Source organism: Henckelia pumila, chromosome 2, assembly GCF_033568475.1.
Source record: "Henckelia pumila isolate YLH828 chromosome 2, ASM3356847v2, whole genome shotgun sequence".
Lineage (NCBI taxonomy): Eukaryota > Viridiplantae > Streptophyta > Magnoliopsida > Lamiales > Gesneriaceae > Henckelia > Henckelia pumila.
Genome location: NC_133121.1, coordinates 79247388 through 79319476, shown reverse-complemented (window position 1 = coordinate 79319476; position 72089 = coordinate 79247388). Strand labels below are relative to the sequence as shown.

General features: G+C 38.4%; 2 protein-coding genes across 2 annotated transcripts; one reads left to right on the top strand and one right to left on the bottom strand.

Moving 5' to 3' along the window:
* The first annotated feature begins 14417 nt into the window (after positions 1–14417).
* Positions 14418–14918, top strand: LOC140877777 (uncharacterized). The gene has a single exon (XM_073281353.1). The coding sequence runs from the start codon at positions 14418–14420 to the stop codon at positions 14916–14918; it is 501 nt and encodes a 166-aa protein (XP_073137454.1).
* A 9418-nt stretch (positions 14919–24336) lies between these two features.
* On the bottom strand, positions 24337–33512 carry LOC140879819 (uncharacterized). Its single transcript, XM_073283738.1, has 15 exons — positions 33227–33512; positions 30927–31051; positions 30606–30696; positions 30358–30442; positions 29984–30068; positions 29398–29467; positions 28059–28128; positions 27841–27886; positions 27509–27755; positions 27215–27420; positions 27067–27141; positions 25807–25876; positions 25604–25684; positions 25039–25118; positions 24337–24722 (listed from the first exon to the last, which is right to left on the bottom strand). Exons 2-15 carry the CDS (start codon positions 31040–31042, stop codon positions 24644–24646), a joined length of 1401 nt encoding a protein of 466 aa, XP_073139839.1. The 5' UTR covers positions 31043–31051; positions 33227–33512; the 3' UTR covers positions 24337–24643.
* Positions 33513–72089: the final 38577 nt, after the last annotated feature.

Below are 72089 nucleotides of genomic sequence, written 5' to 3'. Positions count from 1 at the left end.
TTCCCAGTGTTGCCCTTGGGAAGCTGTTTTGCTTCGGTGAGGCATGGGAAGGATAATCAGTCTATGAAATCATGTTAAGCAGTTATATTGCAATATAACCCTGTGTCATTTAGATTCTCTTGAAGAGAATTAGAGCTTTGTTGTGTCAGCACAGTGTTGGGATTAGTGTTTCCTCACTAGAGGTGTTGGGCACTGAGGACTTTTGGTGACCAGTGGATTGTTGTATGCTTCGTGATCAGTAAGATCGTGATTGTGACGAAGGACGTATCAGTGTTGTGGTACGTTAGTGTCAAGCAAGGTTAATTTTCATCAAGTAATGCAGTGGTTTCCAGCTCGGAGAATGCTATTGTGATTTAGCATTTATGCAGTTTGCATATAATTCGACAAGAGTCTGAGTATGTCGGAAGCTATTTAGACCAGGCACTCAAGCAAGGGTCTTTTACATGTTCTCGAGGTTTTACCTTAGATTTTGAGGACGAAATCTTTTAAGGGGGGGAGAATGTAGTAACCCGTATCCGTGATTAACGATTAATGAGTAATTAATCATGTAATCATGTTTGGGTTAAGTAAAACATGATTAAGGAAATTCTAGGAGGATTAACGGAGCCCAAAAATGGATCCAGGACACTCGAAATTGGTTTAGAGGGTTCCAAGACTCGAGTGGGATCGGAAGCAATGATCTAGGATCGGAGCGTCCGATCGACGATCGGAACGTCCGATCAAGAACGGAGCTTCCGATGGCTGTCGGTGACAGGTGTGTGGTTGCATGTGGACCGAATTGACACATGGCAAACGGAGCGTCCGATCGGGGAACGGAGCTTCCGATCTGCCGGAACGGAACGACCGATCGAGGAACGGATCTTCCGATCGACGTCTATAAATATAGGGTCCGAGCTCCTCATTTCTTGTCAATTCCGAATTCCTCTCCTTCGCCCTAGTAGCTCTATTTTGGGCTTTGGGTACTCTTATTTTAGAGTTGGAGTAGGAAATATATTTTAGTATAGTCAGACAGTGTCTGACATAGTACCGGGGCAGTGCTCGTGTAGCGGAGCAGTGCTCGAAGCTGTGGAGTTGCAGCAGGGGTGTGCCCCTAGTTGCGGGATAGTCGCCATCAGTGGGCTGACGACGGACGCAGGTATAGCTATGGTCTCCTTAAATTATTTAGGAGTATGCAATATCTTAGTTAAGGCTTTTAGAGCTTATTGAATGATGCATGGATATTTGCATTGTAGAGTTGATGATAGGCTTGGAACCTAGAGTAGGACTGCTAGGATTTGCCTGTAGTAAGGTACGTAAGTACTGACTGAGATGGCCAGCATGATATATATTATATGTGTTGCATGAGTATGTGCTATATGTTTTACCATGTTTTACGGCTTTAGCACATGCATATGTTTTTACGGAGACTGCATCGGGATGATGTGAGTCATGACAGTTTCCATCAGTCGAGGCGATTCTTCCTGAGGATTCGTGTCTTGGGAATATACGAGTACCACGCGGAGTCGCTCTCTAGCCCGGTACTGTGTATTCCAGGCGCCCAGAGAAAGTGATTTAACCCTGATTTTAAAGTCATTTATGTGTTGCATATATTATATATATCATTTCTTTCGTATTGAGCTTAGAGCTCACGTCTAGTGTTTCTGTATGTCTGGACACCCCATTCGACGGGGCAGTTGTAGGTGCATGGTTGGGCACCAGGAGCTTGGAGTAGCCAGTGACCAGTGAAGACAGCAGGATTTAGCTGTAGGTTTTGCCTTTAGGGTTATTTTTTTTCGATTGGGTTAAAAAAAAAAATTTGATTAGTTTTTACGCGGCTCATCGTGTTTGATTTTGTTTAATTATTCGAGAATAGAAGATTAGAAACGGGGTTTCACACACATAATTTCCTTATCTTATCTTATCTGATGAAGATCGGACCGTTCGATCCCTCTTCGGATCATCCGAACTTCGCCCTCCCGAACATCCTCAGGCCCTCCGAACTTGGACACTTCGGATCATCTGAACTCAGGTTCGGAGCATCCAATCCTATCTAAGACTCGAAATCTTCCCGACTATTTCCGAGTGTTCTGGATCCATTTTTCGGACTCCATTAATCCATTTGGAATTTCCTTAATCATGTTTTACTTAATCTAAACAAGATTACTTGATTAATTACTCATTAATTGTTAATTTCGGATACGGGTCACTATATTCTCCCCCCTTAAAAGATTTCATCCTCGAAATCTAGGGTAGAACCTCGAGAACTTACTAAAGACAATTGCTCGAGTTGTCTGGTCGAAATAGCTTCCGACACGCTTAGACTCTTGTCGAATTATCTGTAAGCTCCATTAATGTTGAACCGCATTAACATAATCCCAATTGAAGATTACTGCGCTACTGGTCGACATTCAAACTTCCTTGGCACTAATGTATCACAACACTGATACGTCTTCCATTATGACCACGATCTCTCTGATCACGAAGGATACAAACACCCGCTTGATCGAGATCATCGTTTCAAGGAAAATCTTAGACTGACGAAGACCAACTCATAACCTGACTGGCTTACGACATTATTTGAATCACTAACTGAATCTAACCATCCACTGGTTCCTCAACCATACTCGGTGCAGAATACTTATAGTTAGGAGACACTCATCCTAACGCTGCTCTTGCCACAGTATTCACTCGAATTTATTCTTAGAAAAATTCAATCGACACAAGGTTATACTTCAACGCAACTACTTAACACGATTTCCAGACTGGTCATCCTTCCCATGCTCCACCGAAGCAGACAAGCTTCCCAAGCAACATTGGGAATTCAGCCCACCATGTCTAGTGAGAATCGCAGTTCATGTTTCTCAGTATAACTCAACACTATGCCTTAATGAAAACTATCATCTCTTGCCGATAATGAAGCTAAGTCATCCCTTAACCATTGTCCTGCGAAGCCATGCATACACTGCAATGGAAGTCATCATACCTCTGATGATCTACATCATCTCGACCATAGGTTATTCACCAATGAATTCAATTGATGGACATCCTCCTAATAGTTATACATACTCGCAATCACTGTACACACATCAAGACTAAGGCAAGCTCCCACCAATATGCTCGACTGGGACATTCCACAGTGCACAGACATATGAAAATTCTTCCTATTCCATCTCGAAACTCGACAGTCACTTGCACCTAGTAAAACTCGCCTCGGAGTCTCTGATGACACCATCATCACAAGCTACCTGTCACGCATCCGACCATTGTCCATTTCTAAAACGCAATATCTTTGACAAATAGTCCAAACGGTTGTGACTCACTGACTGAAAAGAACGAATTCGATCCGTCCCGATCTTGCAAAGTCTTCAATTCCAAAGGCAAACCTCGTTGGTTACTAAGTCGAAAATTGACTATCTCAGTCAATTCAGAGATATCGCGCATCATTCTCTGAAATATTAGTGACACATCCTTCTAGATCTAGAGAATTATATCCTAGCTAATGTCACATATCACTATCAGACAACTGATGTCTCCCTGCCAAGTTACCGCTTAACTTGATCATCACAAGTTCAATTGCAATCGTCCCCTGATTAGCAGCAATCCCAAAAGATCCATTTCTAACCCTAGAGACTCTAAATTACCCAAATTGTCGACTGCTCTGAGATTGTACCAAGTACTCATCTCCTTAAGCACTACACGACAAAATACTATCTCAAGTATTTCTTGATTCTCTATGTCCTAATCATCACTGATTGGACTCAACTAATCGACCTCGTCGATTTTACTGTGGCTCACACTTAGCACAACTGTGAATCTCAAATCAGACTACCACTGATCATCAAACCTACGTTGCTTGATCAATACTCTTGACTCGGCTGACACAAGTCCACTATTCTCAACACTTGGAATACCCAACTCGCTCTGGTTTCGACACACCTATACTCGATAGTCGTACAATAGCTATTAGTAGTCTTATCAGCACCATATTGCGCCTTAATACTGACAGCTGCCTCGTATACTGGAATCGAATATTAAAGCAAACTAAACCCAAGAAATTCTCGTGATCTATCAACCTAGATCATTTCCATCTCACAAAAAATCATACGCTTAATTCTGAATGCATCAGACGATACATAGCGCAATCACTGGACTCATTATCCATTGCCTCATTCATTCAGAAAGAATTTCACGGCCAATCAAGTCCAAAATTATACCTAAAGAATCCCAAAGATTCCCAAAATCTCTGGACACGCTCCTGATTATATCCCTCGCTAAGATTGTGCAACAATTCAAGACTGAGGCAGCTTACCACGATAACCCACCTGGACAACCACAAAGGCTTCACGGGCATAGGCCACACTTCCCTCTCGTCTTAAATAGTCTTATATAGTCTTTAAAATCGGATATAATCCCATTACTAAGGAAAATTATAATCGCTGAGAAATGCTCATCTCCGAGTCAACGTCCCAAACAGTCTACAATCTTATCTCCTGGATCAATCCTATCTCGAGAGAATACAATCAACTACTAGATCCACTATTCTAGCAGTATCTCATAGGTCAAAACCTATTTGCTCAGAGTACCCATTTGTCAAGAAAATCCCTCCAAGACTGGTTCTCCCAGCAGAACACTCAAACTAATATCTCTGGCACACCAGACGCTATCTAGCCAATGATAACAAACCTGATATCTAATCCAAGGTCATACCCTATTGTGACTGCTACCAAATCCCTAGGCTATGTAGCCTGCCCACCGCCAATCCTGAAGCACGAAGGCTCCTAGGCAACCTCTGAAGTACAAGGACTCCCAGAGTAACACTGGCATAGGGTCACGCCCCACCACATCTAGTCATGATCATAATCCACAACTCTTGGCATATACTCGACTTGGTTCCATGATGAAAAACCTATCATCACAATGTCGCAACCTAAGAAGGTCAGACAGCCTACTGTTCTAAGGAAACAACCTAGAACAAAGCTCAATGTTCTAAACCCAACAATATTCCCATGCCTCTAGATGATTTCACTCATCGCTGGCACTATCTTAGTCCACTGACTAACTAGGTCAATCCTAGGAAAAGCCTAGATTAACCACAAGTCACACGGTTACAATCGGCCTACTCAAATCCCATGAGTTACCACAGTTGAACACTAATCAACTAGACCCATGCTAACTTTAGCAGAATCATGCAATCATCCACGATTTGCTGAAATAACAATACACGTATCATTTCTTCAAATTATGTACAATTTTTTTATTACAATCTCATGTAATACATTCAGTATCCAAAATACAATGAAAATGTACAACCAACTTGAAATGATACAACCAAAGTATGATGATTCATTAAAACTGAAATATTGTTTACAACTACAACAACACAGTATTTAAAATCATCATACTAGTTTTTGTTTCTTGAGCATGAAGCTTCTAATCGACACATGCATCAATGCAAGCGTAATCCTGCCCAATATCTCTCGGCATCTCGTCCTTCCATGACTTCCGGAGAAATAACTCGAGCTCGCTAACCAGCTATGCTCTGCATCAGTGCCTGTCAGTCGACTTCTTTTGCTCACGATCTACCGTCAGCATTCTTCTTGCATTCATATCATGCTTTTTAACATGAATTTTCCCGCGTGCCTACCGAAAGCATCGATACATGCATACTGGAAAAACCATGTTCTGCATGAATTTAAAGACCTTACCCTCAAAACCAGTAATACCTTAGCCATTTGAGGCATTCCCTGGTGAAGGTCTTTATGACAATCTCTCCAATTATGATTGGAGAATCTTCAGAGTAGTGTCATCATGGTACGGACTGTACAGATGCAAACATCGAGTAAGTCCCCACCAATCCTCTGCCACTGCCTCTGGCATTCGGTACTCAATCCAAAACTAGGATCCACATGAGTAGAAATCTTGAAAACTTGGACATGATCCATCGCTCCTGTCCGCACTTGCTGTGATCCCATAAGCCAAATCTTTATAAATCCTGCAGATGATGAAAGTCTTCGGGCAACCTAATCGCCACATCATCATCTCTTCCATGGTCTCATCAATCCTACAAGGATAACCCAAAAGTCTCATTACTATATCCCAAGTCTCTTGCATTCAGCTCTGATACCAATAAATGTAGCGACCCAACCAGGATCCACTACCTAATCAGAGTTAGAGCATAATTAAGCATGCATTTAAAATAAATCGCTGCGGAAGACTTAAATATAAGCAAACCGAAAGAATACAACCGGTTAAATAAGCCAATAGAGAACCCAATCAAATTACAAATAATCCTAAGGGTAAAGACGTACAGCTAATCCTGCTGTCTTCACTGGTCACTAGCTACTCCAAGCTCCCAGTGTTCAATCCTGCACCTATGCCTGCCCCATCGAATGGGGTATCCAGACATACAGAAAATATTGTACGTGATCTCTAAACTCAATACGGAAGAAATGATATATATAATATATGAATCACATAAGTGTATTTAAAACGAGGGTAAAAACAGTACTCAGAGGCGCCATGAATATACAAGGCAATGTCGGATAGCAAGTCTGCGGTGCCGCTCCTATATTCACCTATCAACTATAGTGTCTGCCCCACCGTCGTGGTCGCTCCTAGTGATAGAAAAACCCAGGGGCTGAGTGTACCCAGACACGAATCCACAGGAAGTAACGCCTCACTGATGGAAACTGTCAAGACTCACATCATACCAGATGCAGTCTACCGTAAAAACATGCATGTGCTAAAGCAGTAAAACATACAAAACACGTAGCACATACTCATGCAACACATATAATATATATCATGTTGTTCATCTCAGACAGTACTTACATACCTTACTACAGGCAGTCCTAGCAGTCTCACTCTAGGTTCCAAGCCTAACATCAACTCTACAATGCAAATACTCATGCATCATTTAATAAGCTCTAAAAGTCTTAACTAAGCTATTGCATACTCCTAAATAATTTAAGGAGACCATAGTTATACATGCGTCCATCGTCAGCCCGCTGATGGCGATTATCCCGCAACCAGCGGTACACCCCTGCTGTAGCTCCACAACCTTAAGCACGGCTCCACTACACGAGCACTGCTCTGCTACTATGTCAGACACTGTCTAACTGTGCTAACATATATTCCTTACTCCAAATCTAAAATAAGAGTACCCAAAGCCCTAAAATAGAGCCACGTGGGAGAAGGAGAGGAATTCGGAATTCGCACAAATGAGGAGTTCGGACCTCATATTTATAGAACACGTTTGGACCGTCCGATCCTGCCTTCGGATTGTCCGAACTTTGCATGCGTGACAAGTGTCACCTGATAGGACTTCGGACCGTCCGATCGGGACTTTGGATCGTTCGATCCTGATATTACGTCACTCCTGACGTCACTCCTTCGTAAACCTGGCTGGTATACTGTTCGGATCGTCCGATCCGAGACTTCGGATCATCCGAACTCTAGTTTTGGCCAATCACATAATTTCCTTATCTTATCTTATCTGATGAAGATTGGACCGTCCGATCCCTCTTCGGATCGTCCGAACTTTACCCGCCCGATCATTCTCAGGCCCTCCGAACTTGGACACTTCGGATCATCCGAACTCAGGTTCGGAGCCTCCGATCCTGTCTAAAACTTGGAATCTTCTCGACTATTTTTGAGTTTTTTGGATCCATTTTCCGGACTCCGTTAATCTATTTGAAATTTCCTTAATCATGTTTTACTTAATCTAAACATTATTACATGATTAATTACTCATTAATCCTTAATTCCGGATACGGGTCACTACAGTGCAATTTTATTATCCATTTCAGATTTGATTGGAGTTTTTTCGGTTCAAAGTTGCAAGAGTTTGAATTATTGAGAAATTCGGTCGAAGTTGGTTCTGCTTTGATTGTTTTAGAATGCCGAGTTAATCGAATGGTTTTGCTTGAATTTGATTGAGTTAAATTGTTTCAGGAATTGAGCTTTTCTAGAATTTAGAAGATTGAAGGTATAAGCAGACAATGAAAGAATTTGGTATTGAATCCTCGAGATGGTTATGTGACTTCTCGGGCTCATAAACCACACACTCGCTTGCTTATATATTATTTGATTATGTGCTATTTGATTATTTTATTCGATTCATGAGATTGATTGAATAGCATGAATTTATGTTCTTTGTTGATAGCTCGATGATTATCGATATTTGCTTTCATGCTATTTAAATTAATCGAAGATATGAAATATGAGATGAAATGATCAGATTGATCAGAGTTTTAGATATATTTGATTTGCATCATCTCGTTCATATTGAGACAGATTTCCTTGAGCTTTGATGACAGAATTACCTTTGTTGCAGCGGACGTTTTGGGTCTATATTTGAGTGGCATAGGAAGCAGAGCAGCTCCTATGACCAGAATACTCTATATAGCAGTGCCAAAGTCTGGGGTTGAGAAGCCCAACACCCACCCCGATTGGGAGAGTAGGTGGTGTTGTTGTGTTTTCTTTTCCCTTGGGATCCCTATAGCCGAGATTCATATTGAATCAGAGATTTGATATCCCTAATTTTATTGAGCATGCATTTCATTTGAGCATCAATCATTTTAAATTATTTATGGACTTAGATTTTGAATCAAAAATGCTTAAATGTTTATATATTCTCTTGTCGTTCATACTGAGTTTATTCTCATCGATTTTTAGGTTGTTGCTTTGTCTTGTGTGTGTGCATTGCAACAGGTGGTTCAGGGTCAAGCTTTAGAGGACCTTGAGGGCTATGGGATTGAGAGTAGAAGTGGAGCTCGGGTTTAGCAGTCAAGTTTTCGAACTTGTTTTGATATGTCGAACACTTGTATTGTCGAATATGTTGTATCTTTTTCTCATTTTATGGTTTTTTAACTCCTTTTAATTGTAGTATTTTATTGTGTATCGAGATCGCACCATTTTTGGGTTTGATGTTAGAAATAAAAAAATAAAAAAAGAGAAAAGTTGGCTTGGGCCGCCAGAGCAGGGCAGCCGCGCCCATGATGGGCCCGGGTGCCCTGCTGGCCATTTTTTAAAAAAAAATCCTTTTATCCCGGTTTGGTTGATTTTTCATGTTGTATATCGAACCCGGGGCCTCCACATTAGGTCGTATCAGAGTATTAAGAGTCTTGGATTGAGTTAGAAGTTTGTGAGTGGGGTAGATCGAGTCCACTTGATTTTATTTTCGCATGAGGTTGATTTCATTACTTGATTAAATGAATTACATGCGAGCATGCTTTACTGCTTTAAGATTATATGCCTACTTTCTTATTTTAATTATTTGTAAAGCATGTAATATTTGAAAAGTGAATCAGAGCGATTCTTTATAAGAATTTGTGCACTCTTGTGCATGATAAGAAGAGGATGATCGAAATTGAAGTGATGATTATGATTACTTGATTTTATTTATATGATCTCTTTTACATCAGATAAGTCTCCTCGTAGAGCAAGAAATAGGCCTTTGACAGATGAAGCCCCTCAGATTGAGCAAGGCATGTTGGAAATCGGTGTTCAGATCAATTAGAATTGATACCCGGTGCAGCGAAAGTTTAAAAATTTTATTTTATTAATATGGAACGATTCCATATCTGGGTATCAAAACTTTTACGATTAAATTTGTGTAAGTAAAATAAATAATCACAATTAAATATTTTACCTTAAAATCTCGAAGCGAGATTATGGACACCAACAGAATTTAATCTGCTCTTGTTGTATATCCCCGGAACTGATGAACGAACGTTTCTTCAATCAGGTCCACGAATAGAAAACAAAACCCTCTGATTGACTGCACTAGAAATCAATCAGAAGTTTGCGTAGAGAATAAACAGATATGATCTGTTAATCCGGATTGTAATTTTTCACAAAAATCACAAGACCGAATTTTCTCCGAAAGGAACAAGGATTTTCGAAAAACCCTTAGAAAATAATATGTGTGTGTTCGAAAATTTGATGAATGAATTCTCTGTAATTTTCGAACACTGCACATATATTTATAGATAATTTCTAGACTAGATTAAGTTATAATTGTATCAGGACTCCAACTCTTTAAAGCCCACAATCCATAACTTAAGCCCAACAAGCCAAGCTTGTTGTTATAGAAATTAATATAAAATTCATCGTGACTCCGATTGATAAACTGATTTTACCAATGTGCACAAAAACCATTTCTGCATCTTTTAAAGTCAGAATAATTTTTCTGAATCCGAATTCAGTGATTTCCAAAAATGCCCATCCCTATGTCATTTTAGGAAATCTCACTCCCTTTAGTTAAGAAGTCCAACTTCTCTTTCATTAAATTTAACTCTTTAAATTTAACTATCTCTACGGGGTTTTAGTAATCCATTACTTGTGTAACCCTCAATGGTTCAGGAATACAGCTAGCCGTGGGCTCACAACTCCTTGTGACTCGGAACAACAATTTCCGACTTACCCATCGAATCATGGTAAGAGCGCCTAGCAACATCGCCCCATGATTCCCTAGGTATTACTGATAGCGCCTGCAAGAACCAGTAGATTTTGGTTAGCGTACAGTACGGTCCCTTCAACCATATATCCCGATCGAATCAACAACCATTGGTATATCGAGAGTCGTTCGAGATTCGATAACTATGCATAACATCTTGGAGATCAAATAGTGACATCGCATGTGTTACTAGGATAACCCATTAACCTAAAACACATCATGTACTCTGGCCAGAGATTCGTCACACTAATATCTCCTCAGATCGCATAGGATATCCACACTCGCAAGTATGTGGTGAATCCTTGACAACAAAGCATCGACTCCTATATGTGTCGTAACTGTACCCAATCCCGACACCTGATGACCCCAATAGAGTCGGTAAACGAGTCAAAGTACAGTACTAGCATATAGAGTCTCAATGATATTTCAAGTAATAAGTACTAATGGTGTACAACCAAAACCGCGGACTTTATCCACTCGATAAGTGATAACCACTTGGAAAGTTTGAATAGGGTAGTTCGATCATTCATCATATGAATATCCATTTGCATGCTTTGAACATCTCTATGTTCCATACCAATGAAACGTGGTACTCGGCATCGCAAATGCTAGTCTCAATCTCGAGCGATCCTTATCCTTATTTGCGGACGGCTCAATTGACTAGGAACAGTTTAGAATATACAGTGACTATAAGATGTGTTTCATGATAGCCATCCCCATGTGCTACCACATCTTACATACACTATAGTATATTCAAGGTCTTTATCAAAACAACAATAGTATATCATAATATAACAATATGAAGAAAGATAAATTCAATGCCATTATAAAAGTGTAAATTATATTAAACAAAAGATTGTTTTACATAGAGTCATAAAAGCCCTTAGCCACAAGTTGGCTAACCGGGCACCCACTCTTTCAAGGCAGTGCCGCCATTGAGCCTATAGATGTTGCTCCTACACCGATGGAGGTGTTGTAGAAAATATTTCAATCATTTAAGCCACCAACTTTGAAAGGGACAAAAAATTCTATCGAAGGTGAGAGTAGTTTCTAGATGGATGACTCAATTGTACTTGGGTTTAAATGACTTGAATGTGCATTAGATTGGTATTCTGACCAAGTACAAAGTTGTAGTGGTTTGTTTTTAGAGATTTAACAGATTTCGACCAGTTATGTCAGATGATTGAGACGAAAAGGTAAGGATTATTGAGTTAGGATCCTATGATGTCGGTATTTTTATGTGTGTATTGCAGACAAAAGCGAAGACGTTATAGTCATGCCTTCAATATTCTGAATATGTGTTCTCATCTAGTTGATGTACTAGTGATCAACGCACTTTCTGAGGAGTTTCATATGAGAATACGGGTTCTTCCCCAACCCGAGAAATTAAGTTCAATGTCGAGTATCTCTTGTATGAATTTATTTCGAACTGATGAAATGAATATCACAGAAGTACCTAAAGCAGATCGTGTTGAGATTCATTGATGAGACACTGATTTATTTGAGATTAAATCTAAGTATGCAGAATACTTGAGAATTATTTTGCAGATTTTGGGAATTTTTGAAATATTCCTAATTGACTAATTAAGCATTGATTGATGCTTATTTGATATTGTGAAGAAGTGGAGAGGTGCTTTTGGGAATTCAAGAGGATATTTCAGTAGAATGCAAAACTCAATTAATGTATTTTAATTTGGACAATGATAAATGATTTTTTTTAAAATAACGATTTGATATTGATGATTTTCTTGATGAATTGATTTAGACAAACCGATAATGAATTTATGGAGTACGAGCGAATTTGGGATGTATTGACTGTTGTCCTTATAAATTGAGAAACCTTTGTGAAATAAGATTCTAATTGAATGAATGGGATTCTAGATTTGATATCGAAAAGATTTGTTGAGTTTTGATTGATGCTTTTGAGATAACGGAAAATCAATCACGATTGAGCCATTTTATTGATTCTTCTGGAGATATTGGAATCCTTCTTGTAGTTCATGCATTTCTTGATTCGCATGACATTGGTCATTGAGGATTCTGTCATTTTGGCATCGATTGACATTTTGTATTTCTTGAGAACTTGAATTCTAATTCTGGACATGGATAGTGATTTGGTTGAGTTTTGTTATTCTATTCCATTACAATCTCAATTATATTTTGTTGACATCTGATTATGCCTTGAAACTTTATTTATTTTTCGACGAGTGCGTGCGGATTTCCTCGTGAGTGAGGCCACGCTGACAGCCATGATTTTGGTTTTTCTTGATGATGGTCATGATGTCATACCCGTTGACAGGTGATCACCTGATTTGATATTGATTGATTGGCTTGCATCCCTTGTTCATGGAGCCTTGAGTTTCATTCACTCACCCCTCGTATTTAGCTGCAAGTTCGTTGTTTCCACTTAGCAGAATTGTCGCCCAGAATATTGTATTTCGATGTTGTTTTGAACAATATCCCTTAGATTTAGATTTGATTATGACCCAGCAAGTTATTGATTGAGCTGAGTTATATTGAAAATTGTCTTGACATTGTTTTGGATCGTAACTGATAGTGATTGATAGCACCATTAAAATTTAATGTTTTACGGACACCAGATAGAATCATGAGTCTGAGGATATTGAGGATTTTTGGTATTTTGAGTTAGATTTTGAAGCAGATTCGCAGTCGATTCGAATAGAGGTGTTTTGATTCGAATTGAATTAGTAAAGAGAATCAGAAGAGTTTCGAGAACAGCTCAAATTTTTAGAATCAGTTAATTTGGTTAACACGTTGAGACAGTGATAACAATGTTATCTTATGAATATTTGGGTTGATGTGATGATTATTCTAGAGATTTTAAGAGGTCTTTTGGTGGAATTCCAGTATTTTGACCGAGAGAAGAATTCTGAATTCTGAAATGAATTGAAGTTTCAGTGTTGGAAGAGATGAGTGAATTTGATTACCAGAAATTGAATTAAATTATTTGAATTGCCAACACTTGAAAACAGAAAGAATGAAATAGATGAGAATTTGTTCAGATTGATTTGATCTGATGATAGAGCTAATGTGATCTATGTATCGTTATTTCGAGTTTTAGTTCTGAAGTGAACTTGTGGTATTTATTCTATAGCTCCAACTGATTGGTGATATCTGTGGACAAGATTGAACAATGAAGAAGATACTTGAATTAGTGAAAATGGTACATAGTTGAGTTCCAGTACAGACAGATGTTTACATCTGATGATTTTTGAATTTACAAAAATTGATTCAATTTTGATCTCGATTCAATGATTGGATGAAAGATTTCAGATTCTTATCTTGCCTATCCGAATGATGATATTTGATTTGAATTGATATAGGAAGAATATGATAAGAATTTCTGAGCATTTTGAATTGTGATTGTCACATAATTGCGAACAGATTGTGACTCGCAGATGATTATGTGAACATACGAAATGACGGCGTAGAAGGAACTTTATGATATTCAATTTTGATATTATGTGAGGTGCTTGATTGATCGAATTTTATTTAAGGGACATTGTATGGATGTTGACTTATTTGAGAATGACTCATTATATGAGTTTGCTTCTCTGTTGCAAAGAGATTTGAGAAGATTGGTAAGAGAATATGAGTCAAAGATGTTAGGAACTGTCTGATTGACGTAAGTTCCCTCTGAGTTCTAAATTTTTTATTGGGTTTATATTGAGATTGATTGATTGAAAATTCGATTGGTGACTCGTTGTAGATTGACGAAGTCTGCTTGTTTTATCCCTTATCAGATGGCATACAGACATGACCATGGCTAGCATTTATATCATAGATGTTATGAGATTGCACGATGTGCCGAAATCTATTGTTTCAAAGTGAGACCTTAGATTTACTTCTCAATTTTAGCACAATTTGCAAGGAGCTCTTGGTACGGTTGCACTTGAGTACAGCATACCATCCTCAGATAGACGGACAGTCAGAGCGAAATATCCAGACATTAGAGGATATGTTCAGAGCTGTTGTTCTTGATTTTTGTACTAGATGGCAGGATTCTTTGCCACTTGTCGAGTTTTTCTACAATAACAGCTACCAAGCGAACATTGAGATGGCTCCTTTTGAAGCCTTATATGGTACGAAGTGCAGATCTCCTTTGTTTTGGGATGATGTTTCAGAGGCGCCAGTTATTGGGTCAGACATGATCAGAAAGATGGCAGAAAAGATGAAGTTGATTCAGTCTAGAATGAGAACAACACAGGATAGACAACCCAAATATGCGAATGTCAGATGCAGACCGTTGAGTTTTGAGCAAGGTGATCATGTATTCTTGAAGATATCTCCTTTCATGGGTACAATCAGATTTGGAAAGAAGGATAAATTGTCACCGAGGAATATTGGGTCGTATGAGATTCTAGATAGAGTTGGTGATCTAGCTTACAGATTTGCTCTTCCCCCAGCGCTATCAAGTATTCATGATGTTTTTCACATGTCTATGTTGAGAAGGTATTAGCCAGATCCTTCCCATGTACTTCAGCCAGACGAGGCATAATTGGATGAAACTTTGAGCTATTTTGAGCGACCAATTCAAATTATAGACAGAAATGATAAGCAGCTCAGAAATAAGTCGATTCAGTTAGTGAAAGTACAGTGGAGTAGACACGGTGTTGAAGAAGAAAATTGAGAGTTAGAGCAGGATATTAGGCAGAGATACCCAGAATTTGTTTTGTTTGAGTTCAGATTCTTTTCAGCGTTTAATTCAGTCTATTTTGATCAGGACTGAGTTTGAGATTTGATTTCGAGGACGAAATCTTTAATTAGAGGGGAGGAATTTTAATGCCCCAAAAATATTTAATTTATGAATTTAAGGTATTTTGGATTTAAATTTCGAGTTTCAGAAATTTAGGGACTGAATTGAAGTTTTTAAGTTTGACCGGGGACTAAATTGCAATTTTGAATTTGACTTAGACTTGGCCAATTAAAATGAGACGTTCATTTCTTCCCATTCCAAACGAGAGAGAGAGGCATAGGGGTTCCAAGAAGAAGCTCTAATGCCATTTTCAATCCTTGGAGCTTCGATCCGCCAACATTCAACAGTTAGATTTTAAAGATAGCTGCATATTTGGAATCCTGGCATCAAGGGCTATGTTTTATGTAAGTTTGTTAAGATTCTACCAAGTTCCAAATTTTGGGTCATGTTAGATTCGAGATTCGAATGTATATATATGTTCTTGAGTTGATAGAGATGGTATATCTAAGAAGGTTTGAGAAAATACCATCGTTTGAACATGTTGTGATTTTTGGATATTACGTTTGAAATTTCCATATTTTTGGGAAGATTATTTCAAAATATTGTTGATATTTTTGAAATGATTTTGAGTTGATTTTGATGAATTATTGATGTTGAGATTTTGGGTATATCCGATTTTTAGCTGTTATGCCGTCGGATTGATTTTGAAAGAGTTTATTGGCATTAGATTGAGCCAAGGAGTTTAGAAATGATATTGTGCAATTTTATTATCCATTTGAGATTTGATTGGAGTTGTTTCGGTTCAAAGTTGCAAGAGTTTGATTTATTGAGAAATTTGGTCGAGGTTAGTTCGATTTTGTTTGTTTTACAATGTCGAGTTGATCGAATGGTTTTGCTTGAATTTGATAGAGTTAAATCGTTTCAGGAATTGATCTTTTCCAGAATTTATAAGATTGAAGGTATGAGCAGACAATGAAAGAGTTTGGGATTGAATCCTCGAGATGGATATGAGACTTCTCGGGCCCCTAAACCACACACTCGCTTGCTTACATATTATTTGATTATGTGCAATTTGATTATTTTATTCGATTCATGAGATTTATTGAATAGCATGAATTTATGTTCTTTGTTGATAGCTCGATGATTATCGATATTTGCTTTCATGTTATTTAAATTAATCGAAGATATGAAATATGAGATGAAATGAAATGATCAGATTGATTAGATATTTAGATATATTTGATTTGCACCATCTCATTCATATTGAGCCAGATTTCCTTGAGCTTTGATGGCAGAATTTCTTTTGTTGCAGCAGACGTATTGGGTCTATATTTGAGTAGCATAGGATGCAGAGCAGCTTCTGTGGCTAGAATACTCTATATAGTAGCGTCAAAGTCCAGGGTTGAAAATCCCAAAACCCACCCCGATTGGGAGAGTAGGTGGTGTTGTGTTTTCTTTTCTCTTGGGATCCTTATAGCCGAGATTCAGATTGAATCAGAGATTTGATAGCCCTCATTTTATTGAGCATGCATTTCATTTGAGCATCAATCATTTTAGATTATTTATGAACTTAGATTTTGAATTGAAAATGATTAAATGTTTATATATGTTCTTGTTGTTCATACCGAGTTTATTCTCACCTGTTTTCTGACGGTTGCTTTATCTTGTGTGTATGAATTACAACAGGTGCTTCAGGGTCAAGATTTAGAGGACCTTTAGGGCTATTGGATTTAGAGTAGAAGTGGAGATCGGATTTAGCACTCAAGTTGTCGAACTTGTTTTGAAATGTTGAACACTTGTATTGTCGAATATTGTGAGACCTCGATTCTAATCGTCTAATCAAGAGTTAATCCTATCGATAATCAATCAAGATCCAAAATATAAGACATAATAAAAAAAATAATTTCAAAGTTGTCGCGCACGATCGCATGAACTCGTGCGATCGAGCGCGTCATCCAGCAAAACACACTGTCGGGAAATTGGAGGTTTCGCGCTCGATAACATGAACTTGTGCGATCGAGCGCGCCCTCCTGCGCTTTCTTCTGTCCAAGAATAAAAGGGGTTGTGCTCGATCGTGCCAACTCGTGCGATCGAGCGCACCCTGAGCCCAGAAAAACATCAGAAAACAGAACAGGTTTTTCCAACTTTCAACAACAATTCAAATTAGAAATTACAACATGCAAACATCAATATTTGATAACCAAAGTAGACTTATTCAATACAACAAGATTCAACAACAATTCGAGTCTAAAAAGCTCTCAAAACATAACTAGATTGGCATGCAATTTCATTTCTAAACTGAAGTCCCACTACTAACTCTCCCTCTTGTTGCTAACCAGGTCTTCGCTGACTTGATCCTGCCCCACTTGTTGCCAAGTACACATACAAAATAAGACAACAGCCGGATAAATCCGTTGAGAATACAATTCCCAGTAAAAGAGACAAAACATGCATATCAAATAATATATCAAACGCGATATATGAAACAACCAAACAAGAAATTCCAATAGCATGTCAATAACTCCAAATCAAAAGCATAAAATGAAATGCATGCCTTTAAAACCAGGATTATCAAGTCTGGATAATCACAAGGTAAAGGTTCTTCTTCTCTCATTTGGGATCCCGAGGACAAAATATCACCAACACACCGACTCTCCCGATCGAGGTGGACTATGCATATTTTATTCCTCTAGACTCTGGGCATCTATAGAGAGTGTTTCTCGACAATTGGTAAAAAATCTGCTAACCAATGTCACTCAACTATAGTCCACAGAACATCTAACTCCTCTGGGCCTCTCTTGCCCGCAAAACAAAGGTAATTGGCTTAATATGAATACAATGCAAAATATTACTCATTCAACTGATTTCAATTAAAAACAAATAACATGCAAGTATGTGATTTCTTCGGGACTCTCGAATATAACTCCGATTCGAGAACTCATCCCATTCCAAACGATGTCATCTCTTACCTCTTCTTGATTGACGTAGCTGCAATCCGGACAAGCTACAAGCACGAATGGCTCAATCAAACATCATTCGATTCAAGTCAAAGAATAAAGTAACCTCGATACCAAACTTTGATAAATTCTTTAACGATTCGAATTCTGTCAATTCCGGACTCCACGATCTGCAACTGAATCTGAAAGGAGATATAAAAGAATTCCAAAGTCAATCCATCCAATTCAAACCATTCAAACCCAATTTCAACTCCTAAATCCAAAATCTTATCAATATAAATGATTGATATTCTAAAACTCAAACTGGCAGCATAATGGCTATAACTGATCAAACCGAAAATACAGACAGTAGTACAGCATCTCAAAAAACTCATATCAATGCTAAAACCACAATAAAGGTTCAAACCCAGAAAATCTCAAAACTCAAATTTTAGAATAAACTTCCAAAATTCCTAATAATTCCGAACGACGTCCTAATTCAAAACCGACTGAGAATAAACGATCAGAAATCTACTAAGAACAACATACTCGCAACTCAATCGATTATAACAATATCCGAAAAATAAAACGAATCTGATCGGAGAAATACTTACGATATAACGGAGCTCTCGCTGCAGTGATCGCTAATCTACCTTCAGAAATAAATTCCAACGGACGGATCGAGCTCGGACTGAAATCTGGAAGCTTGGAGTCACGTTTGGGCTCCTCTAATGGAGGGAGGCGTGCAAGGGAGATGATGGAGGTGATAAGAATAGTCAACCAAGTTATAAATATCTAAAAAACTCCAAAATTGCGTTTTAATCCCTAAAATTTCCAAAATTTGCAAAATAGTCCCTAAACAAAATCAAGTCGGCTCTTGAACTCTGAAATCTCCGATTTACTCAAATAAGCTCAATTAAGATAGATTTGGGGCGTTACAATTCTCCCCCTCTAAGAAGAGATTTCGTCTTCGAAATCAAACACGGTTCCAACATCCTCGGACAGCATCTCAACTCAGACTGATTGGTAGCTCTGCGACAACACCTGTCAAATGCTCCCAATTCTATTCTGAAATAAATAAACTGTACAACCGAAATCAGATCTCTCTCTCAGCTACCAGCTGTGGATAGTTCAGATTATCAGTAGTAATACTTCAAACCTCCTTCTGCATCTGTTCCGAAAAGATCAATTCATTAATCCTCTGAATATCCGTCTGTCATCTGAAAAAATACTGAATAACTGCAAAGTACCAATCTTGAGATACTCTGTTTTCCCCGAAACATCTGGCATAACAGAAATAATTACTCACAACATACAATCTCGGCACTGAACTGAAACTCAAACTGCTAACCCAATCTGAATTTCTTCAACGAATTCTCATATCTGCTTCAAACTCAAAATCGAAACTATATCAATCGTCAATCAAAGAGAAATACCGATAGTAGATAAAATAAGAACGGATCTACACTCCAACCAGAAGTGAAGAAATCACCGGTCAAGAGAATAATTGTAGTAGATAAAATAAGAATAAATCTTCCGGTTAAACAAACTGATCTCATAAGATTCGGTTCAGACAAAAGTACATTCTCTGGAGATAGCTGAGAAATCGGCTCCACGACGATAAGAATCTCTCGAAGAATCTGTTATAGAACTCATAATCTTTAACTCTCAGGTACAGACACGATAAGATCAATAAGAATTCTAAATTCATCTAATACCTCTGATAGATTCAGTTCAAATTATCTATAACACTAAAACGAGTTTACAATTCAAACGGTACTACAACAAAATCAAAGTGGCCATACCTCATTCCAAATCCAGTCTTCCATACCTCTTTCTTACTAACTCACAGCTGATGATGTCTGATCTCAAGTCGTTGCTGAATCTAACCTCATAAATCAGAGGCAATCCTGGAATCTCATCTGAAAATACCATCAAACTCTCTAACCACTGGTTTATCAACCAATTCGGGCTAGATTCTAGGACATCAACTGCATACAAAGAGAATTCCTCCGCACAATTCTGAAATCAAGCGGTCATACGACAGACAATAGCAACTATGGAATGCAAAAACTCAAAAGGCAGAGGATGCATCATAGTAATATCCTCAGTTAAGAAATAATGAGCGTAACAGAACTATCAGAATAAGAGCATAAAATCATACTTAACGGTTACCTGCTGTGTCATCATCGGGTTCAGCCCAAGTCTGCGGATCCTCGTTGAGGCAAGATTCAACGTCTGTTGAATCGGGGGTTGATTCATGATTGAAGAGCCTCTATGTCGATTCTGGTGCGGCGGCTGAAATGAGTGAACCACACGAGCTTGTCTCTCCTATTGAACCATCGGTCTAAAAGAACTCCCCGACTGAGATCCAAAGGTATAACGCTGAGGACATCTCCTAGCAAAGTGTCCTGGCAGATGGCAGATATGGTAGCATCCAAAAATTCCAAGACAATGCTCACTGAGGTGTTGACCTCCACAATTATTGCAAGATACATCGGAAGATCCTGAACTATGTCCGAAACCAGACTGTTTTGATCCGCTGGAGCTAGAATAACTACTCCCATACTTCTTGAATGACCGTCCTCTCGGTTGCAAAAGACCCCTAGTGGTACTTTCTCTGTACAAGGTTGATTTTTGGAACGGAATCTGCCTAATAAATTCAGCTTTAAACAAACTACACAGAACAACCAAACCTTGATTCTCTAAGGCCTTCTTCCTAGAAATCCACCCACTTTTGGCAGTCACTTGCAGTTGGTACATAACTAACCGAATTCTACAGTCATCGTTGTATTCTAGAGAATCAAACAACTGGTCAATTTCTTCTAACCAATTTACACATTCCACCGCACTCTCTGTACTCCTCAGGGTTGGGGGTTGAAAGGTCTAGAACCTCATCAACAAGGCTTCCATCGGCGTCGGTGTAACGTCCATTCTTCAGTCGTAGAATAACCTCGTTCAATCGAATTCCGATGCAGAATGTTTCCTGTTCAAAATTCATCGAGAAACACATATCTCAAATTCGAGAGCATTAGGACGCAAACATCTCAATCTCAATATTAATCATCTCGTGTCCATAATCTCTATTCCACACTTTTCTTCTATCTCAGAAATATTCAATTGCAATTGAGAAACAATTATAGTTTATATTCCAGATAATTCATGATTTACAATTTAAATTACAAAATCATGCAATTCAAATAATCTTCACATAATAAAGCATGCTCGCATGAAATTTAAATAAGTCAATAAATAATTCAAACACATGCGAGAATTCAATTCATGCAGACTCGAACTACCCCGCTCACTCTAGTTCAACCAAGAACTTATCGCTCTGATACCACTTAATGTGAGACCTCGATTCTAATCGTCTAATCAAGAGTTAATCCTATCGATAATCAATCAAGATCCAAAAGATAAGACATAAAAAAAATTCAAAGTTGCCGCGCTCGATCGCATGAACTCGTGCGATCGAGCGCGCCATCCAGCAAAACACAATGCCGGGAAATTGAAGGTGCCGCGCTCGATCACATGAACTCGTGCGATCGAGCGCACCCTCCTGCGCTTTCTTCTGTCCAAGAATAAAAGGGGATGCGCTCGATCGTGCCAACTCGTGTGATCGAGCGCACCCTGAGCCCAAAAAAACATCAGAAAATAGAACAGGTTTTTCCAACTTTCAACAACAATTCAAATTAGAAATTACAACATGAAAACATCAATATTCGATAACGAAAGTCGACTTATTCAATACAACAAGATTCAACAACAATTCGAGTCTAAAAAGCTCTCAAAACATAACTAGATTGGCATGCAATTTCATTTCTACACCGAAGTCCCACTACTAACTCTCCCTCTTGTTGCTAACCAAGTCTTCGCTGACTTGATCCTGTCCCACCTGTTGCCAAGTACACATACAAAACAAGACAATAGCCGGATAAATCCGGTGAGAATACAATTCCCAGTAAAAGAGACAAAACATGCATATCAAATAATATATCAAACGCGATATATGAAACAACCAAACAAAAAATTTCAATAGCATGTCAATAACTCCAAATCAAATGCATAAAATGCAATGCATGTATTTAAAACCAGGATTATCAAGTCTGGATAATCACAAGGTAAAGGTTCTTCTTCTCTCATTTGGGATCCCAAGGACAAAATATCACCAACACACTTACTCTCCCGATCGAGGTGGACGATGCATATTTTATTCCTCTAGACTCTGGGCACCTATAAAGAGTGTTTCTCGACAATTGATAAAAAAATCTGCTAACCAATGTTACTCAACTATAGTCCACAGAACATCTAACTCCTCTGGGCCCGCAAAACAAAGGTAATTGGCTCAATATGAATGCAATGCAAAATATTACTCATTCAACTGATTTCAAGTAAAAACAAATAACATGCAAGTATGTGATTTCTTCGGGACTCTCGAATATAACTCCGATTCGAGAACTCGTCCCATTCCAAACGATGTCGTCTCTTACCTCTTCTTGATTGACGTAGCTGCAATCCGGACAAGCTACAAGCACGAAAGGCTCAATCAAAAATCATTCGATTCAAGTCAAAGAATAAAGTAACCTCGATACCAAACCTTGATCAATTCTTTAACGATTCGAATTCTGTCAATTCCGGACTCCACGATCTGCAACTGAATCTGAAAGGAGATATAAAAGAATTCCAAAGTCAATCCATCCAATTCAAACCATTCAAACTCAATTCCAACTTCTAAATCCAAAATCTCATCAATATAAACGATTGATATTCCAAAACTCAAACTGGCGGCATAACGGCTATAACTGATCAAACCGAAAATACAGACAGTAGTATAGCATCTCAAACAACTCATATCAATGCTAAAACCACAATAAAGGTTCAAACCCAACAAATCTGAAAACTCAAATTTTAGAATAAACTTCCAAAATTTCTAACAATTCCGAACGACGTCCTAATTCAAAATCGACTGAGAATAAACGATCAGAACTCTACCAAGAACAACATACTCACAACTCAATCGATTCTAACAACATTCAAAAAATAGAACGAATCTGATCGGAGAAATACTTACGATATAACGGAGCTCTCGCTGCAGTAATCACTAATCTGCCTTCAGAAATAAATTCCAACAGACGGATCGAGATCGGACTGAAATCTGGAAGCTTGGAGTCACGTTTGGGCGCCTCTAATGGAGGGAGGCGTGCAAGGGAGATGATGGAGGTGATAAGAATAGTCAACCAAGTTATAAATATGAAATATCTAACAAACTCCAAAATTGCGTTTTAGTTCCTGAAATTTCCAAAATTTGCAAAATAGTCCCTAAACAAAATCAAGTCGGCCCTTGAACTCTGAAATCTCCGATTTACTCAAATAAGCTCAATTAATATAGATTTGGGGCGTTACAAATATGTTGTATCTTTATCTCGTTTTATGGTGTTTTAACTCCTTTTTATTGTAGGATTTGATTGTGTATCAAGATCACACCATTTCCGGGTTTGATGTTAGAAATTAAAAAAAAAAAAAAAAGATAAAAGTTGGCTTGGGCCGCCGGAGCAGCGCATCCCCTACACAGTAGTAGCGCAGCCGCGCCGGCCTATGGGCGCGGGTGCACTGCTGGCCATTTTTTTAAAAAAAAATTTCCTTTTATCCCGGCTTGGTTGCTTTGTTGTGTTGTAGATTGAACCCGGGGCTTCCACAGGACACTTGATGAAGCTAATACAAAGAATTCTAGGTTTGACGGGACATTATGACCCGAAGGCCTTATGCAACACGCTGTCAACCTCATTTGGTGGGCATTATGATTCGAAAGCCTTATCCAACATGCCGTCAACCTCAATCGTAAATTCACCACAAGTCATAAAATATTTTATCCTTTTCTTTTCCTCAAAAATCAACACAACACACACCAAGACTCACACAAACACACACAAAACAACACACACTAACTCACCCACACACCCCCATTCGAACACACACCAGCACGCAACTCTTCATACTGCTACTACGATATCACGGAAATCGACGGAATCAACACCTTTGAGCTTTACAACGCCGTTCAACTCTTCCGCTTCTTAGAGTAACCAACCATACATGCACTTTTTACAGAAATACTGGAGAAGAGAAATGTCGAAGCCAAGGGGTCCCCTGTGTTTATTATTGTTTTTTTCAGCAATGGTGAGTTTTTATGCGATGATACGCATTTGGAGTAACCAACTATCATGCACTTCTTACAGAGATACCGTTTAGGACTTTGAACAAAGAAAATTTAATTAGCCCATCACGTTCAACGCAGTAACCATTAGCTATACAATTATGCATGTCCATTCATTCATATAACACCTTTTTTAAAGACACGACTTCTGCATCATGTGTCGGCAGCTAATGTGTGTGTGTATATATATATACATAGGTACGCATATACATAAATACGCTTTCTGTAACCGAGCAGATTTCTATCTCCGAAGTTCCCCCTCTTGCTACTGTTAGTTGTGTCAACAAAACCCATCGTCACCGGAGCTTTACACCTTCAGTGCAATCAGATATATACAACGGCTATACATCATACACAGGTAACCGCTCTTCTATGCAAGTTCGGCATATGGGGCATTTCTTACATTTATCTGAACAAGGGCTATACGAAATCAAAGAAAAATAAATATTAATATACCATAGTAAAATCATATGATGACCAACTTTTTCGGGAATGATTTCACTAAAGTTACGTAGGGATATCGAATGAAAGGATTTCAAATTATTTAAACAAATCCAAACAAGTTTGTTTAATCTCTAAATCTATGGATTTAAAATTCTTTAGCTATAATATTAGTACTTTTTTAATCACAATGATAAATCTCAAATTCTTAATATATGGACATTCGAAATCAAATCCACGAGAATCCAAATGGAGCCTAAGATTATACAGCAAAATATTTAATTTGGTCTCTTACCTGCATAAAATGCGGTGCCTGCATGGAAGAAGTACAACACTGATCTCTCCCTCGAAGCAGACTCTGCACAGAATTTTTTCCTGGAAGCAGCATTTGGACAAGCATCATCAAAATGTACTAAATTTCGATTGTAAATAGCAATATCCACTAAAAGTGAAATGGCATGGTTAACAACTTAACCTTCAAACTATTTTTATATTCTATCGCAAGGAGTGCGTCAAAATAAATCAGTTCACATACCGAAAGCATTTATCATTTCCACAAATACGACTCAGATGCCAACATGATTTCTCATGAAACGCTTTATGACCAGTGTACATAACACGCTGCAGTTCACATCAAACACAGAGATCTCCCTCATTATATAGTAATCTTTCATTAATCTTTTATTGAAGAAATTGGGCCACTCCCTCAAAAAAAAAAAAGAAGAAATTGGGCCACGCTTGAAACAATTTAAACTTTTGAACACAGAGAGATTCTTGGAGTGGGGATAATTAAAGAACCGTACAAGTGACCACGGATAATCAAGTGTGCCAAAACCAAAAATCGGGATTGTGATCATTACATGTTGGAGTCTCTCATATTCCTGCTGGCTGAATTTCGTAATTTGAGTTTGCTCACCGAGCGCTGCTTGAAGCCTCCAAACCTAAAAACAAACAACGAAAATGATGATGCATTTTGCAATATTTTCAAGGATAGAAACCAATAAAAAAAACCCTGGCTAATTGATCGTGAACAAAGATATGTAATTAAAAAGGTGACAGATACCTCCTCCGTGAGGTCCTTCTTAGGCATTTTCTTCACTATCTCAGGTGGATAACCACAAAAAGTGTTGTAACTGATTTTCATCAGCAAAAGCAACAATCAGAATGCTAAGTCATCCCATGGAATCCTTTTGTACACAATTATTGATTTTATAACAGCAATAAGGCAACCAAAACGACCAACCACCACGCTCAAGCATTGTTCAGACCAAAAAAGAGAAGAAACTGATGTGTACAATATTAACTCGCAATAAAAATGTTTCAACAGTCGGAGAAACCAGTGCAGTTCACATAACGCCATAACACACTAGGTTGAAGAAACTATACTAGGTCATTCTGACCAAACCTATAAATTCATAGCTATTAAGTCGTAGACATGTGCAAACACACCAGTGGCACAATATTTAGCAACATGCCAACATAATTAGCATATTGCTAATTATTTACAAACATTAAATGCCTACATGTATCGTGAACCTTTTTACATCCCTGCTTGTCCATGAAGATGTCTCTTTCTCAACGAGTTACTGTGGTCCAACCAAAATTTGCAGAATATAATACAAATGTCATTTTGAGGCACTTATATGTTAATATATGGAGTCTAATTGTTTATACAAGGAATTTAGGAAAATTAAATATATTGTTATGAAGAGCCATCATATATAATTATCACATAGTAAGAGAAACTAACAGTAAAAAGAAAATAGTTCTCAGGACGACATTTTCTTATAAAATTCTCTTTGTATTCTTGGTTTCAGTATGGATATAGTGGAAATTTACAACTTTTTTTGATAAGAAACATTATATATTATATACGAGAATGAGATCTTACAAAAGGCGGACAAGATATCCGCTAATTACAAAAGAAATTAACGACTCCCTAATCATATCAACAAAAAACAAAAGACCAATCCCTTAGTAAATCCGATATTGCAAAATTCTGAAATTCTTTAAACGCTCTACTCCACATAGCAATCCGTATCTTAATCTTTTCCCAACACTCTTCCATTAATTACATAGTGGAAATTTACAACTGTGGCAAGTGATAAAGTGAACGTCCATAAATCTTGTATGTTCTTGTGTGTTATTTTCACCAACTTTTACTGCTTTCGGCAATTAAAACCAGTACTAAAATTCTTAACAGTTTGGACAAGGATGCTATAGGTTGAATTGACTGTAACTCATAGAGTGAATGCATGGCTAGCGTCTGCAAATTTTTAGTTGACCTTGTAGGCAACATGGATGGTCAAGGCAAAAGTCTTACCCTGAGATACCATCATGGAGAAGCCGGGCCTGTTCTTCTCTGCTTATTTCATCAATGGACCACCAACCAAGCAGCCTGAAGATAAAAACGCACATTAAATTTAGTCGCTGCAATAAAGATTTCCATACAACCAGTTTTTTTAATCTACCTTGATCCATGGTGCAGAAAACCAAAGCAGTCACGAACTCTTGCCGAGTATATAAAATATAATCCTCTGCCAGCTTCACTCCGTAGTAAAAGAACTACTTTTTCCACAAGTCTAGATGTAGCAAATAAGACTCCAGCACCTTGCACTAGCAAAATAGGAGAGAAGAGAACCGGAAGTGGAACATTTCTAGCACTTGGTGGGGTTCCCTAATTCAAAGTCCCTGGTCATTTAGTTGAACAAAATCTCAAGCATTACAGCTGCTCCAATTACAGTCTGTCTAACAATAATTAATACCTCAAGCCACATGCAAAGGAGGATTTGAAAACCAACAATAGGAATTTTCATGATATGGCCACCAATGACTTGCAGGCTGCAGATTCTATCCGTTGAATGATCCTCAGAAGAAATCATCAAGCCACTGTTCCAATCAAGGTATCTAATACCAGTAGAAGACGAGCTTTCCTCTCTAGTTCGAACATTTCTATGAATAACTGGATTAGACCATTTGGTACAGACAAGAAACGCAAAGCATTCTGCGATCCTATAGAAACACAAATGAACCAGCTCTCACATGTGACGACAAAAAGAAGTATGAAGGTGAAAAACTTTTTAAATGAAAAAGGTACCCATAATTAATGAACAAATCCCACCAGCCTAGAGCACCGACATCACCTGTAATGTATAAATACTTTTAAAAAACAAAAATCATAACCCAGGAAAAAAACATCATGGCATGTATGCAGAACAAAAACAAGTTTAACTTGATAAATAACTCAGAGTAATCCACCAGAGACTTGCATAACTCGGGCAAATACAAAAGAGAAGGAAAGAGAGAGTCCTTTACCACTCAGTTTCAGGAGAGTGAACACAGTTGCCGCAATAAAGAAAACCATAGAGATTGCAACCCAGAAGTGCTAACCACAGTAAATTGTCATTAGTAATAAATCCTCAAGTTCCTGGTAAACTGAATATTAATATAAGCACGATACAATAAAAGGAAAAAACCGATAGATCCTGCAAGAGGCCTAAATTCATGAACTGCTTATTAACAAGACTTAAGCTAGAGAAACAGTGAAAAAATTGTGCAACGAAGATCAGCACCCCGAAACAAGCGCAAAAGGTAAAGCCTCCTTTAGTTCATGGTACTTTACAACATTTACAAACAACTCATGTTACCCATCCCTTTTAGAAATCAACAGTTTGAGGATCTTACAGTCGCATCTCTTTCTATTCATAATATGCTTATTTGAACAAAGCACCAGAACCAAATCAGGACTCTCCATCTGCCCTAAAGAACTTATTCCAAAATTTCCATCAGTTGCGCCACCTGAGGCAGTCCTCACAATCCATGTGAGCACCATGAAATTGAACATACAACTCCACCAGAAACTGGTGCTCATCAGTTCTTTAGGCACAACTTGAAAACAACCAACCTTTTCCTCTCCCGCTTGATTTGAAATCCACATCCAAGGGACCTAGTAGGTGCTCAAACTTCTGGAAAATCATGCATAACATGCACACCTCCATACAGTGCGATACTACTTTTTATAGTACTCCACTAGATACTAATGTTTTGGTACATAGGTAACATTTTTCTCCACAAAGGCCAACAAAGGAAGTAACAAAATTTCTTCACCAAGTGGACTATCTTTAAAGCACAACAGATAAGTAACAGTACGAGCCAATCAGTATGAGACAGGTATATAGAATGCCCTTTTGTGCCAGCATATAGAGTTCCCAAGTTTGTATGGAAGCTCAATTATTTGTCACAGGTGTTGAGAAAGTAGGGAAAACTTTAGAGGTAAAAACATGCTTCTTCCTTGGGAATATTTGTTGACCCGACAAGAGTCCAATGCATTTCTTAATATTTGAAGAAAGCATCTCTTATGAAACTTGTTTACCCTCCTCTAAGGCAGAGCAGTATGTTATCAGTTAATTTTGATGATTAATACTGTGAATCAAAGGAATGGACCTCTCTGAAAGGATAAATACAGGCATGCAATGACAGCAGCATAATCTTAAATCATGTACTAACTTAACTTGCTTCATACTCCATTAAGGGAAAAAAAATTTGTTTTATTACTCACTGACTGCAAAAAGGATGCATAGAAGCAACAAGACAACTACTGATTATTTAAAAGTTACAAAGAATGTAACTGTTCAACTAAGAGAAATAAACTCACAGGAAGTGTCTCCCATATTGCCTCGTCACTCATGTTGTCATCATCTCCAGGTAATAAAGCCTTGCACATTCTGTATCATCGATACAAAAGGGGGAAAAAGGTAAACTTCTAATACCAAAGACAATTCGAAACGAATTATGATCACGTGTCAAAGAATATGGTACTGTTTGTCAATTTTATGGCAAAACTTCCTATACAAGGTTCAGTTACTATAGACAAAGAAAGGAACAGAACCCACCTAAAATTATTAAAAACACCATTTTTTAACCCTCATGCATACATTTATCACATTCAATAGAATAAAGTGTATAAAATTTGTATTCCCATGAAAATAAGATAATCTGTTCCAGCTCCCACGTTCTTTATCTAACATATTGATGAAACATGAAAATCACAGTGCATGAATCTAATTAGTCCTCTATCTTTCAAGTCAATGTTTCCAGCTCCAACATACTATGCCTGGCATATTAAGGAAATCATGGCTGATGGCACATGAATCAAATTGTTGTTTTATATCCCAAAGTATGATTTTTGTTTTAGCCAGGGAACAGACCGAAAGCCTAGGACCCTCAAGTTAAAGCTGTACCTAAAATTGTCAACAAGGACGATAACTTCAAAGGCCAATAAAGGAAGGAAGACGATTTTCAGATTCACAGCAGCTAAACCATTAACTGCACCACGGAAAAAAGTTAATATTAAAAACAATAGCAACTGCCTAAAGCAAATTATCAGATCATTGTGTCTCTGATATGTGACAAAGAGGACTGAACAGAATAGAGGCATGTGCACAAATCTTCCTTTTGCTTTCATGAAAATTAACACAATTGCATATTAAAAGGATGGAGATAACCAGAGCATGCTAAAATTCATTAGAGGTTGAATATTAAAAGGATGGAAATGATCCATTTATAAGTAAGACTAAGAACATGCTAAAATTCATTCGAGGTTTTGCTTCCTTACCATTTGTACTCTCGAGATATATACAAAGAAGCAGTTCGAAAGCGACAAGCAGTGGCACAGCAACCACAGCATGACATGGGGCCCACTATTCACAAGTTTTAACAAAACTTAATAAGAAAAAAATAGAATTTAAATTCATCATAATTGTTAGTTGATATTGCGGAAATGACGCAACCTCTGCCAATCTAAAAAAGTTGTATTATATCATAAATGCATTCCTAAAAATCTCAGTTGACATATTGTCATACATGGCGACCATGAGGAACAGAAGGGGCTGGTAGAGAGAATCTCCCTCGAGCAACAACTGCGTGAAATAGCCAAAGAGGGAAAAAGATCACCCTGCACAAAAGTGCCTAAACATGAGGGGTTTCTTTGAAGGGACATGTTTATCAGCTTGAGTAAAATTATGCAGAAACTTAGGTTTATATCACATATAGATGAAGACATAACAGTTTAGCTAGATCCTAATAAACATATTCGATGGCAAGTATAGTTGCTGATAGATACTCCATACAGGACGCAATAAAGGAATGAGTGGGTCAAAGAAGAAGTGGAAAAAGAAACCAGACCACCAAGAGCAGGAAACTATGTGATCAAGCTTCAGAACTAGCAAAACAGTGAAACTGAAGAGTAAAGTGTGTGCCGCCACTTGCTGCAATGACTTTCCTACTCTTCTCCAGCTCATTTCTCCCCCCTGCAATTGTTACGCACCAGGTACTCATGAGAAAGAGGGAGATTATCGTGCAAATAACAGCAACAGTAAAAGGAAAAAAGAAAGGAATAATTATATGTGTATCGTTGTGCTCAAAATACATCAATAAGGAGTGTTTGATAAGAGTTTGCTTCTCATAGCACGATGACATAGAAGAGCTGTGTAGGTGATGAATGTTGTGAGCTTCACATCACAAGAAAACGAGTAATCGTGTCTATATCATCATACTTTTATATATCTATCAAGAGTATCTCATAAGAGTATGTTTTACATTACACAAGGCACAGAGAATCTTCATTACGTAACGCAACTTATAACTTCAGACAAATTCCAAAAGAATAATTTTTAATTAACGAAAGGGATGAAATTGGATGAAGTAGGAAATTTCTTTTCTTACAAAATATCGACACTTCTTTCTCTGGTTTTTAGCACAAAGTGTGTGTTTTCTGTCATTTGAGATGCTTTGCAGCCAACTGAATAGAAAAATATAAAGCAACTGTGTCCTGCCAGAAACTACGAGTTTACTAAACAACATGACTACGTTTTGTACATGTGAGCCCCATGAGCACATAAGCTCTCAAGTCTCCAAATATGGTTTCAGCCGAACAAGAGATTTCTACCCAAAAAAAAAATTCCTGGTAACCTTCACTTTATCATTCTTTGAATGCTGTTGCTACTTCTTACGGTGATACTATTCTTAACTCCATTTATATCAGTCGTTCATTTCAAATGCACTAAGTCTTCATGCTTAAACTGCTGTTACAATTTTTGAGACGTACTCATGAACCAAGCGCAAGGAGAGCCCACAACAACTCAGCCTGTATACGTCTCTAATAAGTTTAAGAGACAAATAATCAGGTACCGGGACTTTACAAGTATTATTTAAATAAAGCTAGACAGAACAACAAATTACACTTTCCAAAAGGAGATATTGTCTCATAGAAATAAAATAGGGAATATGATTGATCTGTAAGGACGCCCTAATACTTAGTTATTCATAACAATTACTAATAGATAAAATAAGATAATTAAAATGACAGCACACATACTTAAAAATTCAACTTAACACTTGGTCTTATATTCATACAAATTAAAAGTAATTTTGTATAAGTTATTTAAGACTGTAGATTAAGTTTCATAATAACTTATGCGAAGGATAAAAAATGTGGATGAAAAATGATGTGATTAATACTATGAGGTTAGCTGGTCATGTTCATACTTGAGAGGAAATTTGAGATTAATCCAGTTTTTAAGCCACACTCCAACACACAACAAAAACCGCATAATTTCACCCCAGTCGGTTCACCAATACATTCTGTGAGTATCAAATGGTACCATAGTCATCTAAGAAAACAATAATTTTTCACTTTTAATATTTTTTTATACCTAAATTTTAGGCTCAAATTTTTACAAATTTCTGTACGTTGTTTTCACCTGACAAGTCACAAATGTTATACACTTTGATTAAAAATAATTTCAATTCATATTCTTTACCGTTTCATCTTTCATATAGTCCATAAAATCCAAAATTTAGGTTTGTTTTTTTCCATTGTCAGTCAATCATTCAATTGTTTTAAAATTTTGTGTCCTTTTTTCATCGGGAATGAATTCATGCATACTATATTTTTCGAATGTAGAGTTTATATTTTTTTTATCATAAAAAATTAATTGCGGATTCTATATGCGCTGTTCTTCGTCATGTTTTGGAGTTACATCGAGTAACAGGTGCTACTGGTTATATGTAGATTGTGTTCGAACTTTAGAGAAATATTATTTTCAACTGTCTACTAATCAGTGCTCTTTTTTGTTTTATTAATTATAGTATATTGTTGCCTACACTGAATAAAAATCCTAGCTCCGCCCCTGACCATAGTACTACAATAGTACTGCAATAAAAATCACAAATTGATCCACCTACAACAAAAAAAAGAAAAATCCCTAGTAATTCATCCCAGTCAGTTCACACCAATACATTTCTTTGATATTGGTATCTTAGGACTACAGCACTGCAATAAAAACTAGAACTGACCCACCTACAACAAAGTATGTAATGAAAACAACTCTTTACTTAATTTCAAATTTCCGTTCTTTGAAACACGAAAACCCCTCTTTCGACTCTTCTCAAGAAAACTGACAAATAAACGGTTAAAATATTACCTTAAAAAAAACAAATCAATCTCTGCCGGAAATGGAGCTTCCGATCGGCTACACAGCGAGAAAGATATGTAGTAATTCCAGATAGGGCTTTCGATTCTTGCAGGTTTTACCTTTTTCTATCTCTTTGCGAATGGTCAGCGCATGTAGAGAGAGAGAGAGCAAGCTTAGGGTTTTCAGCCACTTCTTCCATGGCCGAGCGGATGGAGAAGAAAAGGGAATTAATGAATGTACAGAGTAACTACAGTAGTCGCCTCGCCTGTATCAGTTTAAGAACATGTTTGGTTTGATTTGGTTTGGTTTGGTCTCTTTCACACTTCTTCTCAAAATATCATAAATAAAATATTATTCTTTTTATTTTTACAAATAAATTATAATTTTAGTATTATTTTAAGGCTAATTGCATTCACATCCCCTTTGAAAAGTTTAAAAGACATAAAACACTCTGTGTAAAATTAATAGCATGTTAGACCCTATGTTTTAAAAAAATTAGCATAAAAACCCCTATGAGAGGGTATAAATATGCCCGAGTTTGTATAACATAGGGGTGAAATATGCTACATTTTAAAAAACTAAGGGATGCATTAGCCTATTAATATTTTTTAGAGGGTTTTATGTCTTTTAGACTTTTTACAGGGGGTGTGAATGCAATTAGCCCATTATTTTGAAAAGATAAATTGTCATAGTCCTATATGTTATCATCCTATACACATTATTACAACGGAAAATTTGTGATAAATACTCAATAGCAAACATACATACCTTTTCAGTCCCCGTTGCAGAATAATTTTGTTCTCAATCCCTGACAAAAGCATGTTATTTGTTTCAACTTTCTCTTATGAACAATTTACCAAAATATCCCTAAATTGATTTACGGAAGAAAATGAAAAGAAAGAAAACATGATGCTCTTCCTTCTTCTTGATTTTCCTCTTCTGAACCTTTCTCTCTCAATCTTAAACGTTTAATCCATCAACAAAAATGTTACAGATCTATTTTTAGTTGGGCAATGTTAAATATCTGCATTGACGTGGGTTGAAGGAAATTGCCCATCTTTGTGCTCAAACTGAAAGTTTCAAAGATTTGCAGGTTAGATTTTAGATTTGAAATATTTAAAATTTTGGGCGAATAAATTATTGTCACAACTTGATGTATGTCTTACAAATTTAAAATGTTGAATTGATGGAATTGTTTGATATTTTTTATGATTTTAAGTGGTGTTGAGTTTTCGTGCATTTCCTTAGTTTTACAGATTAGCGTATCAATATCAATTTTTTCGTCCGTTGCTGGGAATGCAGTTCATTTGATGAGCATTTGTGACAGATTAGCTGATATTTCGTATTGTTCTCGATTATAATGTTTAAATTCTTAATTTGGGGGGTTTTAGTGCTGTATTATTATTGTGTTTGAAATTATTAGAATTAAAATCTTGTATTCTAAATTTGTTATTTTGTATTGTTTGTGTGTAATATATTATAAAAGAATATATTTGTTGGAAAAACTGGCTCTCAGATCAATCACGATTGATACCCGGTGCAGCGGAAGTTTAAAAATTTTTGTCATGGAACAATTCCATGGTGTGGGTATCAACCGTTCAACGATTAAATTATAGTGTGTGTGTAAAATTCAAATAACAATTATTAAATTTTACCTTCAATCTCGAAGCGAGATTATTGGACACCACACAGATTTCTCTGCGCTTCTTGTATCTCCCTGGAACTGATGAACAAGCTGTTCTTCAATCAGGTCCACGAATAGAGGTTTAATCCCTCTGATAGATTGCACTAGAAAATCTATCAGAAGTTTTCTACGAAGAGAATAAACGAATTTGATTCGCTATTCCAGACTGCAATTCAAAATCACAGACCGGAATTTCTCATGCAGAGAAGGGAGGGGGCGGCCGAATTATGAGAGGGAGGCTAGGGTTTTTTTTCGAAAAATCCAGTCTCTCAAATTATGACCTGTTGTGTCTAATTTCTGTACTGCAATAACTTATTTATAATGCAGGCCACTAACACCTTAGGGCCCATTAGTCATAAGTTGAGGCCCGACAAGCAAAGCCCGCTCGTTCAGAAATTAATATAAAATTCATCGTGACTCCGATTGATAAACCGATTTTACCAATGCACACAGAAACCATTTCTGCACATTTTAAAGTCAAAATAAATTTTCCTGAATCCGAATTCAGTGGTTTCCTAAAATGTCCATCCCTATGTCATTTTAGGAAATCCTACTCCCTTACTCTTATTTAAGAAGTCCAACTCCTTAGTTCATTAAATTTAACTCTTTAAATTTAACTATCTCAACGGGGATTAAAACTCCATTACACTGTGTGACCCTCAATGGTTCAGGGATACAGCTAGCCGTGGGCTCACAACTCCTTGTGACTCGGAACAACACTTTCCGACTTGCCCAACGAATCATGGTAAAGCGCCTAGCAACATCGCCCCATGATTCCCTAGGTATCACTGATAGTGCCTACAAGAACCAGTAGATTTTGGTTAGCGTACAGTACGGTCCCTTCATCCATATATCCCGATCGAATCAACAACCATTGGTATATCGAGAGTCGCTCAAGATTCGATAACTATGCAATGCATCTTGAAGATCAAATTAGTGACATCGCATGTGCTACTAAAAAACCATTTCTTAAATCACATCAAGTACTCTGGCCAGAGATTTGTCACACTAATATCTCCTCAGATCGCATAGGATATCCACACTCGCAAGTATGTGGTGAATCCTTGACAACAATGCATTGACTCCTATATGTGTCGTAACTGTACCCAATCTCGACACCTGATGACCCCCATAGAGTCGGTAAACGAGTCAAAGCACAGCACTAGCATATAGAGTCTCCATGATGTTTCAAGTCGTAAGGACTAATGGTGTACAACCAAAACCGCGGACTTTATCCACTCGATAAGTGATAACCACTTGGAAAGTCCGGATAGGGTAGTTCGATTATTCATCCTATGAATATCCATTTGCATGCTTCGAACATCTCCATGTTCCCTACCAATGAAACGTGGTACTCCGCATCGCAAATGCTAGTCTCAAACTCGAGCGATCCTTATCCTTATTATCGGACGGCTCAATCGACTAGGAACGGTTTTTAGAATATACAGTGACTATAAGATGTATTTCATGATAGACATCTCCATGTTCTACCACATCTTACATACACTATAGTATATTCAAGGTCTTTATCAAAACAACAATAGTATATCACAATATAACAATATGAAGTAATATAAAGTCATTGCCATAAAAGTGTAAATAATATTAAACAAAAGATTGTTTATACAAAGAGTCATCAAAGCCCATAGCCACACAGTTGGCTCACTGGGCACCCACTCTTACAATCTCCCACTTGCCCTATAGCCAACTAGTCATACTACGTAGACCCATTGCTTCGCGATGTTTGTCAAACAATGGTCCTGGCAAGGGCTTAGTAAGCGGATCAGCGATATTGTCTGCAGAGGCCACTCGTTCGACAATGATGTCTCCTCTTTCCACAATCTCCCGGATTATGTGGTATTTCCTCAGTACGTGTTTGGATCTTTGATGAGACCTTGGTTCCTTTGCTTGAGCAACGGCACCCGTGTTGTCATAGTACACCGGGACTGGACCAACAAATTCAGGAATAACGCCCAACTCTTGGACGAACTTCCTCATCCAAACGGCCTCTTTAGCAGCAGCTGATGCTGCAATGTATTCAGCCTCAGTGGTGGAATCCGCTGTGGTGTCCTGCTTGGAACTCTTCCAAGAGGCAGCACCGCCATTGAGCATGAACACAAATCCAGAGGTTGACTTCGAGTCATCCACATCACTTTGGAAGCTAGAGTCGGTATAGCCTTCCAATTTGAGATCTCGTCCTCCATACACCATGAACATATTCTTAGTCCTTCGCAAGTACTTAAGAATGTCCTTCACGGCTTTCCAATGCATTTGACCAGGATTAGACTGATATCTGCTCGTGACACTCAGAGCAAATGCTACATCCGGTCTGGTAGATATCATCCCATACATGATACTACCTATAGCTGACGCATATGGTACATGTGTCATATTCTCTATCTCTGCATCAGTCTTGGGACACATAGACTTGGATAGAGAAACTCCATGACATATGGGTAGATGTCCTCTTTTGGACCCATCCATTGAAAACCGTTTCAATATGGTATCGATGTAGGTTGATTGAGTGAGTCCTATCATTCTCTTAGACCTATCTCTATAGATCTGTATCCCAAGAATGTAGGATGCCTCTCCCAAATCCTTCATCGAAAATCTACCTGATAACCATATCTTTGTTGACTGCAACATCCCTACATCATTCCCAATGAGTAGGATGTCATCAACATAAAGTACTAAGAATGTCACCGCATCCTTAACTACTTTCTTGTACACGCAAGGTTCCTCCGGGTTCTTGATGAAACCAAAATCTTTTATTGTTTCATCAAATTTCTGGTTCCAACTTCTTGATGCTTGTTTTAGACCATAAATTGATCTCTGAAGCTTGCATACCTTATGCTCGCTTCCCATGGATGTGTACCCCTCAGGCTGCTTCATATAGATTTCTTCCTTAATGTCTCCATTAAGAAAAGCAGTCTTCACATCCATTTGCCATATCTCATAGTCATACCATGCAGCTATGGCAATCAGGATTCTTATGGACTTGAACATTGCAACTGGTGAAAAGGTTTCATCATAGTCAACTCCTTGCCTTTGAGTATAACCTTTCGCCACCAATCGCGCCTTGTAGGTCAATACCTTACCATCAGGCCCAAGCTTTCTCTTGTAGATCCATTTACACCTTATTGGAACAATTCCATCGGGAGGATCTACTAAAGACCAAACTTGGTTTGTATGCATCGAATCCAATTCTGACTGCATAGCTTCAAGCCATAAATTCGAATCCGCATCAGAAATTGCTTCCTTGAAGTTTCTTGGATCACATCCAATGTCGGGTTCATCTTGATCCCCTTCAAGAAGAAGACCATATCGAACTGGAGGTCTAGAAGTCCTTTCGGATCTTCTAGGTGCAGGCGTGTCCAGCAATGGTTCCTGAGGTGTAGGATCGTTATTTTGTATTTCGGGTTCTTCTCGAACTTCTTCGAGTTCCATCATCTCGCCTTTCTTATCCAATAAGAACTCCTTCTCCAAGAAGGTGGCATTCCTAGAAACAAACACCTTTGTTTCAGCAGGATAATAGAAATAATATCCGATTGAATTCTTCGGATACCCTACAAAATAACATAAGCTGGATCGACTATCCAACTTATCTCCCACTGTCCGCTTCACGTAAGCAGGACATCCCCAAATCCTCAAGTACGAATACTTAGGAGCTTTGCCATTCCATAACTCGTATGGTGTTTTGTCCACTGCTTTAGTGTGGACGTTGTTCAACAACAATACCGCCGTTTCAAGCGCATAGCCCCAAAACGAAGGTGGAAGCTCAGTGAAGCTCATCATAGATCGAACCATGTCCAACAAAGTTCGATTACGACGCTCCGATACACCATTAAGCTGTGGTGTCATAGGAGGAGTCCACTGAGAGAGAATCCCATTCTCTTTCAGATAGTCCAAAAACTCGGTACTCAAGTATTCTCCACCTCGATCCGATCGAAGTGCTTTAATACTTTTACCTAGCTTGTTTTCTACTTCAGCCCTGAATTCTTTGAACTTTTCAAATGCTTCAGACTTATATTTCATTAAATATAAATACCCATACCTTGAATAATCATCAGTAAAGGTAATGAAGTAGGTGTGGCCATGTTGAGTCCCTACTCTAAATGGACCACAAACATCTGTATGGATCAAATCCAACAGATTCTGACTACGCTCAGGTTTCCCCTTAAAAGGAGATTTAGTCATTTTTCCTTTTAGGCAGGATTCACAAGTAGGTAGAGAATTAATATCAGACATATCAAACATGCCCTCTCCCACTAGCTTGTTCATCCTCCTTGAGGAAATATGACCTAGCCTAGCATGCCAAAGGTTTGCCGGGTTTTGACTATCGATTTTCCTTTTGTTTGTTGTCGCCGGTTTATCAACATAATTCACTGGAACGTCTTTTAGTTTTAAGTTGTATAGATCGTTTTCAAGTTGTCCATTTCCAATTAAACATTCATTCTTGTAAATATTGCAAATCCCATTCACAAAATTGCAAGAATAACCATCTCTATCAAGCATAGAAATAGAAATAATGTTTTTAATTAAATCTGGCACAAATAAAACATCTCTTAACAATAATTTAAAACCGTTCTGCAAAGTCAAACAAACATCTCCAATGGCCGTAGCTTCAACTCTGGAACCATTCCCGAGCCTCAGCTGGGTCTCACCCATTCTAAGCCTGCGACTTCTTGTCATCACCTGCAAATCATTGCAAATGTGAGATCCACATCCGGTATCCAATACCCAAGAAGTTGTATTAAGTGACATGTTTATTTCAATATAGAACATACCCTTTGCAGTTCCCAACTGCTCAAGATATTCCTTGCAGTTGCGCTTCCAATGACCCGGCTTCTTGCAGTAATGGCAAACATCCTTGGATTTTCCATTGTTTGAAGCCTTTGTCTTTTGCTTCTTCTCGGGCTCGACTTTCTTGGGTGGGGTAGAACGTTTCTTGCCCTTCATACTTGGCCCCTTCTTAGCAGAAGATGAGGAGCCCACCAAGAAAGCTGACTTATCCTTCTTAAGTGTGGATTCATATGTAACGAGCATATTGACCATCTCTTCTAGGGTGGCCTCTATCTTGTTCATATTAAAATTTATCACAAATCCATAAAATGAAGAAGGAAGAGACAGAAGCAATAAATCCACATTGAGTTCATGCTCCAACACCAAATCTAGGGTCGCCAACTTCTGTATGAGCCAAATCACTCGTACCCCATGATCACGGACCGAAGTCCCTTCACGCATGCGGCACGTCATCAACTCCTTAACAGTAGCGAACCTTTCAGCCCTCGACTGAGCCCCAAAAAGTTCCTTGAGTTGCGCGTGAATGTCAGCAGCATTCACCGTGTCCTCAAATCGCCTCTGGAGTTCATCAGACATCGAGGCTTGCATATAGAATTTGGTCTTGATGTCATGGTCACACCATGCATCAAGTTTGGCCAATTCCTCCGGACTTATGTCAGCTGGTGCTTCCTTCGGAGGTGCTTTCTCTAACACGTAGAGCATTTTCTCCGAAGTTAAGACAATCTTCAACTTCCGGAACCATTCCGTATAGTTTGCGCCAGTCAACTTGTTTTGTTCGAGGATCGAGAATAATGGATTTCGCGAATTCATTGTATGAAATACTGAAAAGAAAAACAGACATATATCAATGATTGTTTAAACAATTTACTAAGACATAAAATAGGCGAATTTAATTTTATGAATCTCACTCCCACTATTTTAACGATTTCACCACCCTCTAGTGAAAACGGGAAACTTTTTCCTTAGTGAGAACATGGAGTCCAATTGACAAACTTATGGTCCCGAATAATATCAGCCAACCATAATTCTCAAAAGGTAGAGCCCAATTGCTTCCAAAGCAACCCCCATGTGTTTACCTCATGTCCAATAAGGGCCCAATAATATGACGCCGTTTAAAGTGACATGTCAAGATGACCCATCAATATTAAGTTGTGATGGACGGTCGCCATGTGGATCCCCCAATAATATGAGCCGATCCCATGGGAGTTCCACCCAACTTACAACATTTGTCGATCCAATGTACAGCTTTTCGACGGACGGGCCCCCCCAATAATATGAGCCGGACCGTATCCGCGGGTAGCATCACATACATTGACCGTTGATGGAAGGTGGGAACATTTAAACAAATTTAAATTTCCTTTATTTATCTTGATATAAATTTTAAATCATATTTAAAATGAGGGATTTTTAATTATAAAAATATTTGTCTCATCATATTCATTTTATTGCATGCTTGCCGGATTCACGCAATTTATGTCTAAACATGCATACAATCATAATATCAAATATTATATAGGATGATCGATTCCATTTCTAATTGACCCGTGGTTGCCAATCACGGGTCTTAGTCCAATCCTAGGTAATATGCAGTATGCAATGCAATCCTATTACATGTGCTTCCAATTTACATTTCTTCAGTCTTTATTGTCTGCTGGGCCCACCATCTTCAAATCTTGATCTCCCACTAAATCTAATGCATTTACAATAAATAACAATGACAAGTAGGGGATACATTTTTAGGGGTGGGAACGGGCTATAAACCAAGCCCACTTTTATTACATATGACATTCATATCGGGCCATAAACCAGGCCCATTAACAAAACCAACAACAATAAAAACAAAATGTAAATTCCTAACATACACCTACAAAATTGGTCATGGCAATCGATCATCCTTATCCAATAACATTTAATTCAAAATTAATTTATTGGATAACATGCAGTGGCAATTCAAATTTAAACAAGATAAAATCATATTTTATATAAAATCTCATTTCACATATAAAATCATATTTTATCTCTATATCAAATAAAATCATATTTTATCTATAAAATCCAATTTTACAAATAAAATCATATTTTACTCAATATATCATAAGATCATATCTTATCATCAATTGTACCAAAATAATTGATTTCAAAATTCAATTTACGGATAAAACATTAAAATTTTCCAAAAATTCAAATTTATCCAAAATCAATTTTAAAATTTACGGACTCGAACAATTCGATCCGAAATCTCGTGAACCAATCAAAAACAATTTTTGACCGGACCAAAAATAAAATTTTATCACATTAAAATTAATTTTAAATAATAATTTAATTTTTCCAGCGGGCCGCCCGGGACACTCCCGGGCCGGCCCGCACCCGAGGCGCGGGTCGGGGGCAGCCCGGCTGCCCCCTTAGGGCAGCGACTCTCGCTGCCCTGGCGGCGCCTGGTGCCGCCGCTGGGCGGCGCCGTGCGTCGCCAGGGGCGGCGCTGTGCGCCGCCCTGGGCAGCGCTGTGCGCCGCCCTGGGCAGCGCCGAGCGCTGCCCTGCGCAGTGCCCAGCGCTGCGCTGGGCGGCGCCGTGCGCCCCCTTTGGGCGGCGCCGTGCGCCTCCCCCGGGGGCAGCGACCATCGCCGCCCCCTCCGGGCTGCGATCCAATCGCTGCCCGGGTTTTGCCCCGAAAAAAAAAAATTTTATTTAAAAATATTTATTTTGTTTCAAAAATCGAGACTCAAAAATTTTGTACAATTGATTAATTCAATCGTTTGATCTGAGCAACCTGGCTCTGATACCACTGTTGGAAAAACTGGCTCTCAGATCAATCACGATTGATACCCGGTGCAGCGGAAGTTTAAAAATTTTTGTCATGGAACAATTCCATGGTGTGGGTATCAACCGTTCAACGATTAAATTATAGTGTGTGTGTAAAATTCAAATAACAATTATTAAATTTTACCTTCAATCTCGAAGCGAGATTATTGGACACCACACAGATTTCTCTGCGCTTCTTGTATCTCCCTGGAACTGATGAACAAGCTGTTCTTCAATCAGGTCCACGAATAGAGGTTTAATCCCTCTGATAGATTGCACTAGAAAATCTATCAGAAGTTTTCTACGAAGAGAATAAACGAATTTGATTCGCTATTCCAGACTGCAATTCAAAATCACAGACCGGAATTTCTCATGCAGAGAAGGGAGGGGCGGCCGAATTATGAGAGGGAGGCTAGGGTTTTTTTTCGAAAAATCCAGTCTCTCAAATTATGACCTGTTGTGTCTAATTTCTGTACTGCAATAACTTATTTATAATGCAGGCCACTAACACCTTAGGGCCCATTAGTCATAAGTTGAGGCCCGACAAGCAAAGCCCGCTCGTTCAGAAATTAATATAAAATTCATCGTGACTCCGATTGATAAACCGATTTTACCAATGCACACAGAAACCATTTCTGCACATTTTAAAGTCAAAATAAATTTTCCTGAATCCGAATTCAGTGGTTTCCTAAAATGTCCATCCCTATGTCATTTTAGGAAATCTTACTCCCTTACTCTTATTTAAGAAGTCTAACTCCTTAGTTCATTAAATTTAACTCTTTAAATTTAACTATCTCAACGGGGATTAAAACTCCATTACACTGTGTGACCCTCAATGGTTCAGGGATACAGCTAGCCGTGGGCTCACAACTCCTTGTAACTCGGAACAACACTTTCCGACTTGCCCAACGAATCATGGTAAAGCGCCTAGCAACATCGCCCCATGATTCCCTAGGTATCACTGATAGTGCCTACAAGAACCAGTAGATTTTGGTTAGCGTACAGTACGGTCCCTTCATCCATATATCCCGATCGAATCAACAACCATTGGTATATCGAGAGTCGCTCAAGATTCGATAACTATGCAATGCATCTTGAAGATCAAATTAGTGACATCACATGTGCTACTAAGAAACCATTTCTTAAATCACATCAAGTACTCTGGCCAGAGATTTGTCACACTAATATCTCCTCAGATCGCATAGGATATCCACACTCGCAAGTATGTGGTGAATCCTTGACAACAATGCATTGACTCCTATATGTGTCGTAACTGTACCCAATCTCGACACCTGATGACCCCCATAGAGTCGGTAAATGAGTCAAAGCACAGCACTAGCATATAGAGTCTCCATGATGTTTCAAGTCGTAAGGACTAATGGTGTACAACCAAAACCGCGGACTTTATCCACTCGATAAGTGATAACCACTTGGAAAGTCCGGATAGGGTAGTTCGATTATTCATCCTATGAATATCCATTTGCATGCTTCGAACATCTCCATGTTCCCTACCAATGAAACGTGGTACTCCGCATCGCAAATGCTAGTCTCAAACTCGAGCGATCCTTATCCTTATTATCGGACGGCTCAATCGACTAGGAACGGTTTTTAGAATATACAGTGACTATAAGATGTATTTCATGATAGACATCTCCATGTTCTACCACATCTTACATACACTATAGTATATTCAAGGTCTTTATCAAAACAACAATAGTATATCACAATATAACAATATGAAGTAATATAAAGTCATTGCCATAAAAGTGTAAATAATATTAAACAAAAGATTGTTTATACAAAGAGTCATCAAAGCCCATAGCCACACAGTTGGCTCACTGGGCACCCACTCTTACAATATTATGCTTCGATTTACTGTATTGAAAACATTCTCCTTTTGTACTTTGAGAATTGAATCTGGAAGTGATCCTTACAATCTTTCGTTTTTGGGTTGCTGTAAATTCAAGCAGCAGTTGTTTTTCATGAGCAAAAAATGTGCAGAAATATCTCCGGAATCCATTATTCTTCAATATGTAGCTCCATTGCATAAGATGCTTGTATCTTTGAATGATGATGATGATGTCCTTAATATGATTCATCTTCATATGTGTGTAAAGCTTACGACGATTGAATTAAGGGCAGAGAATAAAAATGAGCACTTCAACAACTTGAATGATGGGAGGTAAAATACATGTACTATTATTTCCCGTATTTTTATTCTCCTATTTTGATTTGTTTAGTAACATTTTTAATAAAAAAAATTAAAGGTAAAATAGTGTAGATTGTTTTGTATAAATTATCAATTAGCTGTTTTAAACAAAGATTAATTTTTAAAAATTTAAAATTTATTTTTGTGGTTATTGTTCTTTTTTATCTTATTAATTGTATATTAAACTGGTAAGGGTTGATGAGGAAGACACGCAGTCGAAGAGTGACAACGAGGTTGAACAGCCCCCTTGCGCCAATACTATAGATGCCTGGATTAATTGTATTGGTGGTGTAGGACAAACATTCAAGGGTGCTGGTGAATTTAAGAACTATTTGAAAAAATTTTCTATTGTCACAAGACGTTCATTTATGTATGTAAAAAATGACAGCGAGAAGGTTATTGTGATTTGTATTGAAAAGAGCTACGATTGGAGAATTTATGCTTCGAAACATAAAAGAGACAATCTTTTTGCCATCAAAAAATGTAAACTGCAACATAATTGTGGTGAGAATAATCTACGTAGCCGAGGGCATCCTAGAGCTGATGCCCATTGAATAGCGAATGTTGTGAAAGGAAAATTGAGAGGAGAGCCCTCTTATCGTCCGTGTACAATGCAAATGGACTTGCAAAGAGATTTTAGGGTAGAGTTAGAATACCGCAAAGTGTGGAAGGGTAAAGAGTTGGCGATGCATGATATTCATGGCACAGATGAAGGATGCTATGATAGATTAAGATGGTATTGTGCTGCTGTTAAAAAGACTAATACTGGTAGTGTTGTAGAGTGTGAGATTGAACCTTTGACTAAAAAATTCAGACGGTTGTTCATTTGTTTTCATGCATGTGCCGTCGGTTTTGTTAGTGGTTGTAGGTCATTGACATTTTTGGATGGTACTCATATAAAGAATAAGTATAAAGGATGCGTCTTAGTTGTTGTGTCGAAAGATGCGAACGATGATCTTTTCACAATTGCTTATATCATAGTAGATGCGGAGAATAATGCGAACTGGGACTGGTTTTATTATCATTTGAGTCATGTGCTCCTTTACTATCAATGCATTCAATTCGACGAGTTCACATTTTTCTTGGACAGACATCCCAGTATCATCAAGGAAGTGAATCAAGTATTTGTTGGGAGTCACCATGCTTATTGTTTGAGACATTTAGTGGATAATTTTGTTAAGCATGTAAATTCAAAATTACGTATCCTTGAGCCATTTTACTTTAATTTTTTCATATTATCTGTTCATTTTAAGCTTAATCTAAATTTTTATTAATTTTTTTAAGTGTTGATAAGTTATCCCAGACATAACAAAAAGCATTGGTCTTTGGTATTCAAGAAAGCTGTGTATGCTCCGTCTTTTCAAGAGTACGAGCAATATATAAACAATATATTATAGTCAATGCCACTTGCCAGAGGGTTTATTGTAAATTCTGATCCACAGAGTTGGGCCAATGCATTGTTTGTTGGCAATAGATGGGGTGTTATAAATAAAAATATAGCCAAGTGTTGAAATAGTTGGGTTAGACCAGCTCGTCATATGCCTATTGTTGCTATGGTTGATCACATACGCGTGCAGGTAATGAAAATGATGCACCGACGACGTGAATCAACTTTACTCATGACCAAGGAATTAAGTCCAAGAAAAGAAAAGTATGTTGTAAGCACATATATCGAATCCCAAACATTAAGAGTTCAGCGTTCGTGTGATTGAAAGTTTGAGGTTGTTGATGGTGAAAAGTCATTTGTCGTGGATTTAGTGGATATGACTTGTTCATGCAGAGTTTGGCATATCAATAAGATTCCGTGCAAGCATGCTTGCTCTGCCATTGAGGCTAAATCTATGTCTGTTTTTGTGACAAGTATTTCAAGATCGAAGTGTATCGCGCTGCGTACAAAGGACATATTAATCCTATCCCAACCTTTGACATCAGTGAGTCATGTGTTGCTGAATCCGATATAATCCAAGCTCCTTCTGTGCGTAGTCAACCCGGTCGTATAAGGACGAAGAGAATACCATCGCAAGTTAATACACGTGTCTCAACATGTGATCGTTGTCATGCGAGAGGACACAATATATGCAGTTGCAAGGAACCTATAGATTAGCTGTAATTGTTTAAAAATATGATGTTTCAATTATTTTTTATTTGCATAACTTTTTTAACAGAAATTATTCAGAAATTAATCTTGACTATTCAAAAAATATGCAGAAAAAAGCGATTACTGAAAGGTGGTTCGAGCATGAAATTTCCCTTGAAAAGGCACACACGTTCGAGTGGAAGCATTGCTGGATTGCGCTTGGTTTGAGGCTTTTGTGGAACCATCTGCTGTCACATTTTAACTTGAGCTGGGGTCGTAGTGTAGTTAAGTGTATTGTGTTGTCTTAAGTTCTTCTGAAACCAACTCTGTTTTATGGTCAACAAATATGTAATGTTTGAATTTGAGAAATGATCTTTGTCATTACTGCTTCAGTGAACGATGTCTTCTCAGTTAACTAATCAAATAAGTCGTTGCTTTAAATTTTCAAATGGCAGGTGCTAACTGATATGTATTTCGTACAAATTGTATTTAATATGGAATAAAGCTGCATAAATTCGGAACTTAATGTCTGATTATTACAATAAACAGCGTTACAAGTAATATTAGCACAAGAACGAAACATGTGCAACCAAAACAACAACATATTTCTATAATATGGTCGTGCACTGGTGCACTGGTAGGCTGCTTGTGTAGCGCCTCAGAGAACGAATAGTCATTACGCTTGTAATTCAACTGTTCCGCTGAATCATGGATGGAGGAGGATGCTGATTGTTGAGGCATTGAATACACGCAGCTCTCTTTACCTTGCTTACTTGTGTTTGGTTTCAACTTTGATGATTTCTGAAAAGATTCACCGTGATAATCATCGTACCAGAAAAAGCAATTTTGATGTTGCAGCTCACGAGGACAGAGGTAAAACAACTCTCCCGGGCAGGTCGAACGTGGCCCAGCTCTTCGTAATATTATTTCTCCAAAACCACGTAGACATTGTGGAGCAATCTTCATTTTCATTGTGCTCGATCTTGAAAACTGAAATTTTATTTTGAAAAGCAAAACCCTAACTAATCTGGAACCAAGAAGCGAATGGAAGAGATGAAGTGTACCGACAGAGCTTAATAATGAGGGGTAGGTGGTGGTCAAAGTCTTTAATTGGTCAATGTCCACTAAAGTAGTGTGCTGCTCATGGCCCACAATGTGTGTCCTACAATAGGAACATATTGTTCTTGATTAAATGACATTTATCCTATCCACTCGTGCTAGTTGTGCTCGATCTGGCGGTCACATGTTCCTAAATTTGAGTGTAATTAAAGTAAATGATAATCCTCAAATTGTTATCGTAGACAAGAAACAATCATATGAAGCATCTTGGTGCATTTCACAATGTTTGTCCTACAATCGGAACACATTGCTCTCGATTGAATGACATTTATCCCATCGTTGTTACTAGTTGTGCTCGATCTCTTGGTCACTTGTTCTTAAATTTGAGTGGAGTTAGAGTAAATGACAATCCTCAAATTGTTGAAGTAGACGAGATAAAATCATATGAAATATCTCTCGGGTTTGGAATTTGGAAAATATACCACTATAGTATACATTGGTTGTTAGTGGACATCCACAAATGGTGCCCTCCTTGGGTCATGATCAATGTCTTCTTCCTACACCTTAGACAAAGTGGGCACAAGACATTACAAGACAAACACTTGGGTGATGGTTCCAACAATCTCTAGAGATTGAAATATCCTCTTCTCTTGTGTCATACAGTGTTTTATAGGATCTTGGTGCTTGCTAACATGGGCTTGACTTCATGTTCTCCAAATCAAATAGATTATTCTGCATAATTCTAAGATTGTTCCTAATACATGACATTTTGATCCATAGTCACTTTCACTAGGAGAGTGTGACTCTCATGGCCCACAATGTGTGTCCTACAATCGGAACAGATTGTTCTCGATTCAGTAATATTTATCTCATCCATGCGTACTAGTTGTGCTCGATATCGCACTCAAATGTTCTGAAATATGAGTGAAATTCGAGTAACTGATAGTCCTCAAATATGAGAAAGCATCATATTAAACAATTTAAGAGTTTGGATTTTGGAAAGTATACCTCTATTGTGTACATTGAGTGGCAATGGACATCCACAAATGGTGCCCTCATTGGATAATGATCAATGTCTTCCTCCTACACCTTAGACAAGAAGTGTGGCACAAGACATTACTAGACAAACACTCGGGTGATGGTTTCACCAATCTCGAGGTATTGAAAAATCCTCTGAATGGGTGTCTTGCAGTGTATTAGATCATCTTGGAGTATGTTCACAAGGACATGTCATCTTGTGCCGTAATTCAAGAAGATTATTCCAAATTGAAATGATATTGTTCTACATAACTGACATTTTGATCCAAAGCCACTTTCACTAGTGGAGTGTGATCTTAATGGCCCACAATGGTTGTCCTACAATCGGAACGCAATGTTTTCGATTCAATGAAATTTATCACATACATGCGTAGTAGTTGTGCTCGATCTCTCGGTCGCATGTTCCTAAATTTGAGTGGAATTAGAGTAAATGATAGTCCTCAAATTGTTTAAGTAGACGAGATAAAATCATATGAAGCATCTCACGAGTTTGGAATTTGAAAAATATGCCCCTATTGCATACATTTGGTGGCAACGAACATTGTGATCCAAAGACACTTCCACTAGGAGTGAGTGATTCTCATTGCCCACAATGTTTGTCCTATAATCGGAACACATTGTTCTCGATTGAGTAATATTTATCCAACAATGCGCACTAGTTGTGCTCGATCTCCCAGTCACATGTTATTAAAGATGAGTGAAATTGTACTAAGTGGTAGTCCTCAAATTGTTGTAGTAGATCAGAAAAATAGTCATATTGTATTCTATCACTGCATATGTCTTACAAATTCAGTTCAAGTCCATGAATCGCACCACGCAAGAGAGATTATTCCATTTATTCAGGAGATTATTCTTAATATGTGATAATTTATTCCTAAATTCAATTGAACAAAATATGAGGCTACTCGAACTTGTTTAATCCCAAATGGAGTTTTACAAAATAATATAAACAGACTTACGTACTATAGATTGCTCCATCAATCACAAAAGCTTACAACGACAGTTGATCAAAATTGTTTTTTAGCAATCCCCTTTCATGAGATAAAATACTTGCAGTCAGTCGAGCACGATATGTGTCCATCTTCACTGTATTTTGATATTCCCACTTCTCAGCCGAGTTACGGGCTAGACACACATGCATGCAAAAATGCCACAATCAAGCGATACACCTTGATGACGCGTACGTTCTCTCAACACATTAGAGTCGGGTATGACAAAATTTGAATTATGGCAAACCCAACCAACCAGAAAACGTGTCTTCAAAGATAAAGATTATTAAAAAAACATTCGTACAAATCACATGACATGACACAATAAAGACTCACTAAAGTTCTACACGCCCCTAAGCTGAAAGAATTGGGAAGTGAATTCCACATTTTGAATATCCCCTATTTCGCGTGAAATACTAGCAGAAACCAATGCACTCTGCTATTAATTGGGAAAATGAGATATTTGCATCTCTTGAACGTATCTCCGTTAATTTTCTGCAAACAAGACTTAGAGGCACCAGAGAGTCCCGCAAAAAAGGAGTCGTAATCATTGTTCTGGGCCTTCATTTTTTTCCCGACTCTTCCGAGGAGATTAAACACTTCTCTCTACGTTAGACAAAAGAAATTAACATTAAAAACCAAAAACTAACTGAAATGTATACTAACTCACCGATCACGCTTTTTATATTTCTACTAACCTGCACCAAAATGTCCATGAAAAATATTTCATTTCCCTTATCCACACTGTATTTTTCCATCATGCACATTTGAACATTGATAATTTCATGGCTAACAAGCTGATCAAACAAGAAACCACAGAACACGAACCCTGACATATGGACAATTTCATCTTGCCAAACATCGACACTACAAAAATAAATGAATTCCATTAAATTAAAAATGATTTTAGAAAAAGTAATAAACAAATAGAGCGAGCTTTCAGTGAGAAAATTCATACGTGATGTCATCCCTAGAAAGATAATCTGTCAACAACTTTTTCTCTTCGGCAGTGGCTTCTTCATGTCCACAGAAATCTGTTCTACCTTGATATTGACTAGTCCACTGGTTACTCAAATCATTATTTTGTTCAAGCTTAATTAACATCAATTATTTTTCCTCCCTGCGGCAGAATACACAATTATTTTGTTGAAAATTAGTTTTTTTTGCAACCTTCTTCAAATTATCATCACTCTCATCAACCCCACCACTTTTTTTCAGAGGTATAGTCACCAGTATCCCTTTAAAACACATTGGTTAATGCAGTTTTTGAAATATCAACCTCAAAAACATTATTTTCCTTAACGACTTTTGATACAAGATTATCCAACAATTGATCAATCTCATTCAGGTCCTCAGTACAAGAATTCTGTCCATCGGCTTCGTTACTTTTCGTTCCCAAGTGACCACTTTCTGCATTTTTTTCACCCTCAGGCTCAACACCAACAACAATTTTTCCATTTCCAACATCCAATCCATCATCACATGCATCTTCACCTATCTTCAATTCACCAATATCTGGAACATTGGTCTTATCCAATTCACCAACAATACTTTTTTCCTTCACCGAGTAATCAACACAATTTTTGATAGACACATCAACAAAATCATATAACTTACCACCTTGGTCATGACTCACACTCAACTCCTCTTCCTCATCGGTTTCATTGATTCCATCAGCAGCGTCATCAACACTCAGATCTTTATCAACTACAATATTTCGAGCAACTTCTTTCTCCAAAACCAGATTTTTTTTCAAATCAACCAGCTTCCTCTTAGCTCCAACTCTCTCACGTTTCAACTGCGCACAAATTTTTTTCAACATTTTAATCTCAGTCATTTGTCTATTCACAGTTTTTTCTAGTTCACAATTATCTCTCCTGCCTCCTTGTTCCTTCGAAACCAGTAGCAACAACTACATCAATAAAGAAATTAATGAAGAATATTTCTTTTTTCTAAAACGTGAAATAAAGGATTCTACTCAAATTACCTTGTTCTCCAACAACATTTCCTCCTCAGGAAAGGGATGTATCGACAAAACCTGGTCCAAACAATATATATATAATGTAAAGCTCTAGCATTCGAAATATGATTAGTAAAATAGAAGATATCTTGGTTGACGATATGGCATCAAAAGCCACTTCAGCTTTCACAGCATCCAATTGGATCTTGCTTTTTCCAAAACAAAACAGGCGGGGGCAGATATGAATACCACGTGGTACGGCTAATGACGGCACTCTCTCATAGAACCAAGCCTAAGCAAAAAATCATATAAGTAAACAAATTCAACAAATTAATAGCACAATAACTCAGCTAATTATATACTTACCATCAATCCAACCGTGCAACCATCCAAATACAGTTTACTCGCTTGATTGCCTAATTCTCGGTATAAAAACCGAAACGCAGCATCTCCCCAACCAAACTCAAAAAAAGTGCTCAGTTCATCAATATAAGGAAAGATAAAAACAGGAGTAATATAATTACCAGTCGAGAATATTACAGAATTAAATATGAACAAAATGAACATTCGAACAAAATCATCAATGTCAGCTTCGACATTACTACTCGCAAGTGAAACAAGCTTCTTTTTTAAAACAATCCTGTGAGTGTTGCTTATTTTTCCTCCGAAGTGTCGAGACAGGAATCTTGATTCAAGCTTGAGGTCCAAATCAACTTGTTGACCTCTCTGATGCAAACCAAACACGATGGAGAAGTCTCTTGAAGTGAAAGGAATGAATATATCACCACCAACAAGGAACGAGCATGAAGGACTGTCGAATCTTTTAAACAGATAGTCTACCCTGCCACTACTCACAGGTAGAACAGGCATGTCTATCCATTTACCAACTGGAGTTTTTTTTATTCTGCTCATTTGTTCATTCCCTATGACCAGCTTCAACTCCTCCATAATTTTTTTACAATGGCAAGGGAACATCGAGTAAATATAATCTTGCCACTTTTGATCGACTCAAAATCATCACATATTTCCTCTTCATCAGCCATTTCTAATAATTCAAAATCATTACAAAATTTTTTCATTATAAAAATAACAAAATGAAATATTGCATGGAAAATAACAAAAACTTCAAATTTGGGAATAATTGGGTAATTCTGCACATAAATTTGTCAATTTTCTTCAACAATATAACATTATTGAATATATATTCAATAAATCCAAAACAACATAACAATTTAACATTCATTTACCAAGATATACTTCAAAAACAATTTCAAGAACAAAACCCTAAAAATTGGGGATAAATAATTTAAACTGAGGAACTATCAAAATTAAATACGAAAATTAGGAATAATGATGCGAATGTTTCGACAAATATATGCAAACAAGAATGGTAGCAACACATTTGAGCCACAAAAAACATAAATATTAAAGATTCATACAATAAGAACCAAAATTATTCCTCTAAACGAACAATTTTATCAGTTACTCGAGACAAATCATATATAGCGGCCGATTTAAAAAATTAAAAACAGGGTTCACCTATTTTTGATTTCTTCGACTTCTTCACAGTGCTTGATTTCTTTTCCTTCCTCACTCCACAAGCTCCTTTAATTGACTTATCTTTTGAGTGTCTGCTTCGTCTCTTCACCGGTGCCATTTTCTGAGCTCAAAACCTTGTCGCAAAAGATCATGGCTTTCCTGCGAGAAGAATCGGTTGGGTGAGGGAGGGAAACTACCGATCGTCCCTGCCTTTTCTGGTTTTTTCTTTATTTGAAAATTAAAGTGAGGGGTAGTGTTGGGTGTTTAAATCATTTTAGGGGCATTTTGGTAAACTGACCGAAATAGGGAGTTGTAACAAACAACAGTCTTATGTCAGGGATTTAGAACAAAGAATTCCTAAAACGGGGACTAAAGAGGAATTCATGTTTGCTATTGGGGATTTATCACAAATTCACCCTTATTTCAAATCAAAAAAAAAAAAAAATCCTATACACATATTACATGTATATATATAACACAATCCGGAGCACTTATAAGTTATATCATCGTGAATTTATTTTTAGTTTTTTCATCGATTTTTGTTATTAAGTTGTAAAATAAGAATATTTTTGTAAAATAAATAAATAAATAAAAGTTTTTAAAAATTAAACTAAGGAAATTATTGAAATATTAAAAAAACACTTCAAAAAAATAAAAAGAGATAGCGTTCACCTCTCTCTTTATTAGCTATAATTTTTTAAAAAATAATATTTTTTATGTTGAAGTAATTTTTTTTCCGAAAACTTTAGAGGCTACATAAAAAAATATTAAAATTATATATAATTTTTTTACAAGATTTTTTTGTACTTATAATGATTTTTTAAATAATTTAAATTTTGTTGTGTTATAAAATTGTGGCATTTTATAATAATAATTTTTTAGATTTTTTTATTGTGGATGTGATGTTACAATTAGAGGTGTCAAAATGGGTCAGCGGGACGGGCCGACCCATAATCCGTCATAACCCACCATTAGGCAGGACGGGGCGGGTTGAGAAAACGCCAACCCAACCCACCTATTTTAGGAGGCGGGGCGGGCCAACCCGACGGGCTCACGTGTAAATTGACGGGTTTTGCGGGCCAACCCGCAACCCACCACAACCCATCATTAGACGAGGCGGTGCGGGTCGGCCTACCTTTTAGATAGATTAAAAAATTGCCAACCCAACCCACTAATTTTGTACGACGGGACGGACCAATCCAACGGACCAAGCCCATTTCGACACCTCTACTTACAATGACTTTGTAGCCATTCAACGAACCATAATGATTCTGTACCATCTCATCTAATATTATACAGTGGATAATACACATCGAAAACTATTTATTGTACCACCCGACTATATAATGTTTTAAAATTCTTATGATATCATCTTAGGAAATTCCTCAAATACCCCTATTGCTTTAATTAATTTTTTATTCAAATTTTATTTATTTTACAAAAAGCTTTTGAAATTTAATTAATTTTTTACACAAACTTATTAAAAAATCATAAAAATTTGATTTGATTTTAATTTTTTTTAATTTTAATTTTCAATATTTTTAACAAAAGCACAAATAAAAAATCAAGTTACAAGCACACAACATGCGTAGATAACACTAATTTTAATAATGATAGTCTTGTGTGAGACGATATAATGAATATACATCCCTAAGACGGGTGACATGTTAATCTAATTCATATCTAGAGTAAAAAAAATTTAATATTTTTAGCATCAAAAATAATATTTTTCATGAATCGAGTGGGAAATCTATCTCACAAATTTAACCTGTAACATGATTTCAAGAGTTTTTTTTATGATTATAATAATAGAAGCACATTTGGTATTAGATAATTTTTGGTGATTGCACGAGGTCGCAACTCTTATACACAAAAACAAATTCTTCGAGAAGACCACTTTTTAACAAATTATTTTGGGGTGATTTGTGTGAACTTAGGAATATGATAAAATTTTAAATAATTCTAAAAAATAATGCCGATCACCTCTCCATTATGTCGTGGATGCATGTTTTTGTGAGAAGTAAAGTTCATTTTGGACAAGTGTTGGGTTCTAAACGAAACTTTAACACCTAAATCAAACTACCACAAATTTGGTAATCAGACTCAAGAACTACAAGATCCTTTCAATCACAAAACAAGAAGTAAACCAATTCAAGAATGCACTAATCAATCTCTTGAAACGATCACACAAAACAGATAAGTAAATCAATAAGAAACAACTCAAGAATTTACGTGGTTCGGCTGGTTATCCAATCCTACTCCGTGGGAGAACAATCGCAACCACTTTTCATTAATCAAAATAATGGAGATACAGCTCAGTTCTAATACAATACATAATCTTTAATCAAACTATAACAAAATACAGATTCACAAGATTCACAATCAAGTTTTGGCACTCCTTGATTTCTCTGGATAATTTTCGTGTCTCAGCTTCTTCTCTGTATTCTCTCTAATTCTTTAACTCGAGCTTTCTTTTGTTATCTATCTGTTGGAGTCAGTTGGTGACTTAAAAAAGACGATGGTTCATTCTTTCTTCCAAGACGGTAGCCCAAACACAAGAATCTCATTTTCCATCGGTTGGTCTAGTCACACTTATGGCCCATTTGTCATCCTTCTTTTCTCGTCCCAATCCTCACTTTCTTGGCCCAACATGAAAGAGTAGGTGCCCGGTGAGCCAACTTGTGGCTAAGGGCTTTGATGACTCTTTGTATAAATAATCTTTTGTGTAATATAATTTACACTTTTATTAATGGCAATGACTTTATCTTTCTTCATATTGTTATATTGTGATATACTATTGTTGTTTTGATAAAGACCTTGAATATACTATAGTGTATGTAAGATGTGGTAGAACATGGAGATGTCTATCATGAAACACATCTTATAGTCACTGTGTATTCTAAACTGTTCCTAGTCGATTGAGCCGTCCGATAATAAGGATAAGGATCGCTCGAGTTTGAGACTAGCATTTGCGATGCAGAGTATCACGTTTCATTGGTAAGGAACATAGAGATGTTCAAAGCATGCAAATGGATATTCATACGATGAATGATCGAACTACCCTATCCGGACTTTCCAAGTGGTTATCACTTATCGAGTGGATAAAGTTCGCGGTTTTGGTTGTACACCATTAGTCCTTACTACTTGAAACATCATTGAGACTCTATATGCTAGTACTGTGCTTTGACTCGTTTACCGACTCTATTGGGGTCATCAGGTGTCGGGATTGGGTACAGTTACAACACATATAGGAGTCGATGCTTTGTTGTCAAGGATTCACCACATACTTGCGAGTGTGGATATCCTATGCGATCTGAGGAGATATTAGTGTGACGAATCTCTGGCCAGAGTACATGATGTGTTTTAAGAAATGGTTTCTTAGTAGCACATGCGATGTCACTATTTGATCTTCAAGATGTATTGCATAGTTATCGAATCTCGAACGACTCTCGATTTACCAATGGTTGTTGATTCGATCGAGATATATGGATGAAGGGACCGTACTGTACGCTAACCAAAATCTATTGGTTCTTGCAGGCACTATCAGTGATACCTAGGGAATCATGGGGCGATGTTGCTAGGCGCTCTTACCATGATTCGATGGGCAAGTCGGAAATTGTTGTTCCGAGTCACAAGGAGTTGTGAGCCCACAGCTAGCTGTATCCCTGAACCATTGAGGGTCACACAGAGTAATGGATTTTTAATCCCCGTTGAGATAGTTAAATTTAAAGAGTTAAATTTAATGAACAAAGAAGTTGGACTTCTTATTTAAGAGTAGAGGAGTAAGATTTCCTAAAATGACATAGGGATGGGCATTTTTGGAAATCACTGAATTCGGATTCAGAAAAATTTATCTTGACTTTAAAAGGTGTAGAAATGGTTTCTGTGCACATTGGTGAAATCGGTTTATCAATCGGAGTCATGATGAATTTTATATTAATTTCTGAACATGCGGGCTTTGCTTGTCGGGCTTGAACTTATGACTAATGGGCCCTAAGCTGTTAGCGGCCTACATTATAAATAAGTTATTGTAGTACAGAAATTAGACACAACAGGTCACAAATTTTCGAAAACCCTAAGTATTTTCTCTAACAGTGGCCGCCCCCCTCCCCTCTGCTCAGGAAAATCCAGCCTGTGAATTTTGAATTACAGTCTGGTTTAACGGATCAAATTCGTTAATTCTCTTCGTAGAAACTTCTGATAGATTTTCTAGTGCAATCTATCAGAGGGATTAAATATCCGTTCGTGGACCTGATTGAAGAACAGTTCGTCCATCAGTTCCAGGGATATACAACAAGAGCAGAGCAATCTATTGGTATCCATAATCTCGCTTCGAGATCGGAGGTAAAAATTTATAATTGTTATTTAATTTTTACACACATAATTTAATCGTAAAGTTTTGATACCTATTATGGAATCGTTCCATATAAAATTTTTAAACTTCCGCTGCACCGGGTATCAATTCTGATTGATCTGATCGCCGCGTTCTCCAACAGTGGTATCAAAGCCAGGTTGCTCAGATCAAGCAATTAAATTAATCGATTGTACAAAGATTTTTAAGCCTCGGTTTTTGAAACAAAATAAATATTTTAAAAATAAAAAAAATTTTCGGGCAAAACCCGGGCAGCGATTGGATCGCTGCCCGGGGGGGCAGCGATCGTCGCTGCCCTAGGGGCAGCCCGGGAGTGTCCCGGGCGGCCCGCGGAAAAATTAATTTTTTAATTTTAAAATTAAATTTTAATATGTTAAAATTCTATTTTTGGTCCGATCAAAAATTGTTTTTGATTGGTCCACGAGGCGTCGGATCGAATTGTTCGAGTTTGAAAATTTTAAAATTGATTTTTGGATAAATTTGAATTTTTGGAAAATTTAAATATTTTATCCGTTAAATTGAATTTTGAAATTAATTATTTTTGGTACAATTGATGATAAGATATGATCTTATGGATATATTGAGTAAAATATGATTTTATGTATAAAATTGGATTTTATAGATAAAATATGATTTTATTTGATAAAAAGATAAAATATGATTTTGTATGTAAAATAAGATTTTATATATGAAATATGATTTTATCCTTTTAAATTTAAATTGCCATTGCATGTTATCCAATAAATTAATTTTGAATTAAATGTTATTGATAAGGATGATCGATTGCCATGACCAATTTTGTAGGTGTATGTTAGGAATTTACATTTGTTTTTATTGTTGTTGGATTTATTAATGGGCCTGGTTTATGGCCCAATATGAATTGTCATATGTAATAAAAGTGGGCCTGGTTTATGGCCCGTTCCCACCCCTTGAAATGTATCCCCTACTTGTCATGGTTATTTATTGTAAATACATTAGACTTAGTGGGAGATGAAGATTTGAAGATGGAGGTGGGCCCAGCAGACAATAAAGACAGAAGAAATGTAAATTGGAAGCTCAATGTAATAGGATTGCATTGCATACTGCATATTACCTAGGATTGGACTAAGACTCGTGATTGGCAACCACGGGTCGATTAGAAATGGAATCGATCATCCTATATAATATGTGATATTATTGTTGTATGCATGTTTTAGACTAAATTGTGTGAATCCGGCAAGCATACAAAATTTTAAAATGATGAGACAAATTTTCAAAATTAAAATCCCTCATTTTAAATATGATTTAAAATTGATATCAAGATAAATAAAGGAAATTTAAAATTGTTTAAATGTTCCTACCTTCCATCAACGATCAATGTATGAGATGCTACCCGCGGATACGGTCCGGCTCATATTATTGGGGGGGCCCGTTCGTCGGAAAGCTGTACATTGGATCGACACATGTTGTAAGTTGGGTGGAACTCCCATGGGATCGGCTCATATTATTGGGGGATCCACATGGCGACCGTCCATCACAACTTAATATTGATGGGTCATCTTGACATGTCACAATAAACGGCGTCATATTATTGGGCCCTTATTGGACATGAGGTAAAAACGTGGAGGTTGCTTTGGAAGCAATTGGGCTCTACCTTTTGAAAATTATGGTTGGCTGATATTATTCGGGACCATAGTTTGTCAATTGGACTCCATGTTCTCACTAAGGAAAACAGTTTTCCGTTTTCACTAGAGGGTAGTGAAATCGTTAAAATAGTGGGAGTGAGATTCATAAAATAAATTTCGCCTATTTTATGTCTTAGTAAATTAATTAAACAATCACTGATATTTGTCTGTTTCTTTTCAGTATTTCATAAAGATGAATTCGCGTAATCCACTTTTCTCGATCTTCGAACAAAATAAATTGATTGGCGCAAACTATACGGAATGGTTCCGTAAGTTGAAGATTGTCTTGACTTCGGAGAAGATGCTCTACGTGTTAGAAAAATCTCCTCCAAAGGAAGCACCAGCTGACATAAGTCCGGAAGAGTTAGCCAAACATGATACATGGTGGGACCATGATATCAAGGCTAAATGCTATATGCAAGCCTCGATGTCTGATGAACTCCAGAGGCGATTTGAGGACACCGTGAATGTTGCTGACATTCACGTACAACTCAAGGAACTTTTTGGGGCTCAATCGAGGGCTGAAAGGTTCGCTACTGTAAAGGAGCTAATGACGTGTCGCATGCATGAAGGGACTTCGGTCCGTGATCATGGGGTACGAGTGATTTGGCTCATACAAAAGTTGGTAACCCTTGATTTGGTGTTGGAGCATGAACTCAACGTGGACTTACTACTTCTATCTCTTCCTTCTTCGTTTGACGAATTTGTGGTGAATTTCAATATGAACAAGATAGAGGCCTCCCTTGAAGAGATGGTCAATATGCTTGTGACATATGAATCCACTTTAAAGAAGGATAAACCGGCTTTCTTGGTGGGCTCCTCTTCTTCTGCTAAGAAGGGGCCAAGTACAAAGGGTAAGAAACGTTCTGCCCCACCCAAGAAAATCTAACCCGAGAAGAAGTACAAGACAAAGGCTTCAAACATGGAAAAATCCAAGGATGTTTGCCATTACTGCAAGAAGCCCGGTCATTGGAAGCGTAACTGCAAGGAATATCTAGAGCAGTTGCGAACTGCGAAGGGTATGTTCTATATTGAAATAAATGTTTCACTTAATACTACTTCTTGGGTATTGGATACCGGATGTGGATCGCACATTTGCAATGATTTGCAGGTGATGACAAGAAGTCGCAGGCTTAGAATGGGTGAGACCCAGCTGAGGCTCGGAAATGGTTCCAGAGTTGAAGCTAAAGCTGTGGGAGATATTTATTTAATTTTGCAGAACGGTTTTAAGTTACTTTTGAGAGATGCTTTATTTGTTCCGGATTTGATTAAAAACATTATTTCTGTTTCTATGCTTGATAGAGATGGTTATTCTTGCAATTTTGTGAATGAGATTTGCAATATTTACAAGAATGAATGTTTGATTGGAAATGGACAACTTGAAAATGATCTATATAACTTAAAACTAAAAGACGTTCCAATAAATTATGTTGATAAACCGGCAACAACAAACAAAAGGAAAATCGATAGCCAAAACTCGGCAAACCTTTGGCACGCTAGGCTAGGTCATATTTCCTCAAGGAGGATGAACAAGCTAGTGGGAGAGGGCATGTTTGATATGTCTGATTTTAACTCTCTACCTACTTGTGAATCCTGCCTAAAAGGAAAAATGACTAAATCTCCTTTTAAGGGGAAACCTGAGCGTAGTCAAAATCTGTTGGATTTGATCCATACAGATGTTTGTGGTCCATTTAGAGTTGGTACTCAATATGGCCACACCTACTTCATTACCTTTACTGATGATTATTCTAGGTATGGGTATTTATATTTAATGAAATATAAGTCTGAAGCATTTGAAAAGTTCAAAGAATTCAAGGCTGAAGTAGAAAACAAGCTAGGTAAAAGTATTAAAGCACTTCGATCGGATCGAGGTGGAGAATACTTAAGTACCGAGTTTTTGGACTATCTGAAAGAGAATGGAATTCTCTCTCAGTGGACTCCTCCTATGACACCACAGCTGAATGGTGTATCGGAGCGTCGTAATCGAACTTTGTTGGACATGGTTCGATCCATGATGAGCTTCACTGAGCTTCCACCTTCGTTTTGGGGCTACGCGCTTGAAACGGCGGTATTGTTGTTGAACAACGTCCACACCAAAGCAGTGGACAAAACACCATACGAGTTATGGAATGGCAAAGCTCCTAAGTATTCGTACTTGAGGATTTGGGGATGTCCTGCTTACGTGAAGCAGACAGTGGGAGATAAGTTGGATAGTCGATCCACCTTATGTTATTTTGTAGGGTATCCAAAGAATTCAATCGGATATTATTTCTATTATCCTGCTGAAACAAAGGTGTTTGTTTCAAGGAATGCCACCTTCTTGGAGAAGGAGTTCTTATTGGATAAGAAAGGCGAGATGATGGAACTCGAAAAAATTCGAGAAGAACCCGAAATACAAAATAACGATCCTACACCTCAGGAACCATTGATAGACACGCCTGTACCTAGAAGATCCGAGAGGACTTCTAGACCTCCTATTCGATATGGTCTTCTTCTTGAAGGGGATCAAGATGAACCCGATGTTGGATGTGATCCAAGAAACTTCAAGGAAGCAATTTCTGATGCGGATTCAAATTTATGGCTTGAAGCTATGCAATCGAAAATAGATTCGATGCATACAAACCAAGTTTGGTCTTTAGTAGATCCTCCCGATGGAATTGTTCCAATAGGATGTAAATGGATCTACAAGAGAAATCTTGGGCCTGATGGTAAGGTATTGACCTACAAGGCGCGATTGGTGGCGAAAGGTTATACTCAAAGACAAGGAGTTGACTATGATGAAACCTTTTCACCAGTTGCAATGTTCAAGTCCATAAGAATCCTTATTGCCATAGCTGCTTGGTATGACTATGAGATATGGCAAATGGATGTGAAGACTGCTTTTCTTAATGGAGACATTAAGGAAGAAATTTATATGAAGCAGCCTGAGGGGTACACATCCATGGGAAGCGAGCATAAGGTATGCAAACTTCAGAGATCAATTTATGGTCTAAAACAAGCATCAAGAAGTTGGAACCAGAAATTTGATGAAACAATAAAGGATTTTGGTTTCATCAAGAACCCGGAGGAACCATGCGTGTACAAGAAAGTAGTATGCTGTGACATTCTTAGTACTTTATGTTGATGACATCCTACTCATTGGGAATGACGTAGGGATGTTGCAGTCAACAAAGATATGGTTATCAGGTAGATTCTCGATGAAGGATTTGGGTGAGGCATCCTATATTCTAGGGATACAGATCTATAGAGATAGATCTAAGAGAATGATAGGACTCACTCAATCAACCTACATCGACACCATATTGAAACGGTTTTCAATGGATGGGTCCAAGAGAGGACATCTACCCATGTGTCATGGAGTTTCTCTATCCAAGTCTATGTGTCCCAAGACGGATGAAGAGATAGAGAAAATGACACATGTACCATATGCGTCAGCCATAGGTAGTATCATGTATGGGATGATATCTACCAGACCGGATGTAGCATTTGCTCTGAGTGTCACGAGCAGATATCAAGCTAATCCCGGTCAAATGCATTGAAAAGCCGTGAAGGACATTCTTAAGTACTTACGAAGGACTAAGAATATGTTCATGGTATATGGAGGAAGAGAACTAAAATTGGAAGGCTATACCGACTCTAGCTTCCAAAGTGACGTGGATGACTCGAAGTCAACCTCTGGATTTGTGTTCATGCTCAATGGCGGTGCTGTCTCTTGGAAGAGTTCCAAGCAGGACACCACAGCGGATTCCACCACTGAGGCAGAATACATTGCAGCATCAGCTGCTGCTAAAGAGGCCGTTTGGATGAGGAATTTCGTCCAAGAGTTGGACATCATTCCAGAAGTTGTTGGTCCAGTCCCGATGTACTGTGACAACACGGGTGCCGTTGCTCAGGCAAAGGAACCAAGGTCTCATCAAAGATCCAAACACGTACTAAGAAAATACCACATCATCCGGGAGATTGTGAAAAGAGGAGACATCACTGTCGAAAGAGTGGCCTCTGCAGACAATATCGCTGATCCACTTACTAAGCCCTTGCCAGGACCATTATTTGAAAAACATCGCGAAGCAATGGGTCTATGTAGTATGACTAGTTGGCTTTAGGGCAAGTGGGAGATTGAAAGAGTAGGTGTCCGGTGAGCCAACTTGTGGCTAAGGGCTTTGATGACTCTTTGTATAAACAATCTTTTGTTTAATATAATTTACACTTTTATTAATGGAAATGACTTTATCTTTCTTCATATTGTTATATTGTGATATACTATTGTTGTTTTGATAAAGACCTTGAATATACTATAGTGTATGTAAGATGTGGTAGAACATGGAGATGTCTATCATGAAACACATCTTATAGTCGAAGCATGCAAATGGATATTCATACGATGAATGATCGAACTACCCTATCCAAACTTTTCAAGTGGTTATCACTTATCGAGTGGATAAAGTCCGCGGTTTTGGTTGTACACCATTAGTCCTTACTACTTGAAACATCATTGAGACTCTATATGCTAGTACTGTGCTTTGACTCGTTTACCGACTCTATTGGGGTGATCAGGTGTCAGGATTGGGTACAGTTACAACACATATAGGAGTCGATGCTTTGTTGTCAAGGATTCATCACATACTTGCGAGTGTGGATATCCTATGCGATCTGAGGAGATATTAGTGTGACGAATCTCTGGCCAGAGTACATGATGTGTTTTAAGAAATGGTTTCTTAGTAGCATATGCGATGTCACTATTTGATCTTCAAGATGTATTGCATAGTTATCGAATCTCGAACGACTCTCGATTTACCAATGGTTGTTGATTCGATCGGGATATATGGATGAAGGGACCGTACTGTACGCTAACCAAAATCTATTGGTTCTTGCAGGCACTATCAGTGATACCTAGGGAATCATGGGGCGATGTTGCTAGGCGCTCTTACCATGATTAGATGGGCAAGTCGGAAATTGTTGTTCCGAGTCACAAGGAGTTGTGAGCCCACGGCTAGCTGTATCCCTGAACCATTGAGGGTCACACAGAGTAATGGATTTTTAATTCCCGTTGAGATAGTTAAATTTAAAGAGTTAAATTTAATGAACAAAGAAGTTGGACTTCTTATTTAAGAGTAGAGGAGTAAGATTTCCTAAAATGACATAGGGATGGGCATTTTTGGAAATCACTAAATTCGGATTCAGAAAAATTTATCTTGACTTTAAAAGGTGCAGAAATGGTTTCTGTGCACATTGGTGAAATCGGTTTATCAATCGGAGTCATGATGAATTTTATATTAATTTCTGAACATGCGGGTTTTGCTTGTCGGGCTTGAACTTATGACTAATGGGCCCTAAGCTGTTAGCGGCCTACATTATAAATAATTTATTACAGTACAGAAATTAGACATAACAGGTCACAAATTTTCGAAAACCCTAAGTATTTTCTCTAACAGTGGCCGCCCCCCTCCCCTCTGCTCAGGAAAATCCAGCCTGTGAATTTTAAATTACAGTCTGGTTTAACGGATCAAATTCGTTAATTCTCTTCGTAGAAACTTCTGATAGATTTTCTAGTGCAATATATCAGAGGGATTAAATATCCGTTCGTGGACCTGATTGAAGAACAGTTCGTCCATCAGTTCCAGGGATATACAACAAGAGCAGAGCAATCTGTTGGTGTCCATAATCTCGCTTCAAGATTGGAGGTAAAAATTTATAATTGTTATTTAATTTTTACACACACAATTTAATCGTAAAATTTTGATACCCATTATGGAATTGTTCCATATAAAATTTTTAAACTTCCGCTGCACCGAGTATCAATTCTGATTGATCTGATCGCCGCGTTCTCCAACACAACACTTGTCCGGTCCAACTCTAGTGCGATTTGTCAATCTTAGATGCTCAAGAACCCAAACTGGTAGGAACATAAAATATCAATCTCCACCTTGTTCCAATATGTTGGTTGTTCTCCTCTTAGCCTATGTAGCTATTCTAGCATCACTATATTTACCAAATCCAAGTAGTGCTTGAAGTTGGCATAAGGCAATGATTTAGTCATAACATCAGCTGGATTTTCCTATGTTGGTATTTTGTCCAAGACCACTTCTCCATTTCAGATCACATCCCTCACAAAGTGCATCTTTACATCATCTATATGTTTTGATCTTTCATGATAATTCTGGTGCTTCTACAAATGGATGACACTCTGGTTATCACAGAACACAATTACTTGTTCCTATTTTATCTCAAGTTCGGCTAGCATTCCACTGAGCCACATAGCTTCCTTTATTTCTTCTGTTGCAGCTATGAATTTTTCCTCAGTTGTGGAGAGTGCCACAACTAATTGGAGATTGGATTTCCAGGTCACAGTTGTGCCAAAAATGGTGAATATGTACCTTGTTAAAGACTCCGAGTATCTAGATTCCCAACATAATCTGAATCCACAAAACCAACAACTTGATCCATTCCACTCTTCTATTTTTCAAACAGCAAACCAAGGTATGTCGTGTTTTTCAAATACCTTAGGATCCACTTCAGGGCTTGGATTAGCCATGAATCTTGAAACAACACTGATAGCATAGGCCAAGTCAGGCCTGCTACATACCATGTCATATATTAGGCTTCCAACTCTACTAGTATATGGTATACTGTCCATTTTTCTTTTGTCACTTTCATTTTTTGGGGACTAACTGGATGAAAGTTTCAAGTGTTTTCCTAGAGGTATTGATATTGACTTTTCTTGATTCATTTGGTATTTGAGTATCACTTTCTTCAAATAGTTTTGTTGACTCAAGTGTGTCTTGTGTTTCTGTCTATATCTCTTTATATCCATCCCAAGGATCCTCCTTGCACATCCCAAGTTTTTCATTTCGAATTCAGAGTTGAGTTGGTGTTTCAAGTGGGATGTTTCAGTTTTACTCTTACTTGCTATTAAGATGTCATCCACGTAGATCAGTAAGTATAATATAACTCGATCCTTGACTAATTTCATATAGACACAGCTATCATAATGACTCTTCACAAATCCTATGCTGACCATGAAGTCATCAAACCTCTTATTCCACTGTCTTGGACTTTTTTTGAGTCCATGTAGTGATTTTCTTAGCAGACATACCTTGTGCTCATTTCCAGGTTGCACAAATCCCTTTGCTTTATCCATGCATATTGTTTCTTCAAGTTCACCACGTAGAAAAGCTGTTTTGACATCAAGTTGTTCAAACTCAAGGTCTAATTGTGTAGTGACCCTTACCCAGATCACCTACTAAACAGAACTTAGGCATGCAATTATATTAATTAAACAGATATCAAAATAAAACTGTGGAATCCATAAACAAATACAATCTCAAGTAAAGGAATCTGTAATTTATCCAATAATATACAACCAAATCGAATAGCTGTATAAACCCAAACAACAGTAATAAAAACCTAAGCGAAGCTCCAGCTGGCCAACCACTGACTAGCCCCTCCTGGATCCACCATCCTCGTCCAATCGCAAACCTACCCCATGGAATAGGGTGTCCAGAAAACACAGAGTACGAGACGTAAGCATAAAACGCTCAGTGCGAGAGTATGAGTATACATGCATGCAAAGTGAACTCCCTATAGACTCGAGGTCAAGGATCGGATAACAGAGACAGACCGGGCCCTGGTATGTAGCACGCTGTGCCGTCGCTTCAGGAGGTGGCTCCCATACCGAGATAACCGTGGATACGCCGGACCCAAATCGATGAAAGTCCATCCACTAACAGGATAGAGTACAACCCTACTAACAGACATCTCAAAAGAGATACAGCAAGATGCAAATGAATGCAGCATAATATCATGGTATATAAATCATGCAGTCACATAATACATGCATACTCAGTCAGGATATCTCGAACAGTACTTTCGTACCTCAATACAGTGCAAGCTCTACCAACTCTAGGTCCACGCCTATAGTTTGCTCTACACTGCCAAATGATACTACTATCATTAAAGTGCTCTAAAAGCCTTAACTAAGCTATTGCATACTCCTAAATATTTATAGGAAGCAAAAGCTATACCTTCGTCCGTCGTTAGCCCTTTGATGTCGATGCCTCCAGAACTTGGGCACAACTCCGCTACGACTACTGAACGCCTCGCCGACCTCCGGACCAAGCCTAAGAAGACTAGAACAGCTCCAAAAGGACTAGAAAGGAAAGGAGAACTCAGAATTGGCAAATGAAAGTGAAGTCTCGGCCTTCTATTTATAGACAACGATCGGAACTTCCGATCCTTGATCGGAACGTCCGAACCTCGATCGGAACGTCCGATCCTGCCATCGGAGCTTCCAAAGATCCTGATCTGCCACGTGTCAAAATATCACTTGTTGACTCCGGATAGGGGTGATCGGAGCTTCCGGTCCTGATCGGAGCTTCCGATCTTGCCACACGTCATGCCTGACGTAATACCGATCGGAGCTTTCGATCCTATTCGGAGCTTCCGATCTTGTTCGGAGCTTCCGATCTCACCTTTGGAGCTTCTGAACTCTACCCAAGTAATTATGATTAATTCCTTTAATTACTTAATTAGGGTACGGGCTACTACATTCTCCCCCACTTAAGATATTTCGTCCTCGAAATCAGATCTTAAGTACCGAATGCAAATACAAAAATCAGAAATTTTTTTTATTCAAATCGAACGTTACAAAGTTTGCAACTGAATACAACTTTAAAGAATGAAATCAAAACAACTCAGGATGGTCTTTACGCATCCTGTCCTCAAGCTCCCAAGTAGCTTCCTCTGTGCCTCGGCGCTGCTACTGAACTAAAACCAAAGGAATGACTTTGTTCCGCAAAACCTTATCCTTATAATCCATGATACGAAGAGGTTTCTCAACATAAGTCAAATCCTTGTCTACCTGAACCTCAGACCATTGCAGAATATGAGATTCATCCGCCACATACCGTCGCAACAGAGATACGTGGAAAACGTCGTGAATACTGGATAGATGCGGTGGCAAAGCTAGTCGATAAGCCAAATCGCCAATGCTCTCCAAGATCTCAAACGGACCGATAAATCTTGCGGAAAGGTGACACTCTCAGAAACACTTTCTCCCCGACCTCGAACTGCAAGGGCCTACGCTTGATATTAGCATAGCTGGCCTGACAATCCTGTGCAGTCTTAATCCGTTTCTTGATCTGATCAACAATGTCTATCGCCTGCTGGATAAACTCCGGTCCCTCAGCCTGTCTCTCCCCCACTTATTCCCAGAAGAGTGGAGTACGACAACGTCGCCCATACAACGCCTCAAAAGGTGCCATCCCAATACTAGTGTGATAGCTGTTGTTGTAAGCGAACTCGATCAACGGCAAATGATCCTGCCAGGCTGAACCAAAATCCATGACGCACGCTCTAAGCATATCCTCTAACGTACGGATAGTGCGCTCTGACTGACCATCAGTCTCCGGATGATAGGCTGTACTCAAACTGAGAGTAGTACCCATCGCACGCTGAACACTCCCCCAGAATCTAGAAGTAAACCTGGGGTCCCGATCGCTGACAATGCTCACAGGCACTCCATGGAGTCGGAAGATCTCCTGAATGTACATCCGTGCCATGCGATCCACAGAGTACTCTCGGCTATAGGCAATGAAATGCGCTGACTTGGTGAGTCGGTCCACCACAACCCAGATAGCATCACAGTTCTTCGGGGATACCGGCAAATGGGTCACAAAGTCCATTGTGATAAACTCCCATTTCCATTCAGGAATAGGCAGACTGTGAAGCAATCCTCCAGGTCGTTGGTGCTCTGCCTTGACCTGTTGACACACCAAACATCTCGAAACAAACTGATAAACACTGCGTTTCATTCCCTTCCACCAGAAACGAGTACGTAGATCCTTGTACATCTTGTTCCTCCCAGGATGAATACTCAACTTAGTGCGATGTGCCTGAGACAAAATCTCCTCTCGCAACTCTTCATCCTGTGGAATCACAAGCCTACCAGACAAACACAGAAAGCCATCTGACTGATAATGAAATCCAGACGAGCTACCCTCGTTAGCTAGACGAGCTAAACGCTGGGTCTTCGAATCAGACATCTGAGCATCTCGGATCCGCGAATACAAGGCTGGCTCAGATAATATCGCAAACATCTGGATACTCTGCATACCTTTCTTATGCTTGAAGGTAAAACCTGAAGTACAACAGTCACTAATCGCACTAGACATCGAACAAGTCTGAAGTGCGGATAGTCGCACCTTGCGACTCAAAGCATCAGCGGTGAGATTAGCAGCTCCCGGATTGTACTTAATCTCGCAATCATAGTCCTTAAGCAAGTCCATCCAACGTCTCTGCCTCATGTTCAACTCTGACTGAGTGAACAAATACTTGAGACTCTTATGGTCGGTGAAGATCTCAAATTTCTCGCCATACAGATAATGACGCCAGATCTTCAAAGCAAACACAATGGCTGCTAACTCCAAATCATGGACTGGGTAGTTGTCCTCGTGAAGCTTCAGCTGTCTAGAAGCGTATGCGATCACATGCCCATTCTGAGTCAGGACACAACCTAACCCCTGAAGAGAAGCATCCGTGTAAACTACATACCCCCCAGATCCTGACGGTAATGCCAACACCGGAGCAGAAGTCAACCGCCGTCGAAGCTCACGAAAATTCTCCTCACACTCGGAGGACCACTCAAAATCCACACCCTTGCGGGTAAGCTGCGTCAACGGTCGAGCTAACTGAGAGAAGTTCAGAATGAAGCGACGATAATACCCTGCTAGACCCAGAAAACTACGGATCTCAGCAACCGTCGTCGGACGCGACCAATTAAGTACCGCTTCAATCTTGCTTGGATCAACAGAAATCCCCTCCCTGGATATGATATGGCCAAGAAAGACCACTCTATCCATCCAGAACTCACACTTGCTCAGCTTGGCGTACAATTGCTCATCTCGAAGAGTCTGCAGTACCAACCGCAAGTGAGAAACATGCTCTTCCGTATTACGCGAATAAACCAAGATGTCGTCAATGAAGACCATGACAAACTTGTCCAAGTACTCCCTGAAGACACGGTTCATCAAATCCATGAATATAGCCGGCGCATTAGTCAAACCAAATGGCATCACTAGGAACTCGTAATGCCCATAGCGAGTACGGAATGCAGTCTTGGCTACGTCCTGATCACGGACTCTCAACTGATGATACCTAGATCTCAAGTCAATCTTGGAGTAAACTGACGTGCCCTGCAGCTGGTCAAACAAGTCATCAATACGAGGCAACGGATACTTGTTCTTCACAGTGACTCGATTTAGCTGCCGATAGTCAATGCACAGCCGCATCGACCCATCCTTCTTCTTCACGAAGAGAACAGGAGCTCCCCATGGAGATACACTAGGACGAATGTACCCCTTGTCCAAAAGATCCTGTAGCTGATTCTTCAACTCACGCATCTCTGACGGAGCCAGACGATACGGTGCTCTAGAAATAGGCGAAGTACCCGGCATCAACTCTATGCCAAACTCGACTTCCCTAGCAGGAGGAAAACCCGGAATCTCATCAGGAAATACATCTGGAAATTCATCCACAACAGGAATGCTCTCTATCCCAATACTCTCAGCGGACAAATCAACTGCATAGATAAGGTAGCCTTCCCCGCCAGACTCTAGAGCTCGACAGGCTCTCAAAGCGGATACCAAAGGCATCGGGGGTCGCGCTCCCTTACCATAGAAAAACCAACTCTCACTCCCTTCCGGATGAAAGCGTACTAATCTCTGATAGCAGTCCACTGAAGCTTGATAGGTAGTCAACATATCTATTCCCAGAATGCAATCAAAGTCGTCCATCGCCAGGACCATGAGATTCGCCAACAGAATGTTCCCTTCGAACTCTAAAGGGCAACCCATCACTAGACGCTTAGCCAAGGCAGATTGGCCCGTCGGAGTAGAAACAGACATCACTACGTCTAGTGCAATGCATGGTAACTTATGCCTCTTAACAAAACGTGCAGAAATGAAGGAATGAGATGCACCAGTGTCAATAAGTACAAGAGCAGGTATACCATAAAGCAGAAATGTACCTGCGATGACTTTCTCATTCTCCTCCACAGCCTGATCATGTCTCAGGGCAAACACCTGGCCAGAAGCTCGTGGCCTTAAATGAGAACTCCCAGCAGACTGTCCCTGCGACTTCTGCTGAACGGTGGCCTGAGAATCCGATCCTGAACCCGATCCAGAACCGCCTCCCCCAGACAGTGGACAATCCCTTCGGATATGACCAGTCTCTCCACAACGGAAACAAGCTCCAGAAGCTCTACGGCACTTGTCGGATGGATGGTTCTTCCCACAGTGATCACACTTGTCCTTCTTACCGTAACGGACAACACCTCCAGAACCAGAGGAAGAAGAAGATCCAGATTTCTTGAAAGTTTGGGCACGGGGACCCAAAGAACTAGCAGGCCTTGACTGAGGGAAAGACCTGTTCCGCCGAATGCTGTCCTCCGCCTGGTGACAACGGCTCACCAAACCCTCGTAGGACATGTCGTCGCCAACCGCCACACGGTCATGAATCTCAGGGTTAAGGCCCTGAAGGAATAGATTATACTTCATCTCTGAGCTATCAGCAATCTCGGGGCAATAGGATAGCAGATCAAAGAAACTCTGCTGATACTCATCGATAGACATGGCTCCCTGTCGCAGACTCAGTAGCTCGCCTGCCTTCGACTGACGGAGTGCA

Excerpts from the sequence above, each read along its gene's own strand:
- LOC140877777 (XM_073281353.1), top strand. The coding sequence starts at position 14,418 with ATGTTCAGAGCTGTTGTTCTTGATTTTTGTACTAGATGGCAGGATTCT.
- LOC140879819 (XM_073283738.1), bottom strand. The coding sequence starts at position 31,042 with ATGAGCTGGAGAAGAGTAGGAAAGTCATTGCAGCAAGTGGCGGCACAC. Across the intron at positions 30,697-30,926 it reads ATAGTTTCCTGCTCTTGGTG|GGTGATCTTTTTCCCTCTTT; the intron begins GTCTGGTTTCTT and ends ACTTTTGTGCAG. Across the intron at positions 24,723-25,038 it reads AGGCACCGCATTTTATGCAG|CCCTTGTTCAGATAAATGTA; the intron begins GTAAGAGACCAA and ends GATTTCGTATAG.